Raw genomic sequence first — 72,089 nt, 5'->3', positions numbered from 1 at the left:
TCTATGGAGATTGCATGGCTGTGTGCTTGATTTTAGTTGCAGCTGAAATAGCCAAATCAACTCATTTGAATGTTTGTCCACAGACTTTTGTATATATAGTGTATGTATGGTTGTGTTCATCTTTTTACAGGCCATGTTGTTCTTTTTATGGATGTATTTGCAGTTTTGAGGGTGTCCTATAGTTTTTATAGTATCATATTGTTTTGAGAATGTAACAACATTTGGAAAATTTACGACACTGAGTTTTGTGTCTTGTGTACACTGTTTACAAAATTGACAACATTGTTCCAAAAATGCGTACTCGATGGAATTATTTGAATGCTGAATGTCATCAATGCCACAGACTAACAAGCAGAGACAAGAAATAAAATTGAGGCATGGTATGGAGAAGGTTGGCAAAACATTCTGGGGGTTTTATTAACATTATTCTGCCAGGTACAAACAATTACACACAGCTTTCATGCATCAAGCCATCGGTTCAGCACCATGTTACTCTATGTTTATTGCTGGGTTAAGCAATGCATTTACTGAATCAATCTAGGACACTAAGAGCAGCTGTGGAGTTGAAGGACATCATTGTTTCATCGAAGGGTATTGTAGATCTCCAAGTTCTGGTAATCTGAAAAGAGTAAGAAATGAGGGATTGAAAAAACAGAAATACATGTAAGTACAAAGTCAAGTCTTCTTTCAAAGCTTCTCTGAGTCTCTAAGATTTAACCACAGGAGGTATGATAATGTAGGTCTTATGAATTTAGAATGTACTGTAGATTTTACACAATAATACAAGAAACTGAGCACAATTAAACATAGGTACTATAGCACCAAACAACATCATCAAGCCTATTGCTTTGCTCTGTGACAGAACGGTTAATGAGCTTAAATATGGCAATACATGTGTGTGTCATATGGTAGAGCATTTTTACATTCACGTCATTTAGCAGACGCTCTTATCCAGAGCGACTTACAAATTGGTGCATTCACCTTAAGATAATTTTTTTTTGGGGGGGGGGGTGTTAGAAGGATTACTATATCGTATCCCAGGTATTCCTTAAAGAGGTGGGGTTTCAGGTGTCTACGGAAGGTGGTGATTGACTCTGCAGTCCTGGCGTCGTGAGGGAGCTTGTTCCACCATTGGGTTGCAAGAGCAGCGAACAGTTTTGACTGGGCTGAGCGGGAACAGTGCTTCCGCAGAGGTAGGGGGGCCAGCAGGCCAGAGGTGGATGAACGCAGTGCCCTTGTTTGGGTGTAGGGCCTCATCAGAGCCTGAAGGTACGGAGGTGCCGTTCCCCTCACAGCTCCGTAGGCAAGTACCATGGTCTTGTAGCAGATGCGAGCTTCAACTGGAAGCCAGTGGAGTGTGCGGAGGAGCGGGGTGACGTGAGAGAACTTGGGAAGGTTGAACACCAGACGGGCTGCGGCGTTCTGGATGAGTTGTAGGGGTTTAATGGCACAGGCAGGGCGCCCCGCCAACAGGGAGTTGCAGTAATCCAGACGGGAGATGACAAGTGCCTGGATTAGGACCTGCGCCGCTTCCTGTGTAATGCAGGGTCGTACTCTGCGAATGTTGTATTGCATGAACCTACAGGATCGGGTCACCGCCTTGATGTTAGCGGAGAACGACAGGGTGTTGTCCAGGGTCACGCCGAGGCTCTTAGCACTCTGGGAGGAGGACACAATGGAGTTGTCCACCGTGATGGCGAGATCATGGATTAGAGCAAATGTCTTACTCACATCTCTATTCATCTTCCTCATCGGATGTATGAGTCTGCAATGACAGTGGTTGCCAATTAACCAATCAGCACTCCTATTTGAGCAGTTGTTTCACTTCACCTCACAATGGCTAAATGAATGGTTGAAGACACTGTTCCCAGATTTTTTGACAGTATCTTTAAAGTAACCCACTATAACATATTGGAAATCAGTGTTTTTCATTTTAAAATGAGATGGACTTACTAGCCAAAGTCCATGATCAACAACCTGTATTACACTATATATATATATATATATATATATATATATATATATATATATATGCATATGCCTGGGGGCACATTGCCTGGAATTGCCCGGCTTGAGAGGAGTCGATGCCATCATGAGAGGAGTCGATGCCACTATGTCACCTCCTGTTGGGCGCACACCTCCTGTTGGGCGCACCCCGAATCAACTGCACCCATGGTCCCGGTGAAGGTTGATGGACACGACACGGAAGCGCTATTGGACTCCGGAAGTATGGTTACGCTCGTAACCACGAGCCTGCTGAACCAGGAGACCGAAAGGGGTAGGGAGATGTCCATTTCCTGTGTTCACGGAGACACAAAGCGGTATCCAACAGTATGGACCACCATCGTGACGCCACAAGGGAGCTGCAAGATGACGGTGGGTGCAGTGCCAGAGCTGCCAGTACCTCTCCTAGTGGGATGGGATTGTCCGCTGTTCACGGCCCAATGGGGGCATGAGTTGAGGAAGAAGGTACGAGCTGGCGGAAGAAGAGAGCGGGGACGACCAATAGCCTGTGAGGCCCGGAAGTCACCAGTTAACCAGCATGGGTCTGCGGCTCCGGAGTCGGAGTCGGAGGCGGCGCCGGAACCCGACCCCCTGGGGAACCCCTGGAGGAGGAGCCCATCCTCCCCCTCCTCGATTTCGAGGGGCCAGTCAAGATCCCCGCTGGGGGCAAACTGAGGGGACAATTCGAGATGGCCCAGTGGGAGGATCCGAACTTGAAAGCCGCCACAGCCCAAGTGATAGCGGTGGATGGACAGCTACTTCCAGGGGTGAGTGACTGGCGATACCCCCATTTCCAAATCAAGAATAACCTTTTGTATCCGATGTCACGCCGAAAGGAGGAAGTTTGAGAGGTATTGTTGCTGCCCTGATGGTACGTGGGAACCGTTCTTCAGCTGGCCCACACCCACCTGTTGGGTGCACACCTGGGAATGGAGAAGACCAGGGAACGGATTGCCGCCCGGTTCCACTGGCCCGGGATGAGGAGGCCCATGGAAGACTACTGTCGCAGCTGCCCGGAGTGTCAACTCACTGCCCCGAAAGCCCACTTCTGAAGCCCATTGGTCCCCCTACCGATCATTAGGGTGCCCTTTGAACGCATCGCCATGGACATAGTGGGACCCCTGGTAAAAACAGCATGAGGACACCGGTACATCCTGGTGATAGCAGGTTATGCCACCCGGTATCCTGATAGTAGGCCATTCCCTACGGGCGGCGGTATCCAAGGGAATTGCCCGGGAGCTGTTCCACCTCTTTAGCCAGGTGGGCTTCCCGAACGAGATCTTGACAGACCAAGGTACGGAGTTTATGTCCCGCCTCATGAAAGAGTTGTGTGCCCTCCTGCAGATCAAGCAGATCTGGACCTCCCAGATGCTGCAGAAGGTCATAGAGCAGGACGGGAAGAACTGGGACCAGCTACTACCCCACCTAATGTTCTCAATCCGAGAAGTACCCCAATCCTCCACTGGGTTTTCCCCGTTCGAACTCCTCTACGGGAGGAGGCCACGCGGCCTACTGGACCTCGCAAAGGAGGTGTGGGAAGCCCAACCGACCCCATTACGCAGCGTGATGGAGCACGTGGAGACAATAAGGGAGTGGATGACAGCCATATGGCCTGTCGTGAGGGAACATATGAAGAAGGCCCAACGCACCCAAGCCCAGGTCTACAATCGGAGAGCCCAGCCCTGAGAATTCCAGGAGGAAGACAGGGTGCTGGTCTTAATCCCCACGGCCGAAAGTCAGTTCCTGGCAACATGGCATGGACCATATGAGGTGGTCGAGAAGATGGGACCTGTCAATTACCGCGTACGGAAACCTCAACAGATTTACCACGTGAACTTGTTGTAGAAGTGGCAAGAGAGGACAGCCTTGGCCGTGTTATGGTCGGGACCCAGGACGCCAACGGCACCAGTGGTGGTCCCAAGCAATGAGGACCCTGACCCGTCCCAGAAGCAAGGGCTCAGGGAGCTTGTCGATCGGAACACGGCGGTGTTCTCCGAGAAGCCGGGCTGCATGACCCCCATTGAACACCACATCCGTACCCAGCCCAGCAAAACGGTAAGAAAGAGGCCATATCGGATTCCGGAGGCCCGAAGGAAGGCCGTGAAGCAGGAAGTGGAGGCTATGCTGAGGATGGGGGTCGTTGAAGATTCCCACAGTGCATGGTGCAGCCAAATCGTGTTGGTGCCCAAACCGGACGGTAGCTTCCGCTTCTGTAACGATTTCCGGGGGGTGAACGACATCAGCTTTTTCGAGCTCATTGACCGATTGGGAAAGGCCCAGTACATCAGCACCCTTGACCTGACCAAAGGATATTGGCAGGTACTGTTTGCAGCCTCCTCCAGGGAGAAGATAGCGTTTTCAACACCAGACGGGTTGTATCAGTACCGGGTGCTACTGTTCGGTCTCCATGGAGCCCCGCCCACATTCCAACGGCTGATGAACAAAGTACTTCGACCCCACCAGCAGTACGCAGCGGCCTATTTGGATGACATCATCATCCACAGCCAAGGTTGGGAAAAGCACTTGACGCGCCTCCAGGCGGTGCTGGATGCACTCAGACAAGCCGGGTTGACCGTGAACCCCAAGAAGTGCAAACTAGGTTTCGAGGAGGTGGAGTACCTGGGGTATTTGATCGGATGGGGGAACGTCAAGCCCGAGGAGAGGAAGGTTCACGCGGTGCGTGACTGACCCATTCAACGCACCAAGACACAGGTCAAGTCCTTCCTGGGACTGACAGGATACAACTTTCTGAAGTAGTTTTCTCTAGTTTATTTTCCCTTCTGCGTTGACAAATATTGAAGCTAAAGGGGAATCAGCGATTAATTCTAATACGTTAGTAGTGCAGCAAGGAGGAAGCCTGTATAGAATACAAATATTTAAAAGACTGCATCCTGTTTGCAAAAAAGGCACTTAAGTAAATCTAAAAAAAAATGTGGAAAAGAAATGTACTTTATGTCGTGAATACAAAGCGTTATGTTTGGGGCAAATCCAACAGAACACATCATTGAGTACCACTCTTCATATTTTCAAGCATGGTGGTGGCTGCATCATGTTTTGGGTATGCTTGTCATTGGCAAGGATTAGGGAGTTTTTTAGGATAAAAATAAATGGAATAGAGCTAAACACAGGCAAAATCTTAGTGGAATACCTTGTTCAGTTGCATTCAAACAGACAAATTAACCTTTTAGCAGGACAAAAACCTAAAACACAAGGCCAAATATACAGTGGAATTGCTTTCTTAAACGACTTTGAATGTTCCTGAGTGGCCTAGTTACTGTTTTCACCTAAACCATTTTGTAAATCTATAGCAAGACTTGTAAATGGCTGTGTAGCAATGACAGCGGCTGAATAATTTTAAAAGGAATAATGTGCAAATATTGTACAACCCAGGTGCGCAAAGCTCTTAGAGACATACCCAGAAAGTCTCACAGCTGTAATCACTGCAAAATATGGTTCTAACATGTATTGACTCAGGGGTGTGAATACTTATGTAAACGAGATATTTCTGTATTTCATTTTCAATAAATTTGCTAACATTTCTAAAACCATAATTTCACTTTGTCATTATGAGGTATTCTGTGTAGATATATATTATAAAAATATATATTTAATCCATTTTGAATTCAGGCTGTAAAATGTGGGGTATGCCTACTTTCTGAAGGCACTGTATTAGGCCTGGTTTTAATACTTGTATTCTTTCTGACTCCCTTACTTGAGTTAATCACTGATCTTAAATTACTTGATAGGAAGCCTAAAAGCAAGAGATCAGTGACTTTCAATGTGGCACCGTCATAGGATGCCACCTTTCCAACAAGTCAGTTAGTCAAATTTCTGCCCAGCTAGAGCTGTACCGGCCAACTGTAAGTGCTGTTATTGTGAAGTGGAAACCTCTAGGAGTAACAACGGCTCAGCCACGAAGTGGTAGGCCACACAAGCTCACAGAAAGGGACCGCCGAGTGCTGAAGAGCGTAGAGCGTAAAAATCGTCTGTCCTCGGTTGCAACACTCATTGCGGAATTCCAAACTGCCTCTGGAAGCAACGTCAGAATGGGTTTCCATGGCCAAAAAGCTGCACACAAGCCTAAGATCACCATACGCAATGACAAGCGTCGTTTCGAGTTTTGTAAAGCTCGCCGCCATTGGACTCTGGAGCAGTGGAAATGCGTTCTCTGGAGTGATGAATCACGCTTCACCATCTGGCAGTCTGATGGACGAATCTGGGTTTGGCAAATGCCAGGACAACGTTACCTGCCCCAAAGCTAGGTCCAGACGAGCAGGTGTCCACATACTTCTGGTCATGTAGTGTACTTGTTGGTAATGTTTCTCGTATTTGTTTATTTTGTATGATCATCCGATTGAACCTGGCTGCTACTGTAGGACCCAGAAGACTTTCTTTTAGTTTGGAATTCTGTTACTCTACAATACACAATATATATTTATGTCGATTTGGAGGCCTATGCAGTGAAATGTATTTTGCAGTGACATTCAATGCTTATTCTATATCGTCAAAATATGCTAATATAAAGCTTAGCAAAAGCAAATGAAAAATGCTGGGAAATAGAATTTATTCCCTGTGATATGACTGTTCAAATTCAAAATATTATTATATATTTTTGACTTTTATGGCCATGAAGCGTTACAGTTACTGGTAACTCCTTTTTCAGTAAATTAAACGAATGGACATGGTCATTATCAACAGATATCCATCGATCCACACTGTCCACTTGAAATGAACATCTACAAATGTTGTACTGTTAAAGAATAATTTAATAAAATGAACTGTTTAATCAAATAACTTATTCTACTCTTCAAATTCACACAAATACATTATACAGGGAAAACACTCAATGATTGCTTGTAAACATACTTTAATTGCCTTTACTAAAATACATGGCATAAATTAAATGTAGCAAAGAAAAGATTGTAAGGCAGATAATGTCCACCCATACTCTCTATTGCCTACTGCAATATCAATGATGCATGCTTACTATGCTCATTACAATAGCTTTCGCTAGAAACTTCAAGGGGAAAAACTCTAAAGGACAGTAGATTAACAGTGCACTCTACATTGATACTCATAACCATACTACTGTAAATACCCCAATTAATATCAAAAGGCCATATTGAAGCATCAAATCATCTGGTCTTCTCTGGGTCGGCAGACTTTGTACTTCCTTCAAGCTGGTAACTAAAAGAACAGCAGGAATAATGTAATGAACGAAATACATTGTGTCGTAATTTTTTTGTCAAAGGACTTTACAGCATAATTAAGACTTACATTCAGTTTCCATTCTATGGTTGCACATGAGGTACCTGTGGACCAAGAAAAATGTCACTGTCATCCCCTAAGCTATAGATGACATCTTGTAAAAGAGTAGGTAGAAAATACATAAATCACTAGCACACTATGTTCAGGAAAGGAGTTGTATTTCAGTCAAAAGTTAACTGTCATTGTTGTATTCCTTAAACCACAGATGACATATAGTAATAGAGTAGGAGAAAAGAAGGTAAATCACTTGCAAATGGTGTTCAGTAAAGGAGTTGTAGATATAGTTATGATAGATAGAGTTCTAGCCTTCCAACCTGGCCTGTCTGCACTGTCTGCTCCTGCTGAGCTGGCTGCAAAGGATCCTGGGAATGAGGAAGCTGGGAGTTGTATGGTGGGAATGGGATCTGCAGAAAAAAGAGCACTTGTAGTCTTGGACACTAGAGCAGGGGTTTCCAAACTTCTTGCATCTGGGACACCTTTTGTGATAACAAATTTATGAGGGACCCCCTCATAACATTATAACACAACTCTTTAGAGTTCAATAAAAATAGCATACAAGGAGTGTTACTATGACTTCTGCAGTGTATGGCCGGACTAAGTCTCTGACCCTGGAAATAACATTTTAAAGGACCCCACTTTGCATGTTGCAGTTTTAAAGTTAATTTCTTGCAACTCTGAAAATGTTTAGTTTGGGCAGGGGTAACACTTAGCAATTTTAAAGCTTAAATTACAGTGAATTATGTTCAAAACAAATAGTTGAACATTTTTATAATTGATGACTACTGTGGATACCAATATCCCTTTGAGCCTCCCAGGCCCATGTTGCGCATATACGGCCAAAGAACATACATTGTGGCGAATAATATTACATTGCATTATATTGCACCCTCTAAACTCTTTCCACTGATCCTTTCTCCAAAATTCGTTTAATCCGTTGTTGCTAGCAATATTCATAAAAAGAAACAATAAATTAAAATCTGATATATTTTGAGATTTGGCCACAATATCCCAATTTGCCCCCTGCTCTATAGTATCTGTAATCAAGGAAACGTGTACATCTTTGCACCCATTACAATAACTAAAGGCCAAGAAAGGGATGTCCTACATTGGGTCTTGGCTGTGGCACCGTTTGTGGTTGATATTCATATGGGAACAGCTGTGAAAAGATAAAACAAAAATAAAGCAAATAAATGCATAAATGCTAACATTAGTCCGAAAATTCCAGAAAAAATGTATTAAATTTTTTTGACAGATTAAACGTACTCACGTTTGGAATCTGTGGCATCTGAGGGATATTTGGCATCATCTAAAACAAAAAGAAATAGCTATAACTTCATTTAAAGACAGAATGGATTAACTAAGATACAAATGTTTACACCAGATTAAACGTATTGTTTATCTTTAACTTGATATATCCAGGTCAGAGTATGCGTTTATATGAATATGAGGGTGTACTTACTACGTGCACATGCTAAAAGTAAGGAAGGAGGTGGGTAGAAAACTAAGTGTTTCATTGTTGCAAAGTATTTATAAACTACAAATCAGATATCTTAAATGTTTCGTTCATTTTTGTTATATTATCTAATCAATAGGCCATAGTTGATTATGGCCCAAAATGCCTGGTGTTCAAGGAGCTTTTCATTTTCAATTGGGCTTTTTTGTTTAGAACCTTTATAACTACCTAAAGAAAAATCAAAAGCAACTCTGTATCTCTGCCCAGTCTAGCAAGAGTGGCCAAAAGGGTGTTTAGCATCCCCAGTGGCTCTGCAAGTGTGGATAGGATATTCTCCGCTCCTGTCCTGCTCTCCACACACAGTCGCATGAGCCTGAAGCCACAGACTGGCAAAACTTGTGTTAAAAAAAAAAATATTCTAAAAATGAATTCAAAGGCAGCAACACAGAATTTCTTGTTTAATTTGTAATTAATTCTAAGTAAGTCACAGCCTATATGCTCAATGTATAAGCCATAATGATTTAATATAATGAAGTGTTGTTTAAATGCTGAGTGCTAAATGTCCGTACCACACTACTCTGTCGCACTCGCAAATACTTCAAAATGTATTTATTTGTAGGCTATAGCCTGGAAATAATTGAAATAATCTAGCCTAAATAATATATGTTAGGCTCCCTGTCTGGCTCTTGACCTATTTACAGTGTTTATATGCTGTTTAATATGACATGTAGCCTATTTTAAATGATGTGCACCTCTTACATTCACCTTTTCATGTTTATTCAAATAATTTTCATTAAAATCATTTGATTGTGTTTCAATACTTCAAAACCAAATGGTAGGTCCAGTTAGTCACAAAAATGAATGGGTGTTGGTTAAATTTGGAGCACCGTCTTTTTTTTCTTGTGAGTGCAGAGCGGATTTTAGCAGAGAGAGTGTTGGAAAGGACGTGGAGCTCAGGAGTTGTGTGCGAGCACCGCTCCATGAGGGATGCCCTGGATTTCAAACCGCTAAATTCGGCTCACCTACTCTGATCCAGCTCCCACTGAAATAAAATGAATGGTTGCAAACAAGTAAATGATATCAGGATTTACCTTATGCTGCGCAAAATCATAGGGGTAGTACTTTAAAATAGGGGGAAAAGAAACAGAGAAACAATCATTAAAATACTGCAGTATAGATAAAATACATTCAATGCAATCTGTGCTTTAGTAAGATATTAAATGGATGGGTCTCTTAAAAAACACATACATTATAACAACCCTCATTTCCTGCTGTGCAATTTGGAATGTACCATGTCATAACTTTACCAACTTAAAGTCATGAGTCAACTGAACTTCAATAGAGCCTATCACATTTCATATAGCTGTAATTGAAGAGAGATTTCTTCACATACTACAACACCTATAATTCTGTGGAGGGATAAGTAACTCAACTTGAGACAACACTTACAATTTCTACACTCTTTCTTCCTGGGGCCTTAGGTAGGGAATATTTGATGAAGGCTTGAGAGGGATAGGACTGCTGAAAGAAAATAAAGCGGAAAGTTAAAATAAATGTTCAATGTGGCGGATGGTTGATATATTAAAGAAGGTGAAGTATGTTTTAGTAGTATCTATAGTATTTACTGGTCCATTGATCTGGCCACCATTAGACATGCCAGGGAATCTCTGTGGAAACACCTGTAATATAAAGTAAAACAAACAAAACAGTTACACATTACAAATAAATACACTGCTCAAAAAAATAAAGGGAACACTAAAATAACACATCCTAGATCTGAATGAATGAAATAATCTTATTAAATACATTTTTCTTTACATAGTTGAATGTGCTGACAACAAAATCACAGAAAAATAATCAATGGAAATCCATTTTATCAACCCATGGATGTCTGGATTTGGAGTCACACTCAAAATTAAAGTGGAAAACCACACTACAGGCTGATCCAACTTTGATGTAATGTCCTTAAAACAAGTCAAAATGAGGCTCAGTAATGTGTGTGGCCTCCACGTGCCTGTATGACCTCCCTACAACACCTGGGCATGCTCCTGATGAGGTGGCGGATGGTCTCCTGATCTCCTCCCAGACCTGGACTAAGGCATCCGCCAAATCCTGGACAGTCTGTGGAGCAACGTGGCGTTGGTGGATGGAGCGAGACATGATGTCCCAGATGTGCTCAATTGGATTCAGGTCTGGGGAACAGGCGGGCCAGTCCATAGCATCAATGCCTTCCTCTTGCAGGAACTGCTGACACACTCCAGCCACATGAGGTCTAGCATTGTCTTGCATTAGGAGGAACCCAGGGCCAACAGCACCAGCATATGGTCTCACAAGGGGTCTGAGGATCTCATCTCGGTACCTAATGGCAGTCAGGCTACCTCTGGCGAGCACATGGAGGGCTGTGCGGCCCCCCAAAGAAATGCCACCCCACACCATGACTGACCCACCGCCAAACTGTTCATGCTGGAGGATGTTGCAGGCAGCAGAACGTTCTCCACGGCGTCTCCAGACTCTGTCACGTCTGTCACATGTGCTCAGTGTGAACCTGCTTTCATCTGTGAAGAGCACAGGGCGCCAGTGGCGAATTTGCCAATCTTGGTGTTCTCTGGCAAATGCCAAACGTCCTGCACGGTGTTGGGCTGTAAGCACAACCCCCACCTGTGGACGTCGGGCCCTCATACCACCCTCATGGAGTCTGTTTCTGACCATTTGAGCAGACACATGCACATTTGTGGCCTGCTGGAGGTCATTTTGCAGGGCTCTGGCAGTGCTCCTCCTGCTCCTCCTTGCACAAAGGCGGAGGTAGCGGTCCTGCTGCTGGGTTGTTGCCCTCCTACGGCCTCCTCCACGTCTCCTGATGTACTGGCCTGTCTCCTGGTTGCGCCTCCATGCTCTGGACACTACGCTGAAAGACACAGCAAACCTTCTTGCCACAGCTCGCATTGATGTGCCATCCTGGATGAGCTGCACTACCTGAGTCACATGAGTGGGTTGTAGTCTCCGTCTCATGCTACCACTAGAGTGAAAGCACCGCCAGCATTCAAAAGTGACTAAAACATCAGCCAGGAAGCATAGGAACTGAGAAGTGGTCTGTGGTCACCACCTGCAGAACCACTCCTTTATTGGGGGTGTCTTGCTAATTGCCTATAATTTCCACCTGTTGTCTATTCCATTTGCACAACAGCATGTGAAATTTATTGTCAATCAGTGTTGCTTCCTAAGTGGACAGTTTGATTTCACAGAAGTGTGATTGACTTGGAGTTACATTGTGTTGTTTAAGTGTTACCTTTATTTTTATGAGCAGTATAAAATTACTCTACTATGTAATTAAGACAAAACTCCAGTGTAACTGCTAAAGTTCAAGATGATTACTCATCACAGTCTGAATTAAATAGGCAAATGATAAGTCAAGTGAAAGTAAATCATTAAGTAAGTAATAACTTAAGTAATTGCTAAGTAGGTCATTAAGTCACTAAAGAGACACTACTTCGATCATATCATTTTAGAGAGGTCTCATAGTGAAGATGATATAAGAGCATACTATTTCCATGCTGACAGGGCCGTTCAGTCCAGGCTGAGGGTAAGGCTGGCCTGCTGGGTAGAGGACTTCATTCATCTGGGGATTAAACACTTGGGTCAAAGGTCAAAGAAACAGAAGTGTCCTCAAATTCATTTCAGTACTTAATCTTCTCATGTTCTGTTTGGTTTCATACTATGTTGAACAACACAAAGAGAAAGAAGGTGACCAACATAATGCAGTAGAATATTACAATATGCATTTGCTCTTACTTGTGTGGCTGGTCCTGATTGCCTTGGACCCCCATAGTGGGGCAAGTAATTGAAGAAAGGTTGAAGCTGTGAATATTGAACAAATTCTAAACAATCACAATTTTGACAAAGCCGTAGTCAATTTAAAGAAATGACAGACTGTTGACAGACACACAGAGGAAAATGAGACGTGAATAATGTGCTCTGAACTCTTAACACCCAACTATGTTCTTTTACGTCCAGATTCTGAAAATAGATCATGATACGCTTGGAAAGTGAAGACGTCATACAATACAAAAGGTAATTAACTAATAGGCTAAGTGAATTATTTTACCCCACAGTTAGTCAATACTATTAACTAGCCAGTTCAAAGTATTAACAGTTAGTTAACAATTGCTCATAAACTAGCTACCTTAGCGATGCCATGTCAATAACCTGTCTCCAAAAATGACAAGGGTGTCTCCAGTTGTTTACATTTTTTACATTGTGACTCGCACCCTTGAGTTTCCACTTTCTATGCGTATTCAAATTCCTATTCTTCAGAAATACAGTAATAAAGTTTTCCTTGGCCATTTTTTTAAACTTACAGGAGCAGCAGATATTGAGCTGGCCAAACAAAGGCAGATAATGGTGATCTTCATTTTCAAAGGAGAACCTTGCACATGAAAGAGAGGTATAATGTTAAGTTAACCTCTCTGGGCTAGGCGGGACGAATTCGTCCCACCTACGTAACAGCCACTTGAAGCCTGTGGCGCGATTTTCAAAACCTTAAAAATCCTATTACTTCAATTTCTCAAACATATGACTATTTTACAGCTATTTAACCTGTTAGGGCTAGGGGCAGTATTGACACGGCTGGATAAAAAACATACCCAATTTAATCTGGTTACCACTCCTACCCAGTAACTAGAATATGCATATACTTATTACATATGGATAGAAAACACCCTAAAGTTTCTAAAACTGTTTGAATGGTGTCTGTGAGTATAACAGAACTCAAATGGCAGGTCAAAACCTGAGAGATTCCTTTACAGGAAGTGGTCTGTCTGACCATTTCTGGAACTTCTTTGCCATCTCTATCGTTTACTAAGGATCTCTGCTCTAACGTGACACTTCCTACGTGGTCCATAGGCGCTCAGAGCCCGGGAAAAACCTGAATGTCGTCATCCCAGCCCCAGGCTGAAACACATTATCGCCTTTCTCAAGTGGCCGATCAAGGGACTCTGGGCTTAGGCGCGTGACCTGACCGCCCCCGCCTTTGTGATTTTTTCCTCTGTTTGCCGAAAAGGAGATTCCCGGTCGGAATATTATCGCTTTTCTACGAGAAAAATGGCATAAAAATTGATTTTAAACAGCGGTTAACATGCTTCGAAGTACGGTAATGGAATATTTAGAATTTTTTTGTCACGAATTGCGCCATGCGCACGACCCTTCTTTACCATTTCGGATAGTGTCTGGAACGCACGAACAAAACGCCGCTATTCGGATATAACGATGGATTATTTTGGACCAAACCAACATTTGTTATTGAAGTAGCAGTCCTGGGAGTGCATTCTGACGAAGACAACAAAAGGTAATCAAACTTTTATAATAGTAAATATGATTATGGTGAGTGCTAAACTTGCCGGGTGTCTAAATAGCTAGCCCGTGATGCCTGGGCTATGTACTTAGAATATTGCAAAATGTGCTTTCACCAAAAAGCTATTTTAAAATCGGACATATCGAGTGCATAGAGGAGGTCTGTATCTATAATTCTTAAAATAATTGTTATGCTTTTTGTGAACGTTTATCGTGAGTAATTTAGTAAAATGTTAGCGAATTCCCCGGAAGTTTGCGGGGGGTATGCTAGTTCTGAACGTCACATGCTAATGTAAAAAGCTGGTTTTTGATATAAATATGAACTTGATTGAACAAAACATGCATGTATTGTATAACATAATGTCCTAGGGTTGTCATCTGATGAAGATCATCAAAGGTTAGTGCTGCATTTAGCTGTCTTCTGGGTTTTTGTGACATTATATGCTAGCTTGAAAAATGGGTGTCTGATTATTTCTGGCTTGGTACACTGCTGACATAATCTAATGTTTTGCTTTCGTTGTAAAGCCTTCTTGAAATCGGACAGTGTGGTTAGATTAACGAGAGTCTTGTCTTTAACACCCTCCAGTGTCGAAAAGTTGTCAACTCTATTACATAAGACACATTTTAACACTGAACACCAGTGTTGAATTACTGCAACAATAACCAGTGTTGGTCAGTGTTCATTTTTAACATATTGCTTACAGAAATTCTGTGATAGTCTTAAAAATCTAACACTTATATAAGTCTAACAATAACTCTGTGTAGTGTGGGACAGTATAGAGACACTTTGATTGTTAAATTTAACTCTATTAAAGTTAACACTTGCGATATTGTTTTGAGAATCCTTAGGCACCCAAAGCGTTCTGTAAAATCATAAGAATAAAGAATCCCATAGCATTACGATGTACATCAACCAGATAAAATGCATTTTGAATAGACAAGTTCTAGCCACATTACCTTTGGTGATACCAGTATAGATGAGGAATATGGAGGGTCATACAGTGCAGAGGTCTATCTCTGCTTTTAAACAGTGTCAGTTGAGATTTCAGCCAACCAACATTGACCTGCTGTGACACTACATAGCGAATGAGATTAGGGCTGTCTCGTTGTGAGCTTTGGTAAATGACAGTGGTCAGATATAGTATAGTAATCATAAACGCAGGGCATGGATAATTACACTGTCTGCAATAGTGCACACTTCAGCACATTTACTAGAAAGCACATCATATCTTATCGCAAACAGAGAATATTATTTGGTAGGTTTGAATTCATTCCAAATGCTGTCAGTGAATTTATATGTGTATGTATGTGTATGTAACAAGATTTTATTTCCCTTTGTGAAATTATAGTAAACAAACCATATTCAACAACAATGAATTTAATATTTTCTTATACAATGACACAATGCAACATAAAGTATACTGTAAGTTGATAACGTTTATTACCAATCCAGTTGATAACACCATCGTGTTCGTGAGAGTCTCATCTTTGCATAGAGTAGTCATAGTAGTTTTTAGGCCAAACCTTGTCTCATGGTCTGACAAACACCGCTCTAGCTCTGCCACCTTTCACCGCAGATGCAGAAGTGCGACTGGATTGAATGCAAAAATATATATCTCTAGCTTAAACTGACAGTTTTGTTTGGCAAGTTTGATCTCTGTTTTGCTCCCCACAAGCGTCTTGGGGCTTGTCTGAAGTTGGTGCAGATGATCTGCCAGCTTCTATGACCACTGTTATGACCCCTCAATAGAAGGATGAGAGTCTTAGGAACACAATGGTCTTCTATGTTTTGCTCTCCACAAGCGTCATGGGCCTTGTCTGAAGTCGGTTCAGCCGATCTGACCAACTTCTGTCTGAGCATCTGAACAATTTGGGCTACAAATCCCTGTGGAAAGGTGAGACTCTCACAAACACGTACATGTCGGTTGTTTTGCTCTAGAACGCCCACAGGCCTCACAAGACTAGTCTGAAGGTCCCCCGGGTACCAGTTGAAAAAATGAATAGAAGCATACTGTATATTGAGACTGTTTAGTGCCAAAAATAAGGGGTTAAATACATGTCAAGAATGTTATAAAAATTGGGCCTACACTTCAGAACTAACTTCCTTTTCATTATTTGGGAGGGACTATCTGTTGTTCAATGTAGTGAATCTGTTATGCGTTTGTATGGGCTAATAGCAGTTAGGCCAGCAACCGTTAGGAATTGGGCTGCCGTGTAAACGCACACATATGAGATTTGTGCATTCACACTGATGTAGCTTCTTGGTAATTCTTGAATTGCATTTATGATATGCTAAAAGGGTGTGATTAGCTCATCCTTTACTTTAATATAGACCCATCCCCTGATAACAGTTTGGCACTTCAGAAAATGCTCAAAGTTCTTGTATATCTCTCTAATGAGTGATTTTGAAGGTGGTAACACCAATGACATAAAAATTGGGGACACATTATATTTGAAAAATATATATTTTGAACAGCCTTCCTTGTTTTGATTGTTCTTTGATTGATCTATACAATTATATTATTACAATATGTTAATTGTATTTTTGCTGTCACACATTGGGGAAAATATATATCAGATAGGCCTAATAATTGACAAAAGATCAGAATGTGGCTGCCTGTCGAAACGCAAGTTTTAAGATACCTGTTTGCAAAACTATGAATTCAAATTCACTGAAAAGTGTCTGTTCCCAGACTGTTAACTATACCATGTTAGCAATATAACATCTGGTGGGAGTGAGCCAGATACTGTAGTTGCTGATGTTACAAGATTGTGTTAGCCTGCTAAGATAAAGGTAATAGTTTGTGGAGCTAATACAATTCTTCAGGTATTAGCTAAGATTGCTTACTACCACATTACAGTGACAAACAATTGCTCAAGTGCCAGGGTTGAAATAGTATTTGAAATCTTTCAAACACTTTGAGCATTTGTTGAAGCCTGCCTGGAGTTGCACTTTTTGGACAATGCCGTTGTGCCACGCAAGTGCAATCAAGCACAGCTTGCTTATGTATAATAAAGATCATACATGCAGGACTGGTGCTATCTCCTACTGCTATTATGGCCTTGATCAAAACATTTAACCCCTAAGCTACTACAAGGATTATGATGTATGGCTGACTTTGCGCATCACCCCACCTGTTGTGTGAATAGTCTCAGGACTTTGGGTGCTGTGACAGTAAAAGTTTGTATTTCCATTTTAAGGGAATGTTAATTTTGGTTTAGAATAAATGTATAATGAAGGTTGTTATAAAAATACTGCAACACTTATAAAGGTGTTATGACTGGTTTCATAACGGTGTTAGGTATACCCCCTTCAGATAAAGTATTACTGAGATACACTACATGACCAAAAAGTATGGGGACACCTGCTAGTCAAACATCTCATTCCAAAATCATGGGCGTTAAGATGGAGTTGGTCCCCCCTTTGCTGCTCTAACAGCCTCCACTCTTCTGGGAAGGCTTTAGACAAGATGTTGGAACATTTCTGTCTGAACTTGCTTCCATTCAGCCACAAGACCATTATTGAGGTCGGGCACTGATGTTGGGCCACTAGGCCTGGCTTGCAGTCTATGTTCCAATTAATCCCAAAGGTTTTAGATGGGGTTGAGGTCAGGGCTCTGATCAGGCCAGTCAAGATCTTCCACACCGATCTCAAACAAACAATGTCTGTATGGACCTCTCTTTGTGCACAGGGTCATTGTCATTCAAAAAAAGAAAAGGAAAGGAAGCACAGAATCGTCTAGAATGTCATTGAATGCTGTAGTGTTAAGATTCCCCTTCACTGGAACTAAGGGGCCTAGCCCATCTCATGAAAAACAGCCCCAGACCATTATTCTTCCTCCACCAAACTTTACAGTTGGAACTATGTATTCTAGCAGGTAGCGTTCTCCTGGCCAAACACAGATTCGTCCGTCGGACAGCCAGATGGTGAAGCGTAAATCGTCACTCCAGAGAATGCGTTTCCACTGCTCCAGAGTCCAATGGCTCCGAGCTTTACACCACTCCAGCTGACGCTTGGCATTGCGCATGGTGTTCTGTTGCTTGGCCATGGAAACCCATTTCATGAAGCTCCCGACGAACAGTTCTTGTGCTGACGTTGCTTCCAGAGGCAGTTTGGAACTCGATAGTGAATGTTGCAACCGAGGACAGAAGATTTTGCATTATGCACTTCAGCACTCGGCTGTCCGTTCTGTTAGCTTGTGTGGCCTACCGCTTTGCGGCTGAGCCGTTGTTGCTCCAAGATGTTTCCACTTCACAATAACAGCACTTACAGTTGACCGGGGAAGCTCTAGCAGGGCAGAAATTTGACAAACTGACTTGCTGGAAAGGTGGCATCCTATGACTGTGCCACATTGAAAGTCACTGAGCAGTTCAGTAAGGCCATTTTACTGCCAATGTTTGTCTATGGAGATTGCATGGCTGTGTGCTTGATTTTATTCACCTGTCAGCAATGGTTGCAGCTGAAATAGCCAAATCCACTAATTTGAATGGTTGTCCACAGACTTTGTATATATAGTGTATGTATGGTTGTGTTCATCCTTTTACAGGCCATGTTGTTCTTTTTATGGATGTATTTACAGTTTTGAGGGTGTCCTATAATTTTTATAGTATCATATTGCTTTGAGAATGTAATAACATTTGGAAAATTTACAACACTGAGTTTTGTGTCTTGTTTACACTGTTTAGAAAATTGACAACATTGTTCCAAAAATGTGTACTCGATGGAATTATTTGAATGCTGAATGTCATCAATGGCACAGACTAACAAGCAGAGACAAGAAAGAAAATTGAGGCATGCTATGGAGAAGGTTGGCAAAACATTCTGGGGGTTTTATTAACATTATTCTGCCAAGTACAAACAATTACACACAGCTTTCATGCATCAAGCCATCGGTTCAGCACCATGTTACTCTATGTTTATTGCTGGGTTAAGCAATGCATTTACTGAATCAATCTAGGACACTAAGAGCAGCAGTGGAGTTGAAGGACATTGTTGTTCATCGAAGGGTATTGTAGATCTCCAAGTATTGGTAATCTGAAAGAGTAAAAAATGGGGGATTGAAAAAACAGAAATACATGTAAGTGCAAAGTCAACAGTCTTCTTACAAAGCTTCTCTGAGTCTCTAAGATTTAACCACAGGAGGAATGATAATGTAGATCTTATGAATTTAGAATGTACTGTAGATTTTACACAATAATACAAAAAACTGAGCACAATCAAACAAAGGTACTGTAGCATCAAACAACATTATCAAGCCTATTGCATTGCTCTGTGACAGAACGGTTAATGAGCTTAAATATGGCAATACATGTGTGTGTCATATGGTACAGCAAATGTCTTACATCTCTATTCATCTTCCTCATCGGATGTATGAGTCTGCAATGACAGTGGTTGCCAATTAACCAATCAGCACTCCTATTTGAACAGTTGTTTCACTTCACCTCACAATGGCTAAATGAATGGTTGAAGACACTGTTCCCAGATTTTTTGACAGTATCTTTAAAGTAACCCACTATAACATATTGGAAATCAGTATTTTTCATTTTAAAATGAGATGGACTTACTAGCCAAAGTCCATGATCAACAACCACCTCTGTATTACACTATATATATATATGGTATAGTTTATATATATTTTATCTTTGTTTTTCAACATGATTGAGTGAGAGTCTTTCACAGTAGCTCCTATATGAACGTATGCACGGTGTCCATGTTAGTACAGCCTCAGTCTCAGCAGAACTTCTTTCAAATATGTTCAAAATGCCACCTGATGTACTGTTTGTTGCAGACATAAAGGCAGATCGATATTTGGTCTTACACTGGCAGGTGCAGCAGGAGCAGGCGGAGGTGGGGCAACCTGGATGCTGAAGGGAAGGTACGGGAGGAGAGGAGAGAAAGGGATTGAGTCATAGATCCAATCAAGCAGACACACAATACATTTTTCGTACTGTGTACCGTACATTAATGGGGGTGATGATCACTCATAATCTCAACGCTCTCCTGGCTGAGGGATCTCCTGTTTGAGGAAACCACCCGACTATTGATTGACACAGACGCACTTTCATCATGATTTTCTGAATTCTGATAGTGAACCATTTTTATTTTACCTTTATTTAACTAGGCAAGTCAGTTAAGAACAAATTCTTCTTTACAATGACAGTCTACCGGAGAACAGTGGGCTTAACTGCTTTGTTCAGGGGCAGAACAACAGATTTTTACCTTGTCAGCTCGGGGATTCGATCCAGCAACCGTTAGGTTACTGGCCCAACACTCTAACCACCAGACAACCTGCCGCCCCAACATCTTTGATATTGACTGGATTGAACATTCACTGTATTATTGTGAGATTCACTGGTGTAGCATAACTAAATCAACAGCACTAACATGTACAGTATTTCACTATGTTGCTATGGTTACTTACAGGTACTCCGCCACCAACAGGAAAGATCTGTAACATTGGAACACACTCTGGTTACTACAGTAAACTTAGAAGTTTGACTTCAATCTAGAATGGGGAATGTATTTTGATTAATTTGAACTATTTATTTTGTCAAACACCCACAATCTCTAGATCAGGTCTGGCTTGTCCAGCTTGGAGAGCCTACAAACAATTGGAAAACAAACATTTGTATTATGGCAAATTCAGTTCTTCAGTGTTCTATTGCCTTTTCAGTCACTTTGTTCCTCATTTTAGGACTTTAAAACCATTCATATTTTCACAATGGGGTATGACTACTTTCTGAAGGCACTGTATTAGGCCGGTTTTAATACTTGTATCCTTTCTGACTCCCTTACTTGAGTTAATCACTGATCTGCAATTACTTGATAGGAAGCCTAAAAGCAAGAGCTCTGTGACTTTCAACGTGGCACCGTCATAGGATGCCACCTTTCCAACAAGTCAGTTAGTCAAATTTCTGCCCAGCTAGAGCTGTACCGGCCAACTGTAAGTGCTGTTATTGTGAAGTGGAAACCTCTAGGAGTAACAACGGCTCAGCCACGAAGTGGTAGGCCACACAAGCTCACAGAAAGGGACCACCGAGTGCTGAGGTGCGTAGAGTGTAAAAATCGTCTCTCCTCGGTTGCAACACTCATTATGGAATTCCAAACTGCCTCCGGAAGCAACGTCAGAATGGGTTTCTATGGCCAAAAAGCTTCACACAAGCCTAAGATCACCATACGCAATTCCAAGGGTCGTTTTGAGTTATGTATAGCTCGCCGCCATTGAACTCTGGAGCAGTGGAAATGCGTTCTCTGGAGTGTTGAATCACGCTTCACCATCTGGCAGTCTGATGGACGAATCTGGGTTTGGCAAATGCCAGGACAACGTTACCTGCCCCAAAGCTAGGTCCAGACGAGCAGGTGTCCACATACTTCTGGTCATGTAGTGTACTTCTTGGTAATGTTTCTTGTATTTGTTTATTTTGTAAGATCATCCGATAGAACCTGGCTGCTACTGTAGAACTCAGAAGACTTTCTTTTAGTTTGCAATTCTGTTACTCTACAATACACAATATATATGTTTGTCGATTTGGAGGCCTATGCAGTAAAATGTATTTTGGAGTGACATTCAATGCTCAAAATTGGCTAATATAAAGCTTAGCAAAATAACTGTGATATGACTGTTTAAATTCAGAACTTTATTATACACTTTTGACTTTTATAGCCATGAAGCATTACAGTTACTGGTAACTCCTTTTGCAGTAAAGTAAGAGGGAACTATAAACTAATGGACATTGTTATTATCAACAGATATCCATCCATCCACACTGTCCACTTGAAATGAACATCTACAAATATTTTACTGTTAAAGAATAATTTAATAAAATTAACTGTTTAATCAAATAACTTATTCAACTCTTCAAATTCACACAAATACATTATACAGGGAAAATACTCAATGATTGCTTGTAAACATACTTTAATTGCCTTTACTAAAATACATGGCATAAATTAAATGTAGCAAAGAAAAGATTGTAAGGCAGATAATGTCCACCCATACTCTCTATTGCCTACTGCAATATCAATGATGCATGCTTACTATGCTCATTACAATAGCTTTCGCTAGAAACTTCAAGGGGAAAAACTCTAAAGGACAGTAGATTAACAGTGCACTCTACATTGATACTCATAACCATACTATTGTAAATACCCCAATTAATATCAAAAGGCCATATTGCAGCAGCAAATCATCTGGTCTTCTCTGGGTCGGCAGACTTTGTACTTCCTTCAAGCTGGTAACTAAAAGAACAGCAGGAATAATGTAATGAACAAAATATATTGTGTCTTCATTTTGTTGTCAAAGGACTTTACAGCATAATTAAGACTTACATTCAGTTTCCATTCTATGGTTGCACATGAGGTACCTGTGGACCAAGAAAAATGTCACTGTCTTTCTTGGATTCCCTTTAAGCTATAGATGACATCTTGTAAAAGAGTAGGTAGAAAATACATAAATCACTAGAACACTATGTTCAGGAAAGGAGTTGTATTTCAGTCAAAAGTTCACTGTCATTGTTGTATTCCTTAAACCACAGATGACATATAGTAAAAGAGTAGGAGAAAAGAAGGTAAATCACTTGCAAATGGTGTTCAGTAAAGGAGTTGTAGATATAGTTATGATAGATATAGTTCTAGCCTTCCAACCTGGCCTGTCTGCACTGTCTGCTCCTGCTCAGCTGGCTGCAAAGGATCCTGGGAATGAGGAAGCTGGGAGTTGTATGGTGGGAATGGGATCTGCAGAAAAAAGAGCACTTGTAGTCTTGGACACTAGAGCAGGGGTTTCCAAACTTTTTGCATCTGGGACACCTTTTGTGATAACAAATTTATGAGGGACCCCCTCATAACATTATAACACAACTCTTTAGAGTTCAACAAAAATAGCATACAAGGAGTTTTACTATGACTTCTGCAGTGTATGGCCGGACTAAGTCTCTGACCCTGGAAATAACATTTTAAAGGACCCCACTTTGCATGTTGCAGTTTTAAAGTTAATTTCTTGCAACTCTGAAAATGTTTAGTTGTGGCAGGGGTAACACTTAGCAATTTTAAAGCTTAAATTACAGTGAATTATGTTCAAAACAAACATTTAGGGAAATACAAGAAGAATTTAGTTGAAAATTTTTATAATTGATGACTGTTGTGGATACCAATATCCCTTTGAGCCTCCCAGGCCCATGTTGCGCATATACGGCCAAAGAACATACATTGTTGCTAATAATATTACATTGCATTATATTGCACCATCTAAACTCTTTCCACTGATCCTTTCTCCAAAATTTGTTTCATCCGTTGTTGCTAGCAATATTCATAAAAATAAAAAATAAATTAAAATCGGATATATTTTGAGATTTAGCCACAATACCCCAATTTGCCCCCTGCTCTACAGCATCTGTAATCAAGGAAACGTGTACATCTTTGCACCCATTACAATAACTAAAGGCCAAGAAAAGGATGTCCTACATTGGGTCTTGGCTGTGGCACAGTTTGTGGATGATATTCATATGGGAACAGCTGTGAAAAGATGAAACAAAAATAAAGCAAATAAATACATAAATTCCAACATCAATCCGAAAATTAATGAAAGTATTTATTACATTTTTTTGATAGATTAAACGTTGTACTCACGTTTGGAATCTGTGGCATCTGAGGGATATTTGGCATCATCTAAAACAAAAAGAAATAGCTCAAACTTCCTTTAAAGACAGAATGGATTAACTAAAATACAAATGTTTACACCAGATTAAACATATTATTTAAATTTAACTTGATATATCCAGGTCAGAGTATATGTATGCATTTATATGTATATGAGGGTGTACTTACTACATGCACATGCTAAAAGTAAGGAAGGAGATGGGTAGAAAACTAAGTGTATCACTGTAGAAAAGTATTTATAAACTACAAATCAGATCACTTAAACATTTTGTTCATTTTTGTTATATTGTCGAATCAATAGGCAATAATTGATTATGGCCCAATATGCCTGGCGTTCAAGGAGCTTTTCATTTTGATTGGGTTATTTTGCCTAAAAACCTTTATAACTACCTATAGAAAAGTCAAAAAGCAACTCTGTATCTCTGCCCAGTCTAGCAAGAGTGGCCAAAAGGGTGTTTAGCATCCCCAGTGGCTCTGCAAGTGTGGATAGGATATTCTCCGCTACTGTCCTGCTCTCCACACACAGTCGCATGAGCCTGAAGCCACAGACTGGCCAAACTCGTGTTTCAAAAAATGAATTCTAAAAATGAATTCAATGGCAGCAATACGTCCTTTCTCGTTTAATTTGTAATTCATTCTAAGTAAGTCACAGCCTATATGCGCAATGTATAAGCCATAATGATTTAATATAACGAAATGTTGTTTAAATGCTGAGTGCTTTATGTCTGTACCACACTACTCTGTCACACTCCCAAATACTTCAAAATGTATTTATTCGTCGGCTATTGTCACGTTTTGACCAGTAAAGGGGTTATTTGTTATTGTAGTTTGGTCAGGACGTGGCAGGGGATGTTTGTTTAGAGTGTTTCGGGGTTTGTTGGGCTATGTTCTTATGTAAGAGGGGTGTTTGTTTTATGTGTTTCGGGGTTTGTGGTTAATGTTCTATGTTAGTATATTTCTATGTTCGTTCTAGTCTTTCTATTTTTATGTTTAGTTAATGGGGTTGACCTTCAATTGGAAGCAGCTGCTCCTCGTTGCTTCTAATTGAAGGTCCTATTTAAGACGGGTGTGTTTTCTATGGGATTTTGTGGGTAGTTGTTTCGTGTATAGCTGTATGCCTTACAGGACTGTTTGTCGTTGTTTTTGTATACGTTTGTTTTGGTTTTCCTTCTTTCTGCCAATAAAAAGAAGATGAGTATACAGACTCCCGCTGCATTTTGGTCCAATCCTTACGACACCCGTGACAGCTATAGCCTGGAAATAATTGAAATAATCTAGCCTAAATAATATATTTTAGGCTCCTTGTCTGGCTCTTGACCTATTTACAGTGTTTATATGCTGTTTAATATGACATGTAGCCTATATTAAATAATTTTCATTATAATCATTTGATTGTGTTTCAATACTTCAAAACCAAATGGTAGGTCCAGGTAGTCACCAAAATGAATGGGTGTTGGTTAAATTTGGAGCAGCATTTTTTTTTCTTTTGAGTGCAGAGCGGATTTTAGCAGAGAGAGTGTTGGAAAGGACGTGGAGCGCAGGAGTTGTGCACGAGCACCGCTCCATGAGGGATGCCCTGGATTTCAAACCGCTAAATTCTGCTCACCTATTCTGATCCAGCTCCCACAGAAATAAAATGAATAGTTGTAAACAAGTGAATGATATCAGGATTTACCTTTTGCTGCACAAACTCATAGGGGTAGTACTTTAAAATAGGGGGAAAGGAAACAGAGAAACAATCATTAAACTACTGCAGTATAGATAAAATACATTTAATGTGATCTGTTCTTTAGTAAAATATTCAATGGATGGGTTCTCTTACAAAACAGTATAACAACCCTCATTTCCTGCTGTGCAGTTTGGAATGTACCATGTCATAACTTTACCAACTTAAAGTCATGATTCAACTGAACTTAAATAGTGCCTATCACATTTCATGAAGCTGTAATTGAAGAGAGATTTCTTCACGTACTACAACACCTATAATTCTGTGGAGGGATAAGTAACTCAACTTGAGACAACACTTACAATTTCTACACTCTTTCTTCCTGGGGCCTTAGGTAGGGAATATTTGATGAAGGCTTGAGAGGGATAGGACTGCTGAAAGAAAAGAAAGCGGAAAGTTAAAATAAATGTTCAATGTGGCGGATGGTTGATATATTTAAGAAGATGAAGTATGTTTTAGTAGTATCTATAGTATTTACTGGTCCATTGATCTGGCCACCATTAGACCTGCCAGGGAATCTCTGTGGAAACACCTGTAATATAAAGTAAAAGAAACAAAACAGTTAAACATTACAAATAAATGAAATGACTGTAGTATGTAATTAAGACAAAACTCCAGTGTAAATGCTAAAGTTCAAGATGATTACTCATCACAGTCTGAATTAAATAGGCAAGTGATAAGTCAAGTGAAAGTAAATCATTAAGTAAGTAATAACTTAAGTAATTGCTAAGTAGGTCATTAAGTCACTATAGAGACAATACTTCGATCATATCATTTTAGAGAGGTCTAATAGAGTTCTCATAGTGAAGATGATATAAGAGCGTACTATTTCCATGCTGACAGGGCCGTTGAGTCCAGGCTGAGGGTAAGGCTGGCCTGCTGGGTAGAGGCCTTCATTCACCTGGGGATTAAACACTTGGGTCAAAGGTCAAAGAAACAGAAGTGTCCTCAAAATAATTTCTGTACTCAATCTCCTCATGTTATGTTTTGTTTTATACTATGTTGAAATAGACCAAGAAAGAAGGTGACCAACAGAATGCAGTAGAATATTACAACATGCATTTGTTCTTACTTGTGTGGGTGGTCCTGATTGCCTTGGACCTGAACTCTTGACACCCATCTATGTTCTTTTACGTCCAGATTCTGGAAATAGGTCATGATATGCTTGGAAAGTGAAGACGTCATAGAACATCAAAAGGTAAGTAACTAATAGGCTAAGTGAATTGTTTTACTCCACAGTTCTAACTTCCTTTAGATTATTTGGGAGGGACTATCTGTTGTTCAATGTAATGAATCTGTTATGCGTTTGTTTGGGCTAATAGCAGTTAGGCCAAAAATAATCATAGTAGTGGCTGGAACGGAATCAATGGAATAGTATCGAACACATCAAACACGTTTTCCGCTCCATTCTAGCTATTACTGTGAGCCGTCCTCCCATCAGCAGCCTGAGAAGCCTCCTGAGCTGTGAATGTTCACGTGTATAATGTGGAGAAGTTTAACCTTGTGCAAGTTGATCCGATACTGCTGTTTACTTTGTATGTAGATCAGTCTACCTAAAGTGAAGGATGTATGTTATTTCTTCGCAAAACTAACAACACAGAGTCATAGTATTCCACCTAATTGTCTTATCTTCACTATATTATAACATTTTAAATCTGACTTTTGTTGATTTATTTAATTTTTTGTCTTGTTAACAAAAAAAGTGACTTCTAAAATGACTTTATGATGATGATTTTACAGGCAACATATTCTCATAATTTATGTGGCCCTTAATAAGAACGTAGCATAAGCTCACTCCACAGCTAGCTTGAAATGTCACGGATGGAGCCTTCCAATTGGTACCTTTTGGTTGGCTCGAACGCTTTGAATGTTGTCAAGGAGGGCGGTCACGTGTGTAGCAAAGCAGAGGTCCCGAGTTCGAGCAAAGAATCAGCCGAATCGGGGGAAGGTGTATTCACTTAGCAAGCATGGTGATGTCCGTAACATGGGTGTCCCAGTAAACTTTTTTAATTTTTTTAATTTATTATTATTCATTTTTTTACTACTTTTTCTCCAGAATTTCATCATATCCAATTAGTAGTTACAGTCTTGTCCCATCACTGCAACTTCCGTATGGACACTGGAGCGGCGAAGGTCGAGAGCCATGCGTCTTCTTAAACACAAACCCCGCCAAGCTTTGATGGGAGAAGGATAACCAGCCGGCCAAACAATCCTCTTGTCCAATTGTGCACTGCCTCATCGGTCTCCCGGGTCGTGGACTTCTGCGACACAGTCTGGGATCGAACCAAGATCTGTAGTAACGCAGCTAGCACTGTGATGCATTGCCTTAGACAGCTGCACCACTCGGGAGGCCCGGGTGTCACAGTAAACGTGACATAAAATTTCATCGGAGCCCTGTGCTTTCATACATCTATGCAATTACTGTAGAGAACGAACGATGATGATGAAAAAAATAACAATATGTAATATAATGGTTAAATATAAAAACATAATCTGGATTTAATATTTTAGGCTGTGTTAAGTCTATAAACCCAATTCAGATTTCTCTTCATATCTGATCTTTTTTTTGTTGATTGTCCACACTCAGCTTTGTGTTTCTGAGTTCCTCTATTGGCAAAAAAGCTAATCTGATTGGTCAAAAGAGCAATTAGAATAAAAATAAAAACACAATTTGACTTGGGGCTGCCAGTGTAAACACACCCACATGAGATTTGTGCATTCACATTGATGTAGCTTCTTGGTAATACTTGAATTGCATTTATGACGTACTAAATTGGTGTGATTAGATAATAATTTTCTTTAAACCCCTCCCCTGATAACAGTTTGTCGTTGTAGAAAATGCGCAAGGTTCTTGTATATCTCTCTAATGAGAGATTTTGAAGGTGGTAACACCAATGACATAAAACTTAGGGACACATTATATTTACAAAATATATATTTTAATAGCCTTCTTTGTTTTGATTGTTCTTTGATTGAGCTATACATTATTGATCTATACATTATTACAATGTGTTAATTGTATTTTTGCTGTTTACACATTGGGGAAAATATATATCATATAAGCCCAATAATTGACAAATGTTTAGAATGTGTCTGTCTGTCAAAAACTGAAGTTTTAAGACACTTGTTTGCAGAACTATGAATACAAATCATTGAAAAGTGTTTTGTTCCCAGAGTATTAACTATACCATATTAGCAATATAACATCTGGTGGGAGTGAGCCAGATACTGTAGTTGCTGATGATACATGATTGTGTTAGCCTGCTAAGATAAAGGTAATAGTTTGTAGTTTGTGATGCAAATCAAATTCTTCAGGTATTAGCTAAGATTGCTTACTACCACATTACATTGGCAAACAATTACTCAATTGCCAGTGTTGAAAAAGTATTTGAAATCTTTCAAACACTTTGAGCATTTGTTTGAGCAAGTGCAATCAAGCACAGCTTGCTTTTGTATTTTCAATATACTACACGCAAGGCTGGTGCCATCCCCTACTGCCAATATGGCATTGATCAGAACATTTCATCCTAAACTGCTACAAGGTTAATGCTGTAAGGCTGACTCTGCGCTTAACCCCACCTGTTGTGTGAATTGTGTCAGGACTTTGGGTGCTGTGACAGTAAAAATATGAATTTCCATTTTATTTGAGGGAACCTTCATTTAGAAAACTCTTGTGAAAGATTTTGAATACATGTGTTATGAAGGTTGTTAGAAATGGCACTGCAATACTTATAAAGGTGTTATGTCTGGTTTTAAAATGGTGTTAGGTATACCCACTTCATATAAAGTATTTCTGAGATAGACTACATGACCAAAGGTATGTGGACACCTGCTCGTCGAACATCTCATTCCAAAATCATGGGCGTTAAGATGGAGCTGGTCCCCCCTTTGCTGCTATAACAGCCTCCACTCTTCTGGGAAGGCTTTTGACTAGATGTTAGAACATTTCTGTGTGAACTGGCTTACTGGTGTTCTTCCATGCCGTCCATGGGAGGGGTGCGTCACTTGAGTGGGTTGAGTCACTGACGTGGTCTTCCTGTCTGGGTTGGCGCCCCCCCTTGGGTTGTGCCATGGCGGAGATCGCTGTGGGCTATACTCGGCCTTGTCTTAGGACGGTAAGTTGGTGGTTGGAGACGTCCCTCTAGTGGTGTGGGGGCTGTGCTTTGGCAAAGTGGGTGGGGTTATATCCTGCCTGTTTGGCCCTGTCCGGGGGTATCATCGGATGGGGCCACAGTGTCTTCTCATCCCTCCTGTCTCAGCCTCCAGTATTTATGCTGCAGTAGTTTATGTGTCGGTGGGGCTAGGGTCAGTCTGTTACATCTGGAGTATTTCTCTTGTCTTATCCGGTGTCCTGTGTGAATTTAAATATGCTCTCTCTAATTCTCTCTTCTCTCTTTCTGTCTTTCTCTCGGAGGACCTGAGCCCTAGGACCATGCCTCAGGACTACCTGGTATGATGACTCCTTGCTGTCCCCAGTCCACCTGGCCGTGCTGCTGCTCCAGTTTCAACTGTTCTGCCTGCGGCTATGGAACCCTGACCTGTTCACCGGACGTGCTTGTTGCACCCTCGACAACTACTATGATTATTATTATTTGACCATGCTGGTCATTTATGAACATTTTAACATCTTGACCATGTTCTGTCATAATATCCACCCTGCACAGCCAGAAGAGGACTGGCCACCCCTCATAGTCTGGTTCCTCTCTAGGTTTCTTCCTAGGTTTTTGGCCTTTCTAGGGAGTTTTTCCTAGGGAGTTTTTCCTAGCCACCGTGCTTCTTTCACATGCTTTGCTTGCTGTTTGGGGTTTTAGGCTGGGTTTCTGTACAGCACTTTGAGATATCAGCTGATGTATGAAGGGCTATATAAAAATAAATTTGATTTGATTTGATTTTAACTTGTTTCCATTCAGCCACAAGACCATTAGTGAGGTCGGGCACTAATGTTGAGCCACTAGGCCTGGCTCGCAGTCGATGTTCCAAATAATCCCAAAGGTGTTAGATGGTGAGGTCAGGGGGTTGAGGTCAAGGATCTGTGCAGGCCAGTCAAGATCTTCCACACCGATCTTGACAAACAATGTCTGTATGGACCTCACTTTGTGCACGTGGTCATTGTCATTCTAAAACAGGAAAAGGCCTTCTCCAAACTGTTGCCACAAAGTCGGAAGCACAGAATCGTCTAGAATGTCATTGAATGCTGTAGAGTTAAGATTTCCCTTCACTGGAACTAAGGGGCCTAGCCCAAACCATGAAAAACAGCCCCAGACCATTATTCCTCCTCGACCAAACTTTACAGTTGGCACTATGCATTGGGGCAGGTAGAGTTCTCCTAGCATCCGCCAAACCCAGATTTGTCCATCGGACAGCCAGATGGTGAAGCGTGATTCGTCACTCCAGAGAACACATTTCCACTGCTCTCGAATCCAATGGCGGTGAGCTTTACACTACTCCAGCTGACGCTTGGCATTGCGCATGGTATGCTGCTGCTTGGCCATGGAAACCCATTTCATGAAGCTCCCAATGAACAGTTCTAGTTCTGACGTTGCTTCCAGAGGCAGTTTGGAACTCGGTAGTGAGTTTTGCAACCGAGGACAGAAGATTTTGCGGTATGAGCTTCAGCACTCGGCTGTCCCGTTCTGTGAGCTTGTGTGGCCTACCGCTTTGCGGCTGAGCCGTTGTTGCTCCAAGATGTTTCCACTTCACAATAACAGTACTTACAGTTGACCGGAGCAGCTCTGGCAGGGCCGAAATTTGACAAACTGATTTGTTTGAAAGGTAGAATCCTATGACGGTGCCACGTTGAAAGTCACTGAGCTCTTCAGTAAGGCCATTTTACTGCCAATGTTTGTCTATTGAGATTCCATGGCTGTGTGCTCGATTTTACACCTGTCAGCAGTGGGTGTGCATGAAAAAGCCAAATCAACTAATTTGAAGGGGTGTCCACATACTTTTGTATATATAGTGTATATATGGTTGTGTTCATCTTTTTGCAGGCCGTGTTGTTCTTTTTATGGATGTATTTACAGTTTTGAGGGTGTCCTATAGTTTTTATAGTATCATATCGTTTTTTTTTATATTGTGCTGTATTTGCTGTTTCAAGAAAGTAACAACATTTGGAAAATTTACGACATTGAGTTTTGTGTCTTGTGTACACTGTCTAGAAAAATGACATTGTTACAAAAATGTGTACGCAATTGAGAAGAACTGAAAATCATTGAATGTCATCAATGCCACAGACTAACAAGCAGAGACAAGAAATAAAATTGAGGCATGGTATGGAGAAGGTTGGCAAAACATTCTGGGGGTTTTATTAACATTATTCTGCCAGGTACAAACAATTACACACAGCTTTCATGCATCAAGCAATCGGTTCAGCACCATGTTACTCTATGTTAATTGCTGGGTTAAGCAATGCATTTACTGAATCAATCTAGGACACTAAGAGCAGCTGTGGAGTTGAAGGACATCGTTGTTTCATCGAAGGGTATTGTAGATCTCCAAGTATTGGTAATCTGAAAAGAGTAAAAAATGGGGGATTGAAAAAACAGAAATACATGTAAGTGCAAAGTCAACAGTCTTCTTACAAAGCAGACTTCTCTGAGTCTCTAAGATTTAACAACAGGAGGTATGATAATGTAGATTTTATGAATTTAGAATGTACTGTAGATTTTACACAATAATATTTTTTTCAGCACAATCGAACATTGCTCCAAACAACAATATCAAGTGTATTGCATTGCTGTGACAGAAGGGTTAAGGAATTCAGCAATTCATGAGCTTAAATATGGCTTTACATGTGTGTCACATGGTAGAGCAAATGTCTTACTCACATCTCTATTCATCTTCCTCATCGGATGTATGAGTCTGCAATGACAGTGGTTGCCAATTAACCAATCAGCACTCCTATTTGAGCAGTTGTTTCACTTCACCTCACAATGGCTAAATGAATGGTTGAAGACACTGTTCCCAGCTTTTTTGACAGTATCTTTAAAGTAACCCACTATAACATATTGGAAATCAGTATTTTTCATTTTAAAATGAGATGGACTTACTAGCCAAAGTCCATGATCAACAACCACCTCTGTATTACACTATATATAGAATGTAAAAAATATTTTCAACATGATTGAGTGAGAGTCTTTCACAGTAGCTCCTATATGAACGTATGCACGGTGGCCATGTTAGTACAGCCTCAGTCTCAACAGCACTTCCTTCAAATATGTTCAAAATGCCACCTGATGTATGTTGCGAACATAAAGGCATTGGGTCTTACATGGGCAGGTGAAGCAGGAGCAGGAGGGGCAACCTGAATGAAGAAGGGGTGGTACTAGAGGAAAGGAGAGAAAGGGATTGAGTCATATATATATATATACACTGCTCAAAAAATAAAGGGAACACTTAAACAACACAATGTAACTCCAAGTCAATCACACTTCTGTGAAATCAAACTGTCCACTTAGGAAGCAATACTGATTGACAATAAATTTCACATGCTGTTGTGCAAATGGAATAGACAACAGGTGGAAATTATAGGCAATTAGCAAGACACCCCCAATAAAGGAGTGGTTCTGCAGGTGGGGACCACAGACCACTTCTCAGTTCCTATGCTTCCTGGCTGATGTTTTGGTCACTTTTGAATGCTGGCGGTGCTTTCACTCTAGTGGTAGCATGAGACGGAGTCTACAACCCACACAAGTGGCTCAGGTAGTGCAGCTCATCCAGGATGGCACATCAATGCGAGCTGTGGCAAGAAGGTTTGCTGTGTCTGTCAGCGTAGTGTCCAGAGCACGGAGGCGCTACCAGGAGACAGGCCAGTACGTCAGGAGACGTGGAGGAGGCGGTAGGAGGGCAACAACCCAGCAGCAGGACCGCTACCTCTGCCTTTGTGCAAGGAGGAGCAGGAGGAGCACTGCCAGAGCCCTGCAAAATGGCCTCCAGCAGGCCACAAATGTGCATGTGTCTGCTCAAACGGTCAGAAACAGACTCCATGAGGGTGGTATGAGGGCCCGACGTCCACCGGTGGGGGTTGTGCTTACAGCTCAACACCGTGCAGGACGTTTGGCATTTGCCAGAGAACACCAAGATTGGCAAATTTGCCACTGGCGCCCTGTGCTCTTCACAGATGAAAGCAGGTTCACACTGAGCACGTGACAGACGTGACAGAGTCTGGAGACGCCGTGGAGAACGTTCTGCTGCCTGCAACATCCTCCAGCATGACCGGTTTGGCGGTGGGTCAGTCATGGTGTGGGGTGGCATTTCTTTGGGGGGCCGCACAGCCCTCCATGTGCTCGCCAGAGGTAGCCTGACTGCCATTAGGTACCGAGATGAGATCCTCAGACCCCTTGTGAGAGCATATGCTGGTGCGGTTGGCCCTGGGTTCCTCCTAATGCAAGACAATGCTAGACCTCATGTGGCTGGAGTGTGTCAGCAGTTCCTGCAAGAGGAAGGCATTGATGCTATGGACTGGCCCGCCCGTTCCCCAGACCTGAATCCAATTGAGCACATCTGGGACATCATGTCTCGCTCCATCCACCAACGCCACATTGCACCACAGACTGTCCAGGAGTTAGCGGATGCTTTAGTGCAGGTCTGGGAGGAGATCCCTCAGGAGACCATCCGCCACGTCATCAGGAGCATGCCCAGGCATTGTAGGGAGGTCATACAGGCACGTGGAGGCCACACACACTACTGAGCCTCATTTTGACTTGTTTTAAGGACATTACATCAAAGTTGGATCAGCCTGTAGTGTGGTTTTCCACTTTAATTTTGAGTGTGACTCCAAATCCAGACCTCCATGGGTTGATAAATTGGATTTCCATTGATTATTTTTGTGTGAATTTGTTGTCAGCACATTCAACTATGTAAAGGAAAAAGTATTTAATAAGATTATTTCTTTCATTCAGATCTAGGATGTGTTGTTTAAGTGTTCCCTTTATTTTTTTGAGCAGTATATATATAATTGAACCTTTTTTTACCTAGGCAAGTCAGTTAAGAACAAATTCTGATTTACAATGACAGCCTATTGGGGAACAGTGGGTTAACTGCCTTGTTCAGTGGCAGAACAACACATTTTTACCTTGTCATTCAATCCAGCAACCTTTCAGTTATTGGCCCACCGCTCTAATCACTAGGCTACCTGCCGCCCCAGATGCAATCAAGCAGACACACAATACATTTGTCATACTGTACATGTACTGTATATTAATAGGGGTGATGATCACTCACGATCTCAACGCTCTCCTGGCCGAGTGGCTGGGGGATCTCCTGTTTGATGAAACCACCCGACTATGTTTGGACACACACACACACACATTCACACACACACTTTCATCATGACATTCTGAATTCCGATAAGTTAACACCTGTGATATTGACTGGATTGAACATTCACTCTATTATTGTTTGATGCACTGGTGTAGCATCACTAACACAACAGCACAGTCTATTTCACTATGTTGCTATGGTTACTTACAGGTACTCCACCACCAACAGGAAGGATCTGTAACATTGGAACACACTCTGGTTATGACAGTAAACGTAGAAGGTTGACTTCAATCTAGAATGGGAAATGTATTGTGGTTAATTTGAACAATTTCTTTTGTCAAACACTCACAATCTCTAGATCAGGTCTGGCTTGTCCAGCTCGGAGAGCCTACAAAGATTTGGGAAACAAACATTTTGACTATGGAAAATTCACTTCTTCAGTGTTCTATTCCCTTTTCAGGTTCTTTGTTCCTCATCTTATGATTTTAAAGCCATTCATTTTGTAACTATTATTCTTATTCTTTTCATCACACTACAGTCGTGGCCAAAAGTTTTGAAAATGACACAAATAATAATTTCCACAAAGTTTGCTGCTTCAGTGTCTTTAGATATGTTTGTCAGATGTTACTATGGAATACTGAATTATAATTACAAGCATTTCATAAGTGTCAAAGGCTTTTATTGACATTTACATGAAGTTGATGCAAAGAGTCAATATTTGCGGAGTTGACCCTTCTTTTACAAGACATCTGTAATCCTCCCTGGCATGCTGTCAATTAATTTCTGGACCACATCCTGACTGATGGCAGCCCATTCTTAAATAATCAATGCTTGGAGTTTGTCAAAATTTGTGGGTTTTTGTTTGTCCACCCGCCTCTTGAGGATTGACCACAAGTTCTCAATGGGATTAAGCTCTGGGGAGTTTCCTGGCCATGGACCCAAAATATTGATGTTTTGTTCCCCGAGCCACTTAGTTATCACTTTTGCCTTATGGCAAGGTGCTCCATCATGCTGGAAAAGGCTTGTTCGTCACTGAACTGTTCCTGGATGGTTGGGAGAAGTTGCTCTCAGAGGATGTGTTGGTACCATTCTTTACTTATGGCTGTTCGTAGGCAAAATTGTGAGTGAGCCCACTCCATTGGCTGAATGGTCTCAGGAAGCTTTACTGTTGGCATGACACAGGACTGATGGTAGCGCTCACCTTGTCTTCTCCGAACAAGCTTTTTCCAGATGCCCCCAAACAATCAGAAAGGGGATTCATCAGAGAAAATTACTTTACCCAAGTCTTCAGCAGTCCAATCCCTGTATCTTTTGCAGAATATCAGTCTGTCCCTGATGTTTTTCCTGGAGAGGAGTGGCTTCTTTGCTGCCCTTCTTGACACCAGGCCATCCTCCAAAAGTCTTCGCCTCACTGTGCGTGCAGATGCACACACACATGCCTGCTGCCATTCATAAGCAAGTTCTGTACTGGTGGTGCCCCGATCCCGCAGCTGAATCAACTTTAGGAGACGGAGACGGTCCTGGCGCTTGCTGGACTTTCTTGGGCGCCCTGAAGCCTTCTTCAGAACAATTGAACTGCTCTCCTTGAAGTTCTTGATGATCGATAAATGATTGATTTAGGTGCAATCTTACTGGCAGCAATATCCTTGCCTGTGAAGCCCTTCTTGTGCAAAGCAATGATGACGGCACATGTTTCCTTGCAGGTAACCATGGCTGACAGAGGAAGAACAATGATTCCAAGCACCGCCCTCCTTTTGAAGCTTCCAGTCTGTTATTCGAACTCAATCAGCATGACAGAGTGATCTCCAGCCTTGTCCTCGTCAACACTCACACCTGTGTTAACGAAAGAATCACTGACATGATGTCAGCTGGTCCTTTTGTGGCAGGGCTGAAATGCAGTGGAAATGTTTTTTTGGGGGATTCAGTTCATTTGCATGGCAAAGAGGGACTTTGATCACTCTTCATAACATTCTGGAGTATATGCAAATTGCCATCATACAAAAACTGAGGCAGCAGACTTTGTGAAAATTAATATTTGGGTCATTCTCAAAACTTTTGGCCACGACTGTACATCAGTTATGGTGCCCATATTGGGACAGCATCACATGTCCATGGAAGAACACCCTCGAGTTATGTATATGTCCTAATATGGACAACGTAACTATGTATCAAATCAAATGCTTTGTAAACAACAGGTGTAGACTAGCAGTGTTTCTTACCTGAGCATTGGCAGCCTGGAAGTCAAACTCCATGACCAGCCTTTGCTGTGAAGTACAGATGAATATTAGATGAATGTTAGGTTGAACACTTATAAAGACACTGTAATCACAGTACATAATGAGTAAATATATGAATACTGTTTGTAAATGTTTCCAATCCATTTATTTGTATATGAAAGAAAAACTTTAAAACATTTTCATTATTTAACTTGGCAAGTCAGTTAAGAACAAATTCTTATTTTCAATGACAGCAGGTTAACTGCCTTATTCAGGTGCAGAATGACAGATTTTTACTTTGTCAGCTTGGGGATTCGATCTTGCAACCTTTCGGTTATTGGCCCAATGCTCTAACAACTAGGCTACTTGCTTCCACAGGTATTTTGTACAGAATAACAGAGAAACATAAAATAAGAAAGACAACACAGTAAGCTTATAAATAATACAACGGAGAAGTGAACTCACTGGGCGGCCGAGAGCAGTCCCCAGGATGCAAGCGATCAGAATGAAGGTTTTCATCTTGAATGATTCTGTTGACGAAAAAGATTTGACATCTTGAAAAATCCTCCATCACTTTTTGAAGTATATTGAAGCTTAAGGTTGAATCAGAGTTGATTTCTAATAAATTACCTTTAGTAGTGCAGCACCACAGGAGAATCGAAGGATTGCTGAAGAAGGATGTGATGTCTGAGGGAGAGATCTGTTCCTTTTTATTCTCCCCAGAGCAAAAGGAGGTCCAACTTCTGATGATGACTTGGTGACTAGCCAAGCCATTATTTGATCATTCAAAAATATGCTTTGGCAGCTATTGTTTATCTATATGAACAATCTCCAAATATCATTTTTGCTTTGATTGTAATTACAGATGCCCACCCCCATCCTGTATTTGATCGGCGTTACGATATCATCCTATGATGTATATGAATATGACATAAGACGTTTTGCACATCTGGCTTCACCTCAGTGTTTATAGATTTCAATCGAGACCTCCTGAGTGGCGCATTGGTCTAAGGCACTGCATTATAGTTGCTAACTCTTCCACTAGAGATCCTGGTTTGAGTCCAGGTTCTGTTGCAGCCAGTTGTGACCAGGATACCCATGGGGTGGTACACAATTGGCCCAGCATTGTCTGGTTTAGTGGAGGGTTTGGCTGGCAGGGATGTCCTTGTCCTCTTGTGCTCTAGCAACTCCTGTGGCAGCCCGGGTGCATGCATGCTGACACGATTGCCAGGTGTACGGTGTTTCCTCTGACACATTGGTGTAGCTGGCTTCGGGGTTAAGTGGGCATTGTGTCAAGAAGCAGTGCAGCTTGGTTGGGTAGTGTTTTGGAGGACACATATGGCTCTTGACCTTTGCCTCTCCGAAGTCTGTATGGGAATTGCAGCGATGAGAGAAGACCAGTTGGATACCATGAAAAAGGGGTAAAAGTAAAACAAAACAACAAATGTAATCTATTGGGTAACTAACTACCAATGCATGGTTTTGTAATTTAAATCAAAACATTTTGGTCTGTGACCTGTTTCAAGTAATTCGCATTTTCTTGTGACCATCCATATAGTAATAACAGTATTCCCAGCAGCAGGCCAGTCTTAACCCTAAAAGCACCAACAGGGATACATTTTATCCTTCTGAAATTGTAGGACTTTGTCAAGAAACTATTTACCGACATGAAAACATAATTTATGACTATTTCTGTGTTAATATGGTTAAATGAAAACTTGTCTCTCTTTTGTATACAAGTGATGTGATGCTAAGCTGAAAATGTGGACTCAAATCAAATCAAATCATATTGTATTGGTTAAATACACATATTTAGCCGATGTTATTGCGGGTGTTTTTGTCTACTTACATTATTACCAAACTTTTCAAATGAAGCCCTCAATAAAATATGGATTTTGTTAAATTTGTGAATTCATTAAAAGGAAGGTGTACTAAAGCTAGGCCTACTTAAACTAAGACTTTGACATGCGCAGCATGATGAACCCATTTTTTTCAGATACGCTCAATGTAAGATGATGCATATACAGAGTATCAATCTGCGCATGTCCACTGGTACACATCACTCTGCTGCAACATAGCTGCGGGACAACTACTGTGGAGAAGTTTAGCCTCGTGCTTCACTGTTGTCAGCTTGCTACTGCTGTTTGCTTAGTGAATTGCAGAGAACAGCTTTAATATCAATCCTAACACCCTTCAAATTATCCTCAAACAACATTGGCACCACTTTTTGAAATGCAATATTTATTTTAGGAGTTCTTTTTTTAGGTGTTTTTAGCACCCTGTTCATGTGTGCTTTTTTGGATACATATTTACTTACATCCCCTATGCTTTAGTATCTGTGTTGCTTTTACCTTTGATTCTGTTCCCTGGTGAATAGTCATGTATTTAACCTCTATCACCTACACCTGTCATGTGGGTAAACATGACAAAAAACAACTGATGAATAGTTTGAGCCTCTCTACCTTTCTATAATTTCAGTAACACTTTAATTGGATAGTCCATCTGTAGATGGGCTACAGACTATCAGTAACATTTCAAATAACTATCTACTAACCCTAGCCGTAGCCCTAACCCTAACCCTTATTCTACATTACATTTACATTTAAGTTATTTAGCAGACGCTCTTATCCAGAGCGACTTACAAATTGGTGCATTCACCTTATGATATCCAGTGGAACAACCACTTTACAATAGTGCATCTAAATCTTTTAAGGGGGGGGGGGGGTTAGAAGGATTACTTGATCCTATCCTAGGTATTCCTTAAAGAGGTGGGGTTTCAGGTGTCTCCGGAAGGTGGTGATTGACTCCGCTGTCCTGGCGTCGTGAGGGAGCTTGTTCCACCATTGGGGTGCCAGAGCAGCGAACAGTTTTGACTGGGCTGAGCAGGAACTGTGCTTCCTCAGAGGTAGGGGGGCCAGCAGGCCAGAGGTGGATGAACGCAGTGCCCTTGTTTGGGTGTAGGGCCTGATCAGAGCCTGAAGGTATGGAGGTGCCGTTCCCTTCACAGCTCCGTATGCAATCACCATGGTCTTGTAGGGGATGCGAGCTTCAACTGGAAGCCAGTGGAGAGAGCGGAGGAGCGGGGTGACGTGAGAGAACTTGGGAAGGTTGAACACCAGACGGGCTGCGGCGTTCTGGATGAGTTGTAGGGGTTTAATGGCACAGGCAGGGAGCCCAGCCAACAGCGAGTTGCAGTAATCCAGATGGGAGATGACAAGTGCCTGGATTAGGACCTGCGCCGCTTCCTGTGTGAGGCAGGGTCGTACTCTGCGAATGTTGTAGAGCATGAACCTACAGGATCGGGTCACCGCCTTGATGTTAGTGGAGAACGACAGGGTGTTGTCCAGGATCAAGCCAAGGTTCTTAGCACTCTGGGAGGAGGACACAAGGGAGTTCTAAATTCTAAACCTAACCTTAACCGTAACCTGAGCAAGCATTTTCTTATCAAAAGCTACTGTAGTTTGTTGCTAGTATGACCGTCTGTAGAGCATTTACAGATGGACAATCTGGACTATCCAAATAAAGTGTGGCCATCATTTCTAATCCAGGTCCAACCTAGAGGCATCGCATGAGCTTCCTGTGCTTGGATACATCTAGGCTGCCTTACAAAATGTCACCCTATTCGGCCCCGATCAAAAGTAGTGCACTACATATGGAATAGCGAATCATTTGTGTTGCAACCTAGGTTCAAGTGGAAAATGTGGGGTTTTCTCTATGTTTTCTGCTGTTTTCATCTCTGAGTGGGTAATTAAGGCACAAAAATGAGGTGAAGGGAGATAGTGCTGATTATCTGAATGATATGTATTTATATATTTGGGAGATAATTAGTATGTCAACGGCCTGCAGAGATTTGTGATGTAAAGCTCTCAGCTGCCTTGGCAGCAGTTATGTTTGGGTTTAATTATTTGAAAGCTGGATGTAGCCAATGCCACAGACAAACTGGTGGAGACAAGAAAGGAAATTGGGGCAACAGATAAAGACAGGTGTTGCAACAAGATTGAAGATGACACCAGAGGTTGTCAAAATGCTGGTGTGGGGTTTAATTAGCATTTCTTGTAGGATTTTTTATACACAGAAACTCACAACACAGTCAAGAATTAACAGTCAAGAAACAACCCTGTTCATTCTAAATACATAGTAAAACACTGAAATATTATACAACAAATACAACACATATAAATACAACTCCTACTCGCCAATACTACCTACGTTGGGAACCAACCCAGGATAGATGGCCTGTCTGCTGCGGAGACCCCCAGGAGAGAACCCCATGGTGGGTAGGAGGCCAGGCAAGGACAGACTGAAGGAGGGAAGCTCTGGATTTTGGGCCATAGTGCCAATGGGCAGACTGGCTGCGGGCATGCTTCCCCCTAGACCGGGCAAGTACTTCCCCAATGCGACCGATTCTACCTGCCATTTGTCAGACAAAGAGAGAGAGAGAGAGAGAGAGAGAAAGAAAGAGAAAGAAAGAGGAATGTGCAAAATGAATGCGTTCTTTATACTGTTGCAGATACATCCTTTTCACTGAGTTCAATGAGTTTCAAAATAAACGTTGATTGATAGGGATCTTTGATAAGGATCTTTCTTACATTACCTCAAGCCCTTCAGAGCTCAGACCTCCAAATGGAGCATTCTAGAACGGAATTGGCACACTGTATAATGAGACGATTACCGATGGTACAATAAAAGCAATAAAATGATGTCTTTGAAAATAATGACAATTGTCTTACTGAATGTTTACCATTGGTTGTCAAAAAATGTAGAAGAATTGGGGACTCTGTGGGCAGTACACATTTTTTTCTTTTAATTGGTATTTCTGAACAAAACAAAACCTTTTCAGAAAAAAAGACACAAGCATATTGCTATTTTGCATAAAATAGGTTTATTTAGACTTTATTGTCATTTATTTTTATGTACCTGTTGTTGCTGCTGCTGCTGTTGGTCAGACTGTGGTACCTGTGCTGGTTGCACTGGTTGTGATGGTGGGGTGACTGGTGCCGCTGGGTTTACTGGGGAAGCCTTTGCCGGGAATTGTGGAAAATGTGGAACATGTGGGACTTCTGCTTGGAAAAACCATGGGTATTCATATTGGGAGAACTGTAAAGAGATTACATATTTACACAATACTTAAAACCTGTTTTGGAGACCGGTTTTGTTCGGAATTTCGGATGACTGACGTGCCCAAAGGAAACTGCCTGTTAATCAGGCCCAGAAGCTAGGATATGCATATACTTGGTAGCATTGGAAAGAAAACACTCTGAAGTTTCTAAGACTGTTAAAATAATGTCTGGGAGTATAACAGAGCTGATATGGCAGCAAAAACCTGAGGAAAATCCATCCGGAAAATGTTTTTTTTTTAGGTCACAGGCCATTCCAGTGCTAGCCTACGGGAAATACAAATAGATAGGACCCAGATTGCAGTTCCTGTGGCTTCCACTAGATATCAACAGTCTTTAGAAAGGGTTTCAGGCTTGTTTTTTGAAAAATGAGCAAATAGTTGGAAGATACAAGGTGTCTCTCATTAGAAAAGTAGTCTTGTTGGCACATGAATGATGTGTGCGCTCTTCGTTATTTAAATATTATTGTTTATTTAGATATTAGAGTACCTGAGGATTAATTAGAAACATCGTTTGATTTGTTTTGACAAACTTTACCGGTAACTTTTTGGATTTGTTTGTATGCATGTTGAACGAGTGGATTACTGAGATCATTGGCGCCAACTAAACTGACTTTTTTGGATATAAAGAAGGACTTCATCGAACAAAATTACCATTCATTGTGTATCTGGGACCCTTGGGATTGCAAACAGAGGAAGATCTTGAAAGGTAAGTGATTTATTTAATCGCTATTTGTGATTTTGTGACGCCTGTGCTGGTTGAAAAAGTATTTTGATGTGGGGCGCTGTCCTCAGATAATCGCATGGTATTCTTTCGCCGTAAAACCTTTTTGAAATCTGACAATGCGGATCGATTAAGAAGATGTTAAGCTTTTAAATTATGTATGACACTGGTATTTTCGTGAATGTTTAATATTACGATTTTTGTATTTTGAATTTCACCGGATGTTGTCGTAGGTGTCCCGCTAGTGGTTCATGTGCCAAAAGAGGTAACATTTTTAGTATTCATTTACCAGGTAACCTAGAGTGCTTTGGTTTCCTTTAGCCTCCAGAGAGACAGATTAAGAGAGATCTAAACTACACTCCATGTCCTTACATGAACTGTCACACTGCCTACAAAGGCAGGCACCAAAATATTCTGTTGATAGTGTGTCAAACATCTACAATAAATCATTATTATTACCACCACTCTGCAGTGTAGCCTTCTGGAGTCATAAGTCAAATAATGATTAGATTGAGTTTAAGTTTCCCCAACAAGTCAAATGTCTGCCATAAGTCAAGTCAAGGACAAACACAGATGGTTTCTGTTTGCTAAATATATTGACGGTAGAACTCAAGTGGAAAAGTCCCCATCCTATAGAACTGAGTTGAAGACAAACCCCTTTAGGGCTTGCTACATATTTTACCTTAATTAAATGTGGTTTTCGAACGAAAACCAGGTGATACAAGATTTTTCTTGAGTTTGACTGTCGCATACTTTATCTATATGGTATACTGTATTAGACCACACAGTGTCTAATTATCATTATCATAGTCATCTTACCTGCTGATTCCCTTGGAAGTATCCATGAGAGGGGAACAAATGTGAAGATGAAGTAACATCACATTCTACAGTATGTTAAAATTCAATATCTGTACAACTATTATGGCCTTGCATATGGTTATGCTAAATAATAACTGATTGTTAAATGTTGATGACCCCTAATTGTGTTGATAATTCCTAATTTATGCTCACTGTTTGTTTGATCAACCATTTTAAGACAATGACAAGTAGTTTAGGCTTGTTCAAAATATTCTGATATAGGAACCAGTTGTTTGTCTTTTAAAATGCCTAAATTCAGTTTGTTCAATTTACCTGAGGATGAGAGGGCAGTTGTCTGGGCAATGCAGCAGGCCCCTGCAGGGACCACGTCTGGGGCTGAGATCCAGCCTGGGGCCCCGCTGCTCAGGGACACTAGGTTGGGGTTGCTTCACACTGGACTGGGTCTGAAGCTGAGGCCTTCGCTGATGGGCCTCTCTGCACTAGGTCTCCTCTTAGCTCTGCTTGTGGTAGAGCTGTGTCAGGATTTATATGGTGAAATATAGTCAAATGCTTTATAAGCTCTCACATCCAATACAGATGTAGTATTTTAATTGTAACACCCTGTTGTCGCTGAGAATGTTCCTGCACTGCAGGAAATTTAAATGAGCCTTGTGATTTACATAAATTCACTGAAAACCCACTTTCTGTCTCACTCGCTCAAATGCTAAAGCACCAGACAGAATATATGTTCTACTACTGTAGCGCCTACTACTGCTACATTCAATGTACAAATGTACCAAATTTATCCAGATGCAGGATTATTTTACCCCTGCCACGAAACTGGTCAAATTAAGATCAGACATCTGTGTATTCTTAATCTCCTAGTCATCATGTGCCTGATTTTGTGCCCCCAAAAAAATGTCAGCATGAAAGTCTGGCCTACCTAGTTCCTACCATGCAATTAAAAACACTTTGTAAAATATGTTTATTTTTAAGGTGATACTAAAGAAATCATAGAATAACAATTATTTGTGAAATAGAAAGATTCTTACAGGCACAGCAGTTCCTTCCATCGCAACACTTGTCAGTTGAACTGCCACAATCATCCCAAAGACCTTGAAGAAATTACAATGTTAAAAAAGGATCGGACCCTTTTTTCAATTTTTTGCCTAAAATGACATACCCAAATCTATGCATATTCTTCATACCATTTGAAAGGAAACACTTTGAAATTTGTGGAAATGTGAAAATAATGTAGGAGAATATAAATCATTAGATCTGATCAAAGATAATACAAAAACAGGCGTTTTCAATTTTTTTGTTCCATCATCTTTGAAATGCAAGAGAAAGGCCATACAATAAGGCAGGAGCCTTGCTGTAATTTAGATTTTGTCCACAAGATGGCAGCAGTGCATGTGCAAAGTTTCAGATGGATCCAAGGGAGAATTACCTCACTACACAACATTTTGCATCAAGTCTACCTGCCCAAATGTGCCCGAATTGGCTGTACCTTTAAACAGCTTGGAAAATTCCAGAAAATTATGTCATAGCTTTAGAAGCTTCTGATAGGCTAATTGACATCATTTGAGTCAATTGGAGGTGTACCTGTGGATGTATTTCAAGGCCTACCTTCAAACTCAGTGCCTCTTTGCTTGACATCATGAGAAAATCAAAAGAAATCAGCCAAGATCTCAGAAAAAAAATTGTAGACCTCCACAAGTCTAGTTCATCCTTGGGAGTCATTTTTAAATGCCTGAAGGTACCACGTTCATCTGTACAAACAATAGTACGCAAGTATAAACACCATGGGACAACGCAGCCATCATACCGCTCAGGAAGGAGACGAGTTCTGTCTCTTAGAGATGAACGTACTTTGGTGCGAAAAGTGCAAATCAATCCTAGAACAACAGCAAAGGACCCTGTGAAGATGCTGGAGAAAACAGGTACAAAAGTATGTATATCCACAGTAAAATGAGTCCTATATCGACATAACCTGAAAGGCCGCTCAGCAAGGAAGAAGCCATGGCTCCAAAACCGCCATAAAAAAGCCAGACTGCAGTTTGCACCTGCACATGGGGACAAAGATCATACTTTTTGCAGAAATGTCCTCTGGTTTGATGAAACAAAAATAGAACTGTTTGGCCATAATTACCATCGCTATGTTTGGAGGTAAAAGGGGGAGGCTTGCAAGCCGAAGAACACCATCCCAACAGTGAAGCACGGGGGTTGCAGCATCATGTTGTGGGGGTGCTTTGCTGCAGGAGGGACTGGTGCACTTAACAAAATAGATGGCATCATGAGCAGGAAAATTATGTGGATATATTGAAGCAACATCTCAGGACAACAGTCAGGAAGTTAAAGCTTTGTCACAGATGGGTCTTCCAAATGGACAATGACCCCAATCATACTTCCAAATTTGTGGCAAAATGGCTTAACCTGTTGGGGCTAGGGGGCAGTATTTTCACGGCTGGATAAAAACGTACCCGATTTAATCTGGTTACTACTCCTGCCCAGAAACTAGAATATGCATATAATTGGTAGATTTGGATAGAAAACACTCTAAAGTTTCTAAAACTGAATGGTGTCTGTGAGTATAACAGAACTCATATGGCAGGCCAAAACCTGAGAAGATTCCATGCAGGAAGTGCCCTGTCTGACAATTTGTTGTCCTTCTGTTGCATCTCTATCGATATCACAGCATCTGTGCTGTTACGTGACACTTTCTGAGGCTTCCATTGGCTCTCTAAAGCGTTCAGAAAGTGGAATGACGCGTCTCTGGGCAAAGTACAGCAGCAGAGTTTGTAAGTGGCCTGCCTGGGGACAGTGAGACTGAGATGCGCGTTCACGAGACTTCTCAATTCTTTTCTTTCAGTCTTTTAATGAATACAACATTGGAATATTATCGCTATTTTACGAGAAAAATAGCATAAAAATGTATTTTAAACAGCGTTTGACATGATTCTAAGTTCGGTAATGGAATATTTTGATTTTTTTTGTCACGAAATGCGCTCGGATAGTGACCTGAACGCAAAAACAAAACGGAGGTATTTGGATATAAATATGGATTATTTGGAACCAAAACAACATTTGTTGTTGAAGTAGAAGTCCTGGGAGTGCATTCTGACGAAGAACAGCAAAGGTAATCCAATTTTTCTAATAGTAATTCTGAGTTTAGGTTGCCCCAAACTTGGTGGGTGTCAAATTAGCTAGCCTGTGATGGCCGAGCTATGTACTCAGAATATTGCAAAATGTGCTTTCGCCGAAAAGCAATTTTAAAATCTGACATAGCGTTTGCATAAAGGAGTTCTGTATCTATAATTCTTAAAACAATTGTTATCTATTTTGTCAACGTTTATCATGAGTAATTTAGTAAATTCACCGGAGGTTTTCGGTGGGTATGCTAGTTCTGAACATCACATGCTAATGTAAAAAGCTGGTTTTTGATATAAATATGAACTTGATTGAACAAAACATGCATGTATTGTATAACATAATGTCCTAGGAGTGTCATCTGATGAAGATCATCAAAGGTTAGGGCTGCATTTAGCTGTGGTTTTGGTTTTTGTGACATGTATGCTTGCTTTGAAAATGGCTGTGTGATTATTTTTGGCAGGGTACTCTCCTGACATAATCTAATGTTTTGCTTTCGCTGTTAAGCCTTTTTGAAATCGGACAATGTGATTAGATTAACGAGAGTCTTGTCTTTAAAATGGTGTAAAATAGTCATATATTTGAGAAATTGAAGTTATAGCATTTTTGAGGTATTTGTATTTCGCGACACGCGATTCCACTGGCTGTTGAATAGAGTGGGACGTTAGCGGCCCAGAGAGGTTAAGGACAACAAAGTCAAGGTATTGGAGTGGTCATCATAAAGCCCTGACCTCAATCCTATAGAACATTTGTTGGCAGAACTGAAACATTGTGTGTGAGCAAGGAGGCCTACAAACCTGACTCAGTTACACCAGCTCTGTCAGGAGGAAATTCAGCCAACTTATTGTGGGAGGCTTGTGGTAGGCTACCCAAAATGTTTGACCGAAGTTAAACAATTTAAAGGCAATGCTGGTTTTAGACCCCATCATAGCACTGAGACTGCACTTGTGAAGGTGGTAAATGACCTTTTAATGGCGTCAGACCGAGGCTCTGCATCTGTCCTCGTGCTACTAGACCTTTGATACCATCAATCACCATATACTTTTGGAGAGATTGGGAACCCAAATTGGTCTACACGTGCAAGTTCTGGCCTGGTTTAGATCTTATCTACCGCAAAGATATCAGTTTGTCTCTGTGGATGGTTTGTCCTCTGACAAATCAACTGTAAATGTCGGTGTTCCTCAAGGTTCCGTTTTAGGACCACTATTGTTTTCACTATATTTTTTACCTCTTGGTGATGTCATTCGGAAACATAATGTTAACTTTCACTGCTATGCGGATGACACATAGCTGTACATTTCGATGAAACATGGTGAAGCCCCAAAATTGCCCTCGCTGGAAGCCTGTGTTTCAGACACAAGGAAGTGGATGGCTGCAAATGTTCTACTTTTAAACTCGGACAAAACAGAAATGCTTGTTCTAGGTCCCAAGAAACAGAGATCTTCTGTTGAATCTGACAATTAATCTTGATAGTTGTACAGTCGTCTCAAATATAACTGTGAAGGACCTCGGCGTTACTCTGGACGCTGATCTCTCTTTTGATGAACATATCAAGACTGTTTCAAGGACAGCTTTTTTCCATCTACGTAACATTGCAAAAATCAGAAATTTTCTGTCCAATAATGATGCAAAAAAATGTATCCATGCTTTTGTCACTTCTAGGTTATACTACTGCAATGCTCTACTTTCCGGCTACCCGGATAAAGCACTAAATAAACTTCAGTTAGTGCTAAACACGGCTGCTAGAATCTTGACTAGAACCAAGAAATGTGATCATATTACTCCAGTGCTAGTCTCTCTACACTGGCTTCCTGTTAAGGCAAGGGCTGATTTCAAGGTTTTACTTCTAACCTACAAAGCATTACATGGGCCTGCTCCTACCTATCTTTCCAATTTGGTCCTGCCGTACATACCTACACGTACGCTACGTTCACAAGACGCAGGCCTCCTAACTGTCCCTAGAATTTCTAAGCAAACAGCTGGAGGCAGGGCTTTCTCCTATAGAGCTCCATATTTATGGAATGGTCTGCCTACCCATGTGAGAGACGCAGACTCGGTCTCAACCTTCAAGTCTTTATTGAAGACTCATCTCTTCAGTAGGTCCTATGATTGAGTGTAGTCTGGCCCAGGAGTGTATAGGTGAACGGAAAGGCACTGGAGCAATGAACCACCCTTGTTCTCTCTGCCTGGCCGGTTCCCCTCTCTCCACTGGGATTCTCCTCCTCTATCCCTATTACAGGGGCTGAGTCACTGGCTTATTGGTGCTCTTCCATGCCGTCCCTAGGAGGGGTGTGTCACTTGAGTGGGTTGAGTCACTGGCGTGATCTTTCTGTCTGGGTTGGCGCCCACCCTCAGGATGGTAAGTTGGTGATTGAAGATATCCCTCTAGTGGTGTGGGGGCTGTGCTTTGGCAAAGTGGGTGGGGTTATATCCTGCCTGTTTGGCCCTGTCCGGGGGTATCGTTGGATGGGGCCACATTGTCTCCCGACCCCTCCTGTCTCAGCCTCCAGTATTTATGCTGCAGTAGTTTATGTGTCGGGGAGCTAGGGTCAGTCTGTTATATCTGGAGTCTTTCTCCTGTCTTATTCGGTGTCCTGTGTGAATTTAAGTATGTGGCCTGTAATTCTTTCTCTCTTTCTCTCTCTCTTTCATTCTTTTTTCTTTTCTCTCTTTCTCTCTTTCCTTTCTTTCTCTCTTTCTCTCTTTCTTTCTCTCTCTCAGAGGACCTGAGCCCTAGGACCATGCCTCAGGATGACCTGGCCTGATGACTCCTTGCTATCCCCAGTCCACCTGGCCATGCTGCTGCTCCAGTTTCAACTGTTCTGCCTGCGGCTATGGAACCCTGACCTGTTCACTGGACGTGCTACCTGTCCCAGATCTGCTGTTTTCAACTCTCTAGAGACAGCAGGAGCGGTAGAGATACTCTGAATGATCGGCTATGAAAAACCAACTGACATTTACTCCTGAGGTGCTGACCTGTTGCACCCTCGACAATCACTGTGATTATTATTATTTGACCCTGCTGGTCATCTATAAACATTTGAACATCTTGGCCATGATCTGTTATAATCTCCACCCGGCACAGCCAGAAGAGGACTGGCCACCCCTCATAGCCTGGTTCCTCTCTAGGTGTCTTCCTAGGTTTTGGCCTTTCTAGGGAGTTTTTCCTAGCCACTGTGCATCTACACCTGCATTGCTTGCTGTTTGGGGTTTTAGGCTGGCTTTCTGTACAGCACTTTGAGATATCAGCTGATGTAAGAAGGGCTTTATAAATACATTTGATTTTGATTTGATTTGATTTGTTGTGCACTATCCTCAAACAATAGCATGGTATTTTTTTCTGTAATAGCTATTGTAAATTGGACACTGCTGTTAGATTAACAAGAATTTAAGCTTTATGCCCATATAAGACATGTCCATGTTCAGGAAAGTTGGCTGTTTTCTAGTCACATTATCGCATATTGAGCAACAACCGTCCCGATCCCCGATCCCGTAGCTTTAAATCAACACATTGCCAAACCATAATGCTCATTAAAGAGCTCATTGAAAGACTGAATAAATGGCTTTACAGTTACCTTATCTTTGATAACATTCAAGAAGAATCGAGAATATCACCAAGAAGAATATGACCTAAGAAACAAACGGTACTGTTCACATGAGACATTGCATAAAGGGAAGAGAAACTTCCATCGACAGAAGCCAATCAGATGCCGAGAAATGTAGGTATGTTTTGAATCAAATCCTTACCTGACTAAGGTGGAGTGATAGCGGCCACAGACAAACCACTGATTATATTTAATTGACTTCCCCTCATTTTGTAATACTGTAAATGTCTAAAATGCTGTAAAGTCTGAAAAAGACAGACTTCAGGTGATTATTTTAGTATAGTAAAAAACATTTTGGTCTGTGGTTGATGTGTCATGGCAGTAATAGGGGTTAACCTTAGTGGCCTCTAGAGAAAGTGAGACATACTAAAAAATGAACCACTCCTACTAAAAAATGAACCACTCCTTCACCCATTCATTCTTGAACGTAGACAAATGGTATGTCACTGTCAAACGCGTATTCAACCAAATGGAATTGCTACATACTTTATATAATTTAAAGTATTAAGTGTGAAGTTATTGGAGGAAGCATGTGGTCGACTGTGATGATGATGAGGATGATCATGATGAATGTGATAATAATGGTAAATAATTTAAGAAGTTAATGATTGAAGAAGTTTGTGAGGCTTTGTGAACAAGTTCATGGCTGTGCTTGAATTGAGAAGTGTACATGTAATAGCCAAGATATAGCCAAAACACTGCCATGAGTCCTCATTTCCTTTTCTGAGATGTACTTTTTGTTGAGTTTAATTAAAAATGTGTACCACACAAAGCTACTCACAACAATCAACTTTGATTACAGGGTACATGTATGATATCATCTAAATGTTATTATTCCGCTTGAAGACAGATTTGCCACAATAAAGCCTGACCACAATCTGGGGAAGTGTGTTTGTGTGTGTCTGTGACCCAGAAGTTGAGACAAACAGGGAAGAGCCATGCTAGGATCTAGTCATGAAGAGCAGATAAATGTCTTTATGTGTCTGACTGGGTTTGAACCCATGTGATCTGCATGCTACGCTAGAGAGATAAACCTTAAGAAATGGTTTATGGGCAAAATGCTTTAAAACTGCACAGGCTTAGAGAAAGTATAATTGTTTTCAATGAATGTTGCAGGGTAATCTATTTTATTCATTTTTTTATGATTTCCTCCTTACTGATGAGATTTTGTTTTCATGTTATAATCTTGTGAATATTTTCATGAAGACCACAATGGAAATATATGGGGTTTAAAAAAAAAAAAATTTGTCATCCTCAATTATTCTAATGGTATTGTACTGTGTCCATATATGTGGTTGTATTGTGTTTTAAAATATTTTAAAAATATTTACAAAATAAATACACTGCTCAAAAAAATAAAGGGAACACTTAAACAACACAATGTAACTCCAAGTCAATCACACTTCTGTGAAATCAAACTGTCTACTGAGGAAGCAACACTGATTGACAATAAATTTCACATGCTGTTGTGCAAATGGAATAGACAACAGGTGGAAATTATAGGCAATTAGCAAGACACCCCCAATAAAGGAGTGGTTCTGCAGGTGGTGACCACAGACCACTTCTCAGTTCCTATGCTTCCTGGCTGATGTTTTGGTCACTTTTGAATGCTGGCGGTGCTTTCACTCTAGTGGTAGCATGAGACGGAGTCTACAACCCACACAAGTGGCTCAGGTAGTGCAGCTCATCCAGGATGGCACATCAATGCGAGCTGTGGCAAGAAGGTTTGCTGTGTCTTTCAGCGTAGTGTCCAGAGCATGGAGGCGCTACCAGGAGACAGGCCAGTACATCAGGAGACGTGGAGGAGGCCGTAGGAGGGCAACAACGAGGACCGCTACCCCCGCCTTTGTGCAAGGAGGAGCAGGGGGAGCACTGCCAGAGCCCTGCAAAATGACCTCCAGCAGGCCACAAATGTGCATGTGTCTGCTCAAACGGTCAGAAACAGACTCCATGAGGGTGGTATGAGGGCCCGACGTCCACAGGTGGGGGTTGTGCTTACAGCCCAACACCATGCAGGACGTTTGGCATTTGCCAGAGAACACCAAGATTGGCAAATTCGCCACTGGTGCCCTGTGCTCTTCACAGATGAAGCAGGTTCACACTGAGCACATGTGACAGACGTGACATAGTCTGGAGACGCCGTGGAGAACGTTCTGCTGCCTGCAACATCCTCCTGCATGACCAGTTTGGCGGTGGGTCAGTCATGGTGTGGGGTGGCATTTCTTTGGGGGGCCGCCATTAGGTACCGAGATGAGATCCTCAGACCCCTTGTGAGACCATATACTGGTGCGGTTTGCCCTGGGTTCCTCCTAATGCACTCCAGCCACCTCATGTGGCTGGAGTGTGTCAGCAGTTCCTGCAAGAGGAAGGCATTGATGCTATGGACTGGCCCGCCCATTCCCCAGACCTGAATCCAATTGAGCACATCTGGGACATCATGTCTCGCTCCATCCACCAACGCCACGTTGCACCACAGACTGTCCAGGAGTTGGCGGATGCTTTAGTCCAGGTCTGGGAGGAGATCCCTCAGGAGACCATCCGCCACCTCATCAGGAGCATGCCCAGGCATTGTAGGGAGGTCATACAGGCACGTGGAGGCCACACACACTACTGAGCCTCATTTTGACTTGTTTTAAGGACATTACATCAAAGTTGGATCAGCCTGTAGTGTGGTTTTCCACTTTAATTTTGAGTGTGACTCCAAATCCAGACCTCCATGGGTTGATAAATTGGATTTACATTGATTATTTTTGTGTGATTTTGTTGTCAGCACATTCAACTATGTAAAGAAAAAAGTATTTAATAAGATTATTTCATTCATTCAGATCTAGGATGTGTTATTTTAGTGTTCCCTTTATTTTTTTGAGCAGTGTATATATTTTGTTAGGTATGCGTAACTTGCTGTAAGGGAGTCAGGCGCAGGAGAGCAGAAGTTGGGTAGCCAAAGGAGCCTTTTATTTCAGCGAACAAAACACACGGCACTAAGAACACTAAATGGGTTAACATAACCCAGCGCCAACCAGTCTAGCGTGTACATGCACGAAACAACAAACAATTCCACACATAGACATGGGGGGGAACAGAGGGTTATATACATGTCTAATACTGTGGGAATTGAAACCAAGTGTGTAGGAAAACAAGACAAGACAAATGGAAAAGTGAAAGGTTGATCAGCGATGGCTAGAAAACCGTCGACGTCGACCGCCGAACGCCGCCTGAACAAGGAGAGGAATCGACTTCGGCAGAAGTCTTGACAGTACCCGTGCGCCGACACCGGCCTCGGGGACAACCCAGAGGGCGAGGTGCAGGGCGGTCCGGACGGAGACGGTGGAACTCCCGCAGCATTGAAGGGTCCAACACGTCCACCACCGGAACCCAGCATCTCTCCTCCGGACCGTACCCCTCCCACTCCACGAGGTACTGAAGGCCCCTCGCCTGACACCTCAAATCCAGTATGGAGCGAACGGAGTACGCCGGGGCCACCTCGATGTCCAGAGGGGGTGGAGGAACCTCCCGCACCTCAGACTCCTGGAGCGGACCAGCCACCACCGGCCTGAGGAGAGACACATGGGACGAGGGGTTAATATAGAAAATTGGGGGGGAGCTGTAACCTGTAACACACCTCGTTCGGTCTCCTCAGAACTTTGAACGGCCCCACAAACCGCGGACCCAGCTTTCGGCAGGGCAGGCGGAGGGGCAGGTTCCGGGTCGAGAGCCAGACCCGGTCCCCCGGTGCGAACAAGAGGGCCTCACTGCGGTGACGGTCTGCGCTGGCTTTCTAGCGCAGTACGGTGCGCTGAAGGTGAACATGGGCGACATCCCATGTCTCCTCCGCGCGCCGGAATCAGTCATCCACCGCAGGAGCTTCGGTCTGACTCTGATGCCAAGGAGCAAGAATCGGCTGGTACCCCAGTATGCACTGGAAGGGGGAGAGGTTAGTGGTGGAGTGGCGAAGCGAGTTCTGGGCCATCTCTGCCCAGGGCACGAACGTCGCCCACTCCCCTGGAAAGTCCTGGCAATAAGACCACAGAAACCTACCCACATCCTGGTTAACCTGTTTAGCATAGGGGGCAGTATTTTCACGGCCGGATAAAAAACATACCCGATTTAATCTGGTTATTACTCCTGCCTAGAAACTAGAATATGCATATAATTGTTTGACTTGGATAGAAAACACCCTAAAGTTTCTAAAATTGTTTGAATGGTGTCTGTGAGTATAACAGAACTCATATGGCAGGGCAAAACCTGAGAAGATTCTATACAGGAAATGCCCTCTCTGACATTTCTTGGCCTTCTATAGCCTCTTTATCGAAAACAGAGGATCTCTGCTGTAACGTGACATTTTCTAAGGCTCACATAGGCTCTCAGAAGGCGCCAGAATGGGGAATGATGACTCTGTAGTCCCTGGGCGAAAAACAGTAGGGCATTTGGAAAGTGGTCGATCTGAGAACAATGACACGGGTGCGCGCGTGCATGTGAAGAGTCCATTTTACATTTTCAGTGTTTGAACAAAAACAAGGTCTCCGGTCGGAATATCATCGCTTTTTTACGAGAAAAATCGCAAAAAAATATATTTTAAACAGCGTTTGACATGCTTCGAAGTACGGTAATGGAATATTTTGAAAAAATTTTGTCACGATATGTGCCGACGCGTCACCCTTCAGATAGTGTCTTGAACGCAAGAACAAACGCAGCTATTTGGATATAACTATGGATTATTTGGAACCAAAACAACATTGGGTGTTGAAGTAGAAGCCCTGGGAGTGCATTCTGACGAAGAACAGCAAAGGTAATCCAATTTTTCTTATAGTAAATCTGAGTTTGGTGAGTGTCAAAATAGCTAGCCATGATGGCCGGGCTATCTACTCAGAATATTGCAAAATGTGCTTTCACCGAAAAGCTATTTTCAAATCGGACACCGCGATTGCATAAAGGAGTTCTGTATCTATAATTCTTAAAATATTTGTTATGTTTTTTGTCAACGTTTATCGTGAGTAATTTAGTAAATTCAACGGAAGTTTCGGTGGGTATGCTAGTTCTGAATGTCACATGCTAATGTAAAAAGCTGTTTTTTGATATAAATATGAACTTGATTGAACAAAACATGCATGTATTGTATAACATAATGTCCTAGGAGTGTCATCTGATGAAGATCATCAAAGGTTAGTGCTGCATTTAGCTGTGGTTTTGGTTTTTGTGACATTATATGCTAGCTTGAAAAATGGGTGTGTGATTATTTCTGGCTGGGTACTCTCCTGACATAATCTAATGTTTTGCTTTCATTGTAAAGCCTTTTTGAAATCGGACAATGTGGTTAGATAAAGGAGAGTCTTGTCTTTAAAATGGTGTAAAATAGTCATATGTTTGAAAAATTGAAGTTTTGGGATTTTTGAGGAGTTTGTAATTCGCGCCACGCTCTACCATTGGATATTGGCGAGGCGTTCCGCTAGCGGAACATCTACATGTAAGAGGATATTAACTCTCTCCACCTGCCCGTTACTCTCAGGGTGAAAACCCGAGGTAAGGCTGATCGAGACCCCCAGACATTCCATGAACGCACTCCAGGTGTAGCTTACCTCTGGGCAGGTGCCTAGGAGCCTTACACTGAGCGCACACGGAGCAAGAGGAAACATAAACCCTCACGTCCTTGGCCAAAGTGGGCCACCAGTACTTCCCACTGAGACAGCGCACCGTCTGACCGATGCCTGGATGACCAGAGGAAGGTGACGTGTGGGCCCAATAGATCAACCGGTCACGGACAGCAGACGGAACGTACAGACGCCCAGCGGAACACTGGAGGGGAGCGGGCTCTGCACGTAACGCCTGCTCAATGTCCGCGTCCAGCTCCCACACTACCGGTGCCACCAGGCAGGAGGCCGGGAGTATGGGGGTGGGATCCATGGGCCGCTCCTCTGTGTCATACAGCCAGGACAGTGCGTCTGCTCTCACGTTCTGGGAACCTGGTCTGTAAGCTAGGGTGAAAACAAAATGGGTGAAAAACATGGCCCACCTTGCCTGACGAGGGTTCAGTCTCCTCGCTGCCCAGATGTACTCCAGATTGTGGTGGTCAGTCCAGATGAGAAAAGGGTGTTTAGCCCCCTCAAGCCAATGTCTCCACGCCTTCAGAGCCTTGACGACAGCCAACAGCTCCCGGTCCCCCACGTCATAGTTTCGCTCCGCCGGGCTGAGCTTCCTCGAGAAGAAGGCACAGGGGCGGAACTAAGGTGGCGTACCCGAGCGCTGATAGAGCACGGCTCCTATCCCAGCCTCGGACGCGTCCACCTCCACTATGAACGCCAAAGAGGGATCCGGATGGGCCAGCACGGGAGCCGAGGTAAACAGAGCCCTCAGGTGATCAAAAGCCCTGTCCGCCTCAGCCGACCACTGCAAACGTACCGGTCCCCCCTTCAGCAGTGAGGTAATGGGAGCCACTACCTGACCAAAACCCTGGATAAACCTCCGGTAGTAATTGGCAAACCCTAGAAACCGCTGCACCTCCTTTACCGTGGTGGGAGTCAGCCAATTACGCATGGCTGAAATGCGGTCACTCTCCATCTCCACCCCTGAGGTGGAAATGCGGTACCCTAGGAAGGAGACGGACTGTTGAAAGAACAGGCATTTCTCAGCCTTGAAGTACAGATCATGCTCCAACAGGCGACCAAGCACCCTGCGCACCAGGGACACATGCTCGGCGCGTGTAGCGGAGTATATCAGAATGTCATCAATATACACCACTACACCCTGCCCGTGCAGGTCCCTGAAAATCTCATCTACAAAGGCTTGGAAGACTGATGGAGCATTCATCAACCCATACGGCATGACGAGGCACTCATAATTCGCTGAGGTCATACTCAACGCCGTCTTCCACTCGTCTCCCTCCCGGATACGCACCAGGTTGTAAGCGCTCCTGAGATCTAGTTTGGTGAAGGAGCGCGCCCAGTGCATTGACTCAATCGCTATGGAGATAAGAGGTAGCGGGTAACTGTACCTCACCGTGATCTGATTTAGGCCTCGGTAGTCAATACACGGGCACAGACCTCCCTCCTTCTTCTTCACAAAAAAAGATACTCGAGGAGGCGGGTGAAGTGGACGACCGAATGTACCCCTGACGCAGGGATTCGGAGACATATGTTTCCATAGCCACCGTCTCCGCCTGTGACAGGGGATACACGTGACTCCTGCGAAGTGCGGCGTCTACCAGGAGATTTATCGCACAATCCGCCCATCGATGGGGTGGTAATTGAGTCGCCTTCTTTTTGGAAGGGGGGAATGCGCATGGTGGAGACCTGGTCTGGACCTTCCACCATAGTAGCACCAATGGAAACCCCTAAACACCTCCCTGAGCACTCTCGCGATCACCCCGTGAGAGCCCTCTGTTGCCATGAAATGGTGGGGTCATGATGAGCTAACCAGGGAAGGCCTAATACCACGGGAAATGCAGGAGAGTCATTGAGGAAGAGACTGATTCTCTCCTCATGACCCCTCTGCGTCACCATGCCCAGGGGAATGGTAGCTTCCCTAATTTACCCGGACCCTAATGGTCAACTGTGAACTGGGAAAGGCCTAACCACTGGAACAATAGGGATCCCTAACCTATGGGTGAATGCTCTGTCAATAAAATTCCCAGCCGCGCCTGAATCGATTGGCGCCTTATGCTGGGAATGCGGGGAAAAGTAAAGTCAGGAAAGTAAACATGCACAAACAGGTGTACAACAGAGGGCTCTGGATGAGAGTGGTGCAGGCTCACCTGAGGCGACGCCAGAGTGCCCTGCCTGCTGCCTCGACCCCTAGAGGAACAAACCCAGCACCGACCAGCAGTGTGACCTCTGCGGCCACAGATGGTACACGTGAAAGCCCCTCCTCCGGCCTCCCTGAGCGCAGCACCTCCCAGCTCCATAGGCACCGGAGCGGTGGTGCTGGGAGAGGGAATCAACAGAGCCCTCTCTGGACGTCCGCGGGTGACCAGCAGTTTATCCAACCGAATGGACAGGTCCACCAGCTGGTCCAAGGTGAGGGTGGTATCCCTGCAGGCCAACTCCCAATGGACATCCTCGCGCAGGCTGCAACGGTAGTGGTCGATAAGGGCCCTGTCGTTCCATCCTGTGGCCAGGGTCCGAAATTCCAGGGCGAACTCCTGGGTGCTCCTCGTCCCCTGCCTCAGGTGGAAAAGACGTTCACCCGCCACTCTACCCTCAGGCGGGTGGTCGAAGACTGCCCGGAAGCGGCGGGTGAACTCCTCGAAGTCATCCAACGCCGCATCTCCTTCTCCCCACACGGCGTTAGCCCACTCCAGAGCTCTCCCTGAGAGGCACGAGACGAGGGCGGACACCCTCACCCTTCCCGAGGGAGCCGGGTAAACGGTGCCCAGGTATAGGTCCAGCTGTAGCAGGAAACCCTGACACTGTGTCCCATCATACTCCCCGGGAAGGGCAAGACGCATCCCACTGGGACCGGGTACAGGAGGGACGAGTAGTGGTAACCCCTGTTGTGCTGGTGGAGGTGCTGGAGGGACTCTCAGTCTCTCCCAGCAGTCCAGGGTCTGGAAGACGCGGGCCATCGCGACGCCGAGATGTTGTAGCATCGCCGCGTGTTCTCTGACGCGCTCCTCGACTCCTATAACCGGGGTACCTGCTCCTGCTGACTCCGTGGTACGGTGTGGAATTCTGTTAGGTATGCGTAACTGGCTGTAAGGAAGTCAGGCGCAGGAGCGCAGAAGTTGGGTAGCCAAAGGAGCCTTTTATTTCGGCGAACAAAACACACGGCACTAAGAACACTAAACACAATATGGGTTGACATAACCCAGCGCAAACCAGTCTAGCGTGTACATACACGAAACAACAAACAATTCCACACACAGACATGGGGGGAACAGAGGGTTATATACACATCTAATACTGAGGGGATTGAAACCAGGGCGTGAAGGGAAACAAGACAAGACAAATGGAAAAATGAAAGGTGGATCGGCGATGGCTAGAAAACCGGCGATGTTGACCGCCGAACGCCGAACGCCGCCCGAACAAGGAGAGGAACCGACTTCGGCAGAAGTCGTGACATATGTATATATAAATGCTACAACACAGTAATAGCCCACTGACTTAATCTTAAGGATGGAACCCTTTTTTTCAATTTTCTCCAAAAATGACATAACCAAATCTAACTGCCTATAGCTCAGGACCTGAAGCAAGGATATGTATATTCTTGATACCATTTGAAAGGAAACACTTTGAAGTTTGTGGAAATGTGAAATTAATGTAGGAGAATATAACACATTAGATCTAATACAAAAAAACTGGCCTTTTCTTTTTTTTTGTTCCATCGTCTTTGAAATGCAAGCGAAAGGCCATACAATAAGGTAGGAGCCTAAGTGTCATTCAGATTTTGTCCACAAGATGTGTGCTGAATTCTCAATTTATACATTTTCAAGTACATAAATATAGAGAACATATAATAATGCTACGGTAATAAAACATTTACCATTTACCTTTTTACCACATTTTTACCACATTTTTCCACTCCTTTTCCCCAATGCTACAGTACACATTTTTCCAGAGTAAACATTGGTCCAGTTTGTAACATTCTCTATGAAATGGGCTTTGAAATTATATCTAATTCAAATTATTTATGTATGTAAACAAAATGTAAGTGGCAAAAATGATAAAAATGTTGATGACATTTGTATTTTTACTTTTCAGACCAAAATAAAAAATCTAGGCAAATGCAAAAATGTAATTTCAGCCTGTGGTGCCTGGCCTTAATAAGACATGAAGTCACTGTATCGTCTGTTTCTGATCATGGTATTGATTACACTTGATCATACTTAACAAACGGACATCACTGAAAGTCATAAGCAAGAAAGAGGGTAGTCTGCACACCTTATATAGTTTCAGGTGCATGGAGGAAAAACGTACACTATATACAGTAGTTGAAAAGAAACTCTAGGACACTGGTATTTCTAGAATTCTCTAAAAACAATTAATTAGATCTTATCACGTTTCTGTCAAGATGTTCATCAGGGTTAAGCAGAGTTATGAGTCTATTTAAGATCCTTTAGCCTAAATTGATTGTGGAGTATTTTAAAGGTCCAATGCAGACGTTGTTATCTCAAAATCAAATCATTTATGGGTAACAATTAAGTACTTTACTGTGATTTCTTTCAATACAAATTGTCAAAAGAACTAAAATTGCTTCCTAGCAAAGAGCAATTTCTCCAGAGTGGTCTGAGCGGGGAGGAGAACATGAAAACTAACTGTTATTGGCAGAGACGTTTGGAACTCTCTTTCTTATTGTCTATTAAGTAATTTACCACCTGGTGATGTCACCAGGCAAGGCAAACCTCTATCCCACCAAAACAGGCAGAAATTCCAGGTGGTCTTTTCAAACTGCTCTTTCACTAAAAGGGCATCGTCATAATTTTCACAATTTCACAGTATTATTCCAAAATCATAGTGTGGAAATATAAAACACAGGAAAATTGAGTTTTTGACTGCACTGCGCCTTTAGGATTGTTGTTGATATTCTAGAATACCAGTGTTCTGGAGTTTACTGTAAGAAGAATGATTAGCATTTAATGCTGACTGTAGGTGTAGGCTATCTTGCTTCTGCCATCAGCCATTGCAGAAAGAGACATCTGAGTCATGACAAGAAGGTATTACAGCATCAACAGTGAGTTTAGACCTAATCTCTGTTAATCCAATGATATTGGTGTGTGTCCATGCTGTAGGTCTAATCCAGGGGTGTTGCCAACACATAGGTATAATCCTGTGTGAAATCAGACAAAACGCCAGACCCACCCAGTAGCCTTTAAGCTTATGATTACCTTGACTCATATAGTCCACACCTTTATGGCTGTCACAAAATAAAATGTTGATGTCAAATTTAAATGATTGTAGGAAAATATAAAAATAATACAGTGTATAAAAAGATACTTACCACTATATACATTGAGATGTACACATATTAAGAAAAGCAGATCTTCAACATGAATCCACACAAAGACAATAAGATGAACCAGAAAATCAAATTCCAATGAATAGTTAACAAAATTGCAAATATATAGAAATGCACAAATAATAAAGTGTGATTAATACAGCTGAATTAAATTCAATAAACAAAAATGAACATTAAACAAAACTTGAAACAAGAAGATACACAATTTCACCCAGATTTTTTTATGAATAAAGTATAATATGTTGTTATTGAATGTACTATTGTGGTTTTAGAATAAAAACATATAGTCCAAAAGAAGATCCATTGGGTTGGTATTGGTCCGGTTCTGAGATGTTCCTGTTTATCCGTTATCTCCCCTCTTACTAGTGGTGGCAGGGGCAGTGGTGGTCTGGCTGGGACTTGGTCCAGGACTTGGTGCTGGGATAGGAGCAGGGGCCGGCTGGGGCAGTAATCCAGGGAAGAAGGGCCAGAGAGGGAACTGAAGTCGGGGAGGCACTGGCCTCGGTCGATACCAGTGAAATGTTGGGATCAGGGCAAGATAGAACCTCTAACAAAAACACAAGACAGAGTTACTGTATCACCATATAACAAAAAAAATACAAATTTGATCACAAAAAAACCCACAACAGACAGGGTATACTTAAAATAGCTATGTTTAAGAAATGTAAATAAACCCTTACCTCATCACTGTCAGAGTAGCTTCCATGATAGTGACGACGGCCAGAGTGCTGTAAAAAGGATTCAAACTCATCAAACATATCAATGTATCAATTTATTATTCAGGTTGAAACACACATTTGTAATTGCTTAAATTGATCATACCACTGAAAGGGTTCTGAACAAAATGTTTGTGTACTTTGAAATTACAAAAATATACTGGATATTTTGATGAGTTAATTTTGCACTTACAGTTTCAGGCACAGTAACCAAAAGCATTATGGCAAGTACAGCAAATTTCATCATGAAAGCAGACTTTCAGACCTACAAATGAATAAATGAATCAATGTCCTTATTTCTTAGTTTTTGTTAACATATAACCATACACTTTTGTGTAATTTTATACAATGTTTTCTTTATATTTTCAATTTGACATAAAAAAAATGTACACTATGACTGTGATATGTGGTTGTCCCACCCAGCTATCATAAGGTGAATGCACTAACTGTAAGTAGCTCTGTATAAGAGCTTCTGCTAAATTACTAAAATGTAAATGTAAATAAGCTTTCTTTGAACATTTATGGAATTTAATTCACCTTTACAATTGAATTTACTTTACCTTGACTCCTCGAAACAGGTACTTTAGGGAAATTCCATTAGCGAATGAACAGGCATGTCTTCATTATTAATTGTTATGTTCCTGTAACTTCACTCTTGCCTCATTTCGGATGTAGTTTGTCTCATAGCAACCTCTACATAAATACGCAGATTAGCAATGAAAACAATCATTATCTACTTATTAGACTCATTAATCAATATTAGCCTTTTGTTGATCTTGACGAGACTGAGAGGGTTAATACTGTGTCTGGATGTCATACAAATGATTTCCAAATATCACTGTCTCAATATTATTACTCGGGCATGATATGCTTAATCCATTGTAATGAACTCTGAATTAAGAAATAATGAATAGATGACACAGGGTCATTCTCTGTCAAAAAGTATTCACACAAGTATGTACTCACACACACACACACACACACACACACACACACACACACACACACACACACACACACACACACACACACACACACACACACACACACACACACACACACACACACACACCGGAAAAACACACACACACCAGGTGAGGTATTACCTTTAACCACATGGTGTCACTCATGGTTTGAAATTGAAATTCCTTCAATACCCATTCATCACACAGTAGTGGCTTGATTTAGTGCTCAAGTACAGTATCAGCTGCATAGTTAGACTACCACTTACCTGTGGTGGAACAGACATATTGGATGCTTTGATTTTCTCATCTATTTTTTTAAATCTATCTTTTATTTGTCTCTATGTTTTCTTTGCGAACGTGCTGGTAACTTTGAGAGTAAATCTCCTGAAGTAGACCAATCTTACTTTCAGTATAATCAAGCACCTCCTGCAAGAACAAGTACAGAACGAGTGTTAACTTGATGAAAACACTGACTGTGAGTCTGTGTCTTCATTGAGAGATTACGGCAACACTCACATGGGCCACTTGCAACATTTCAGTTTCCATGTACAGACTAAAACAGAAATATGTTTTTAATCTTGCCTTGTTGCAATCTTTGCCTTGTCCGTTTATGAATATGTACTGTACTGTATCCAGGTACAGTAACTGTAACCCAGTGACATATTTACTTGCTCATCATAAGCTACCCAGTAAAATAAGCAGTGGAGTAACATTATACTATATTATGTCAAAGCTTTTATTGATTTCAACCATTGAATGATTTTAACATTTGACCATTGAATTTGGCCTTTGGATCTTTATCCTACTTTACTCATCATAATGTGACTGTGATTTAAAACATGTTTAAATGTTTAAAACAACTCAAATATTGTTCACAAATATTGTTCACATTCACTAAATATAGTGAGAAACATCAACAGACGAAACAAGATGCTAATCCTCAGATTTAAGTCATGTGTTAATCATTTTCTCTCAAGCCCCACCCCTTTCTCTCTCACACTACACCTCTCTTTTTTCTCCTCTCTTTAGCTAGATGTCCAGTGATGCATATATATTCAGGGGTGAAAGTAAGGAGGTACGGCCCAGTACTACGTACCGGCAAAATAAGTAATGAGGGTACTCCATACTGGTAAAACATAAGCCTAGTAAAGGAGCCCTTTGAAGTGTTTGACAGCACAGGTGGCAGCTTAATTGGGGAGAACGGGCTCATGGTAATGACTGTGGCGGAATTTGTGGAACGGTAAATACATCAAAACATGGTTTCCAGGTGTTTGATGCCATTTCGTTTGCACCATTCCAGACATTATTTGGAGCCGTTCTCCCCTCAGCAGCCTCCTGTGTTTGACAGTCAGATGAAAACATAATGTTCGGTTGCGTTTATGCCACAATAAAAGGTAATATATTTTAAAAGAAAAATGGCTAATCTTTATGACTAGGTCCACAGAGATGCTATTGAATTAATAGGAATTCTAAATATAATTCTATGATTAGGCCCCATGGCCGGCCCGCAAATTAAGCAGGATTAGCCAGCTGCCTAGAGCGGTAGTTTGACTAGGGCAGTATTTTCCGAGCTAAACTGACCAAGACGCACCTCCAACAATACATAACACCACATTATTTTGCCCCAAAACAATGATAACTTCTCTCACTCAGGGGCATGAGGGATATTTAGGTGAGCGACGATGCCGCCCCATGATAAGCAGTGTCAACTTTGCCAAAGGCTTGTCCATGCCCAGTGTGCCTCTCCAGGGTGCTGTTGGAGAGACACAGCGCAGCGGCACTCCACCAACACTCCATCAAATTAATTTAACATAAATGATGTAGCCTACGGTAGAAAGAGTAGTAGCCTATGTAGTAGCCCATAGACTGGAGACCAAATGCATTACAATGTCAGGAGACAGACATTTTTTTATCATTATCTTATTAATGAGGAGAGAGTGTGAAGGAGAAAGTCAACTAAAAAGGCAAGTGGGCAGACATCAGCTTTGGAGCTGCTGCAGCATAATCAAAGCAGAGGTTTTTATGATTGTAACCTTTATTTATGAAGGTAAGTCAATTAAGATCAGATTCTTATTTGTAAAAGTAAAAAAACATACCACATATTTTCAAACAACCAGCTCTGACTGAACAAATTCCCTAACTGCATTATGTTTGTATTCAAAATCATATTTCTCAGGCGAAAGGAAACCTACAGAAGCCATTTCATCTTTCAGATAGACGTAATACAGCAGGTACATTAAAGGGAATCTTCAGAAAAATATGGAGAACAGCTATTACAGTACATAGTGTCAGTTAATGTTCTGTTCATTTCATCAACCATAGCTTACTCTTGTTGAGTTGAAGTTTCTGATTCATGTCCTTTCTCAGCGACCAGCTGGAGTTGGAGCGGTGCTGGAGGGACTCGTACTGTAGAGACCAGTGCTGCAGGGACCGGTGCTACAGGGGCTGGTGCTGTAGAGACCAGTGCTGCAGGGACCGGTACTACAGGGGCTGCAGGGGCTGGGTCCCAACCAAGTCTTTGCAGAAGCAGAAGGTGCTTATGCTTTACAGAAGCATAACTGTACATTGTTTATAACTGTATATATATATAACTGTATATAACAAGGGCCATGCAGATAGTGATACTATAGGTAATTGGTTTGTATGTCAAGTTATTTGAAGGAAAAATCATTAAACCATTTAAAGTGAAGTATCTGTCAGTGTTGATACTGTCTTTGGCAACTTTTTATGTGTAAATGTGGGCTGAGGTGTTCTAGTGGTTAAGGCTGCTATCTTTAGCGCACACATATACCGTGTCAGCGTGGGTTTGAATCTCTTCTTGCACAAACTGCCTTTCCTGTCTTTCTCTCAATGTCTCTATCCCCCAATAAAGAAGAAAATAATCAAAGATGTGTGTCATACATACTACTCATCTCCTCACTTGAAGAGCGCTTCTCAATGATATGCTGATGGCCATGCTCATGCATGCTCAGCCTTCAAAAGTAAACAATAAGAAAATAAAGTACATATGGATGAAATACACTAACTTTAAGTATTTTCTACATCTAAAATAATAACATTTGTACCAGCATTTCATGAACACACTATATGCATGGTTTACCAGAGCAATAGAGAGAAGCATCACAAATCCAAGTAGAACAACAATCTTCATGCTGAAAGTCTTCATCTAAATAGAGTACAGTATAAACATAAACTTCATCACTTTATTAATCCATCTATTCCCAACAAGTTACAGATTATATTATATGTATAATCTACTACACAGTTAATGAGTTTATAATAATGACTTCACTCTGAACAAAATGTTAGTTATTAGAATGTCCATAACTTAACGTATCTCAGGGTTCAAATAATTCTCAGTGCCTCTGCATGCACTAGTACACTCATCAATACACAGACAATATATAGTGTTTCTCAGCCAATCACAAAGCCCTAATGAAACAATGAATGTGTTACACTGAAGGGTGTTATATGTTCACTGTTCCTTGCAATGTTGGGCAAACAAATTAGCCTCTTGCCACTGCTATTTATCAAATGCGGAAATTCATCTGCTGTTAATTACAGAACAATATCTATTCCACATCTATATTTATGGCAATAACATCTCTGTGTGTAACCTTATTACCTCTGACCGGGTAGTGTCAGGGAGTCACAGACCAGCAAATAGGGGTCTCCCTCACAAAGGGGCCTTCGATACAAACTATACAGTGCATCAGGAAAGTATTCAGACCCCTTCATCATCAATCTACACACAATACCCCATAATTACAAAGCAAAACAGGTTTAGACATTTTTGCAAACTTATTACGAATAAAAAACAGAAATAGCTTATTTACTTGTTAGGGCTAGGGGGCAGTATTGACACGGCTGGATAAAAAAACATACCCGATTTAATCTGGTTACCACTCCTACCCAGTAACTAGAATATGCATATACTTATTACATATGGATAGAAAACACCCTAAATTTTCTAAAACTGTTTGAATGGTGTCTGTGAGTATAACAGAACTCATTTGGCAGGCAAAACCCTGAGACATTTTCTGACAGGAAGTGGATACCTGATGTGTTGTATTGCCTTTAAACCTATCCCATTGAAAAACACAGGGGCTGAGGAATATTTTGGCACTTCCTATTGCTTCCACTAGATGTCACCAGCCTTTACAAAGTGTTTTGAGTCTTCTGGAGGGAGATCTGACCGAACAAGAGCCATGGAACGATGATGTCCCATTAGACACCTGGCGCGCGAGTTCATGTTGGGTACCCTCGTTCCAATACGTTATAAAAGAGTATGCATTCGTCCACCTTGAATATTATTCATGTTCTGGTTAAAAAAGGCCCTAATGATTTATGCTATACAACGTTTGACATGTTTGAACGAACGTAAATATATTTTTTCCCCTCGTTCATGACGAGAAGTCCGGCTGGCTTAGATCATGTGCTAACAAGACGGAGATTTTTGGACATAAATGATGAGCTTTTTTGAACAAAACTACATTCGTTATGGACCTGTGATACCTGGAAGTGACATCTGATGAAGAGAATCAAAGGTAATGGATTATTTACATAGTATTTTCGATTTTAGATCTCCCCAACATGACGTCTAGTCTGTATCGCAACGCGTATTTTTCTGGGCGCAGTGCTCAGATTATTGCAAAGTGTGATTTCCCAGTAAGGTTATTTTTAAATCTGGCAAGTTGATTGCGTTCAAGAGATGTAAATCTATAATTCTTTAAATGACAATATAATATTTTACCAATGTTTTCTAATTTTAATTATTTAATTTGTGACGCTGACTTGACTGCCGGTTATTGGAGGGAAACGATTTCCTCAACATCAATGCCATAGTAAAACGCTGTTTTTGGATATAAATATGAACTTGATAGAACTAAAAATGCATGCATTGTCTAACATAATGTCCTAGGAGTGTCATCTGATGGAGATTGTAAAAGGTTAGTGCATCATTTTAGCTGGTTTTATGGTTTTGGTGACCCAGTCTTTGAATTGACAAAACATTACACACAACTCTTGTAAATGTACTGTCCTAACATACTCTAAATTTATGCTTTCGCCGTAAAACCTTTTTGAAATCGTAAAACGTGGTTAGATTAAGGAGATGTTTATCTTTCAAAGGGTGTAAAATAGTTGTATGTTTGAAAAATTTGAATTTTGACATTTATTTGGATTCAAATTTGCCGCTCTTGAAATGCACCTGCTGTTGATGGAGTGCACCACGGGTGGCACGCTAGCGTCCCACCTAGCCCATAGAGGATAAGTATTCAGACCCTTTGCTATGAGACTCGAAATTGAGCACAGGTGCATCCTGTTTCCATTGATCATCCTTGAGATGTTTCTTCAACTTGATTGGAGTCCACCTGTGGTAAATCAAATTGATTGGATATGATTTGGAAAGGGACACACCTGTCTATATAAGGTCCCACAGTTGACAGTGTATGTCAGAGTAAAAACCAAGCCTTGAGGTTGAAGGAATTGTCCGTGGAGTTCAGAGACAGGATTGTGTAGAGGCACAGATCTCGGGAAGGCTACCAACACATTTCTGCAGCACTGAAGGTCCTCAAGAATACAGTGGACTCTATCATTCTTAAATGGAAGAAGTTTGGAACCACCAAGACTCTTCCAAGAACTGGCCGCCCGGCCAAACTGAGCAATCGGGGGAGAAGGGCCTTGGTCAGGGAGGTGACCAGGAACCCAATGGTCACTCTGACACAGCTCCAGAGTTTCTCTGTGGAGATGGGAGAACCTTCGAGAAGGACAACCATCTCTTCAGCACTCCACCAATCAGGCCTTTATGGTAGAGTGGCCAGACAGAAGCCAATCCTCAGTAAAAGGCACATGACAGCCCGCTTGGAGTTTGCCAAACAGCACCTAAAGGACTCTGACCATGAGAAACAACGTCCTCTGGTCTGATGAAACCAAGATTGAACTCTTTGGTGTGAATGCCAGGCGTCACATCTGGAGGAAACCAGGCACCATCTCTACGGTGAAGCATGGTAGTGGCAGCGTCATGCTGTGGGTATGTTTATCAGCGGAAGGGACTGGGAGACTAGTCAGGATCAAGAGAAACATGAACGGAGCACAGTACAGGGAGATCCTTGATTAAATCCTGCTCCAGAGCGGTCAGGACATCAGACTGGGGGTGAAGGTTCATCTTCCAGCAGGACAACGATCCTAAGCACACAGCCAAGACATTTACATTTACATTTAAGTCATTTAGCAGACGCTCTTATCCAGAGCGACTTACAAAATGGTGCATTCACCTTATGATATCCAGTGGAACAACCACTTTACAATAGTGCATCTAAATCTTTTAAGGGGGGGGGGGGTTAGAAGGATTACTTTATCCTATCCTAGGTATTCCTTAAAGAGGTGGGGTTTCAGGTGTCTCCGGAAGGTGGTGATTGACTCCGCTGTCCTGGCGTCGTGAGGGAGCTTGTTCCACCATTGGGGTGCCAGAGCAGCGAACAGTTTTGACTGGGCTGAGCGGGAACTGTGCTTCCTCAGAGGTAGGGGGGCCAGCACGCCAGTGGTGGATGAACGCAGTGCCCTTGTTTGGGTGTAGGGCCTGATCAGAGCCTGAAGGTATGGAGGTGCCGTTCCCTTCACAGCTCCGTAGGCAATCACCATGGTCTTGTAGCGGATGCGAGCTTCAACTGGAAGCCAGTGGAGAGAGCGGAGGAGCGGGGTGACGTGAGAGAACTTGGGAAGGTTGAACACCAGACGGGCTGCGGCGTTCTGGATGAGTTGTAGGGGTTTAATGGCACAGGCAGGGAGCCCAGCCAACAGCGAGTTGCAGTAATCCAGACGGGAGATGACAAGTGCCTGGATTAGGACCTGCGCCGCTTCCTGTGTGAGGCAGGGTCGTACTCTGCGAATGTTGTAGAGCATGAACCTACAGGATCGGGTCACCGCCTTGATGTTAGTGGAGAACGACAGGGTGTTGTCCAGGATCACGCCAAGGTTCTTAGCACTCTGGGAGGAGGACACAAGGGAGTTGTCAACCGTGATGGCGAGATCATGGAACGGGCAGTCCTTCCCCGGGAGGAAGAGCAGCTCCATCTTGCCGAGGTTCAGCTTGAGCTGGTGATCCGTCATCCACACTGATATGTCTGACAGACATGCAGAGATGCGATTCGCCGCCTGGTTATCAGAAGGGGGAAAGGAGAAGATTAATTGTGTGTCGTCTGCATAGCAATGATAGGAGAGACCATGTGAGGATATGACAGAGCCAAGTGACTTGGTGTATAGCGAGAATAGGAGAGGGCCTAGAACAGAGCCCTGGGGGACACCAGTGGTGAGAGCGCATGGTGCGGAGACAGATTCTCGCCACGCCACCTGGTAGGAGCGACCTGTCAGGTAGGACGCAATCCAAGCGTGGGCCGCGCCGGAGATGCCCAACTCGGAGAGGGTGGAGAGGAGGATCTGATGGTTCACAGTATCAAAGGCAGCAGATAGGTCTAGAAGGATGAGAGCAGAGGAGAGAGAGTTAGCTTTAGCAGTGCGGAGAGCCTCCGTGACACAGAGAAGAGCAGTCTCAGTTGAATGCCCAGTCTTGAAACCTGACTGATTAGGATCAAGAAGGTCATTCTGAGAGAGATAGCAGGAGAGCTGGCCAAGGACGGCACGTTCAAGAGTTTTGGAGAGAAAAGAAAGAAGGGATACTGGTCTGTAGTTGTTGACATCGGAGGGATCGAGTGTAGGTTTTTTCAGAAGGGGTGCAACTCTCGCTCTCTTGAAGACGGAAGGGACGTAGCCAGCGGTCAAGGATGAGTTGATGAGCGAGGTGAGGAAGGGGAGAAGGTCTCCGGAAATGGTCTGGAGAAGAGAGGAGGGGATAGGGTCAAGTGGGCAGGTTGTTGGGCGGCCGGCCGTCACAAGACGCGAGATTTCATCTGGAGAGAGAGGGGAGAAAGAGGTCAAAGCACAGGGTAGGGCAGTGTGAGCAGGACCAGCGGTGTCGTTTGACTTAGCAAACGAGGATCGGATATCGTCAACCTTCTTTTCAAAATGGTTGACGAAGTCATCCGCAGAGAGGGAGGAGGGGGGGGAGGGGGAGGAGGATTCAGGAGGGAGGAGAAGGTAGCAAAGAGCTTCCTAGGGTTAGAGGCAGATGCTTGGAATTTAGAGTGGTAGAAAGTGGCTTTAGCAGCAGAGACAGAAGAGGAGAATGTAGAGAGGAGTGAGTGAAAGGATGCCAGGTCCGCAGGGAGGCGAGTTTTCCTCCATTTCCGCTCGGCTGCCCGGAGCCTTGTTCTGTGAGCTCGTAGTGAGTCGTCGAGCCACGGAGCAGGAGGGGAGGACCGAGCCGGCCTGGAGGATAGGGGACAGAGAAAATCAAAGGATGCAGAAAGGGAGGAGAGGAGGGTTGAGGAGGCAGAATCAGGAGATAGGTTGGAGAAGGTTTGAGCAGAGGGAAGAGATGATAGGATGGAAGAGGAGAGAGTAGCGGGAGAGAGAGAGCGAAGGTTGGGACGGCGCAATACCATCCGAGTAGGGGCAGAGTGAGAAGTGTTGGATGAGAGCAAGAGGGAAAAGGATACAAGGTAGTGGTCGGAGATTTGGAGGGGAGTTGCAATGAGATTAGTGGAAGAACAGCATCTAGTAAAGATGAGGTCAAGCGTATTGCCTGCCTTGTGAGTAGGGGGGGAAGGTGAGAGGGTGAGGTCAAAAGAGGAGAGGAGTGGAAAGAAGGAGGCAGAGAGGAATGAGTCGAAGGTAGACAAGGGGAGGTTAAAGTCACCCAGAACTGTGAGAGGTGAGCCATCCTCAGGAAAGGAACTTATCAAGGCGTCAAGCTCATTGATGAACTCTCCAAGGGAACCTGGAGGGCGATAAATGATAAGGATGTTAAGCTTGAAAGGGCTGGTAACTGTGACAGCATGGAATTCAAATGAGGAGTTAGACAGATGGGTCAGGGGAGAAAGAGAGAATGTCCACTTGGGAGAGATGAGGATTCCAGTGCCACTGGCTCGATGCTCTAGGGGTATGCGAGAACACGTGGGCAGACGAAGAGAGAGCAGTAGGAGTAGCAGTGTTATCTGTGGTAATCCATGTTTCCGTCAGCGCCAGGAAGTCTAGGGACTGGAGGGTAGCATAGGCTGAGATGAACTCAGCCTTGTTGGCT

At 42.4% G+C, this 72,089-nt stretch overlaps 2 protein-coding genes and 2 long non-coding RNA genes across 5 annotated transcripts; all 4 read right to left on the bottom strand.

Moving 5' to 3' along the window:
* Positions 1–6,854: 6,854 nt before the first annotated feature.
* On the bottom strand, positions 6,855–15,111 carry scpp5 (secretory calcium-binding phosphoprotein 5). 2 transcript variants are annotated; one of them, XM_045716778.2, is made up of 12 exons: positions 15,029–15,111; positions 13,081–13,148; positions 12,515–12,580; positions 12,267–12,341; positions 10,351–10,404; positions 10,175–10,246; positions 9,817–9,846; positions 8,540–8,578; positions 8,378–8,428; positions 7,587–7,676; positions 7,282–7,316; positions 6,855–7,191 (listed from the first exon to the last, which is right to left on the bottom strand). In XM_045716778.2, exons 2-11 carry the CDS (start codon positions 13,132–13,134, stop codon positions 7,296–7,298), a joined length of 552 nt encoding a protein of 183 aa, XP_045572734.1. In that variant the 5' UTR covers positions 13,135–13,148; positions 15,029–15,111; the 3' UTR covers positions 6,855–7,191; positions 7,282–7,295. The 2 variants fall into 2 exon arrangements, with proteins under 2 accessions (XP_045572734.1, XP_045572735.1); XM_045716779.1 differs by having other exon boundaries at positions 10,175–10,243.
* A 7,140-nt stretch (positions 15,112–22,251) lies between these two features.
* Positions 22,252–22,805, bottom strand: LOC123742438 (uncharacterized). The gene is made up of 3 exons (XR_006769589.2): positions 22,716–22,805; positions 22,401–22,435; positions 22,252–22,310 (listed from the first exon to the last, which is right to left on the bottom strand). It is a non-coding gene; the product is annotated as an uncharacterized LOC123742438 (long non-coding RNA).
* Positions 22,806–31,732: 8,927 nt separating this feature from the next.
* Positions 31,733–37,594, bottom strand: LOC145878553 (uncharacterized). The gene is made up of 9 exons (XM_082973898.1): positions 37,560–37,594; positions 37,395–37,459; positions 36,933–36,977; positions 35,063–35,101; positions 34,922–34,948; positions 34,675–34,734; positions 32,723–32,776; positions 32,280–32,313; positions 31,733–31,961 (listed from the first exon to the last, which is right to left on the bottom strand). Exons 2-8 carry the CDS (start codon positions 37,446–37,448, stop codon positions 32,284–32,286), a joined length of 309 nt encoding a protein of 102 aa, XP_082830024.1. The 5' UTR covers positions 37,449–37,459; positions 37,560–37,594; the 3' UTR covers positions 31,733–31,961; positions 32,280–32,283.
* A 21,444-nt stretch (positions 37,595–59,038) lies between these two features.
* Positions 59,039–62,847, bottom strand: LOC106602789 (uncharacterized). The gene is made up of 4 exons (XR_001328297.3): positions 62,546–62,847; positions 62,179–62,250; positions 61,950–61,997; positions 59,039–61,816 (listed from the first exon to the last, which is right to left on the bottom strand). It is a non-coding gene; the product is annotated as an uncharacterized LOC106602789 (long non-coding RNA).
* Positions 62,848–72,089: the final 9,242 nt, after the last annotated feature.

Source organism: Salmo salar, chromosome 04 (assembly GCF_965601325.2).
Source record: "Salmo salar chromosome 04, fSalSal1, whole genome shotgun sequence".
Taxonomy (NCBI): Eukaryota; Metazoa; Chordata; class Actinopteri; order Salmoniformes; family Salmonidae; genus Salmo; species Salmo salar.
The sequence above is the reverse complement of the archived record's forward strand: the minus strand, read 5'-3'. Positions and strand labels throughout refer to the sequence as shown.

Coding starts and splice junctions, on each gene's coding strand:
- LOC145878553 (XM_082973898.1), bottom strand. CDS start 37,448: ATGAAAACCTTCATTCTGATCGCTTGCATCCTGGGGACTGCTCTCGGC. Junction 32,777..34,674: donor GCCAGGAGAGCGTTGAGATC/GTGAGTGATCAT, acceptor CCTTTCCTCTAG/TACCACCCCTTCTTCATTCA. Junction 32,314..32,722: donor CTCCTGCTTCACCTGCCCAT/GTAAGACCCAAT, acceptor CTGTCATTGCAG/ACTCATACATCCGATGAGGA.
- scpp5 (XM_045716778.2), bottom strand. CDS start 13,134: ATGAAGATCACCATTATCTGCCTTTGTTTGGCCAGCTCAATATCTGCT. Junction 10,247..10,350: donor GTGGCCAGATCAATGGACCA/GTAAATACTATA, acceptor ATTTTCTTTCAG/CAGTCCTATCCCTCTCAAGC. Junction 9,847..10,174: donor GAAGAAAGAGTGTAGAAATT/GTAAGTGTTGTC, acceptor CCTATTTTAAAG/TACTACCCCTATGATTTTGC.